This window comes from Haliotis rufescens, unplaced genomic scaffold (genome assembly GCF_023055435.1).
Source record: "Haliotis rufescens isolate VD_foot unplaced genomic scaffold, xgHalRufe1.0.p SCAF_51, whole genome shotgun sequence".
NCBI lineage: Eukaryota > Metazoa > Mollusca > Gastropoda > Lepetellida > Haliotidae > Haliotis > Haliotis rufescens.
In genome coordinates this window covers 375736-447824 of record NW_025964235.1, presented here as the reverse complement: position 1 = coordinate 447824, position 72089 = coordinate 375736, and the positions used below count along the sequence as shown (strand labels likewise).

The 72089-nt window shown below is 42.5% G+C and overlaps 1 protein-coding gene across 1 annotated transcript; it reads right to left on the bottom strand.

Moving 5' to 3' along the window:
• Positions 1 to 19037: 19037 nt before the first annotated feature.
• Positions 19038 to 46699, bottom strand: LOC125374073 (uncharacterized protein PB18E9.04c-like). The gene is made up of 2 exons (XM_048384826.1): positions 46638 to 46699; positions 19038 to 20676 (listed from the first exon to the last, which is right to left on the bottom strand). Exons 1-2 carry the CDS (start codon positions 46697 to 46699, stop codon positions 19038 to 19040), a joined length of 1701 nt encoding a protein of 566 aa, XP_048240783.1.
• Positions 46700 to 72089: the final 25390 nt, after the last annotated feature.

The following is a 72089-nucleotide window of genomic DNA, read 5'->3' as shown; positions in this document are numbered from 1 at the left end:
CGGCGTATGTTGATGTAGTGGAAGTTTGCGTTGTTGCTGAGACTGACTGACACGCTGTACTGACAGACTGACTCGTTCCCTTGTCGCGAACCCATCACTGCAGCTAAACAAAGACAATGTTTATCATTGCTTCTACATCAACAGCTCCGACTTTCACAGTACTCCGATAACCTCTTTAACACAGCACAATCTTAACTGCTATAAGTAATTATCTATATGTATTTATAACACGGAATATCTACAGGTGCAGAGTGCAGGGCCTCAGTTGTCTAATACGCCAAGATAACACACATTACATACCATGTTCCAGTATATTATTATGTGCAATATGGATTGTAGCGATGCAAATCGAACCTGATTATTGGTCGAAGTTCAGGCGCCAGGATGTATTTATGCAAATGTCGTTGTATATTGACGTCGACGCTTTATATCTTCCTAAGTTCATGTTCATGCAAAGAAAATCTGCATCTCCTCTCTTCACCTTAATAATATTTGTATTCCATTGTGTATATCAATGTTTATAACTTTTCATTATAACTAGTCATGTTCATGTTTTGTACTCTGTCCCCTGTGGGTGTTGATGTAATCCTCTTCTCCTCCTCCTCCTCCTCTCCTCCTCCTCTCCTTCTTCTTCTCCTCTCCTTCTTCTTCTTCTCCTCCTCCTCTCCTTCTTATCCTCCTCCTTCTTCTTCTTCTTCGCCTAATCACTCCTCCTTCTCCTCCTCATATTCCTTCTCCTTCTTCTCCCCTTCTTCTTCCCTTCTTCTCCTTCTCCTCCTCCTCCTTCTTCTAATTCTTCTTCTTCTTCTAGGTCTGCAGTAAAAACGCTGACTTTTCCCCGACAAACATCCCCCTTCCCATAGTATATTTCAGTGAGATTGGGAAACTAGGGATTTCCTGAAATCCCCGAACATTTCAATTATTTCATGAAAACCCCGTTTTGGTCAGGGATTATATGTGGTCCCTAAAATATTCAAGAATATCGTGAATTCACTGAATCTAATGATCTAGGTTTTCCTCCACCCTAGTACCCCATTCGGTAACATATAGTCTATAGCAGTATATTAAACCCTAAAACACAAAGACACTCACACACACCTTTTCCTACCACCTGTTAAAAAACCAAACACATTCCCCAAGAGTAACTGTGATCGTAAACGTGTATTGATGATCATATAAATGTATTCCTAACCGACAAGTGACACCTCAAATGTTCGTTTCCCGACAAAATGCTGTACACCGGGAACAAAATAACCGGATATTAAAAAATCCGTCAGGTTTCATTGAGAATTTATATTTGACTGGTTTTAATCTTTACTTGTAAAAACTCATCTGTAGCAAGCTTCTGGCTCCATCGCCATCACAAAGTTCACAAATCTTCGAAAAAGAAAGAAAACGTTTTGAATTAATTACATTCGATAATATGATTGGCACAGTGACTTTTGCCTTGATGCAATATATATAACGCCCACTACATAGACGCAGACACAGACACACACGCACGCAAACACACAAGAACGCACGCACGCAAGAACGCACGCACACATTGAGACGTATTGTCACCGTGACCAGCCCAGCCCCCCTTCAACACACACACGTCGTCTTCTCTCACCCTCCAATCCGCCCCCCCCCCTCCCCACCATCACCCCAGAGCCGCTAACTACCCGCATATATAATAATTTCCTTCCTAATTAGGTTTATACTTCATAAGTGACCATAATTACATCCCCCCATGCCCGCACATATGTTGATGTTTACCAATTTAATTCATTATGAAGATCGACCTTACCATCCCCTCTCAAGCCCCCACCCACCCAGCCCGCACTCAGGGCTATCGTCCCACGTGTAAGAGCTCTTAAACAACGTCGTTGTAATTTTGAGGGCAATTTTCCACTGGTTATTTCCGCTGTATAATGTCTGCATTTAACGTTCCTTGTTGGAACCAGAGAGTGCATTTACTGCGAGCATCGAGACATCGGTTGTATATCTACATCTCCTTCAGTATCAAGTGCGCGTTAATTCGGTGATTAACAACATAATTGATGGTATTAGTTTCGTTTAGCGTCTTTCATAAGACGCATGTCTGTACTCAAAATGTCAAGTGACTTTGGCACTCTACTGAGCTGCACTTAGAGAACACACATAATGTACATATTCTTACATGAGTTGGTAATTAAGACAATATATTAAGGCGTTTGAACATACTTACACAGCATGTGGAATAAGTAGACAGACGTGGTGAAATATGTGCTGTTAAAACACATTGCAGACATGCATTCATAAGTGCGTCTCAACACGATGCAGCGAGCAACAATAATGTAGTCATTGTGTTGCAGTATATACCACAAGTTGACCACACCGAGACAAATGATGAAAGCTGGTTCAGGGACGCATGTAACTAGATGAAAGTCAGCACACCTAGACAAGTGATGAACGTTGGTTAAGGGACTCTTGTAACTAGATGAAAGTCAGCACACCTAGACAACTGATGAACGTTGGTTAAGGGACGCTTGTAACTAGATGAAAGTCAGCACACCGAGACAAATGATGAACTCTGGTTTAGGGACGCTTGTAACTAGATGAAAGTCAGCACACCTAGACAAGTGATGAACGTTGGTTTAGGGACGCTTGTAAGTAGATGAAAGTCAGCACACCGAGACAAGTGATGAACGTTGGTTTAGGGACGCTTGTAACTAGATGAAAGTCAGCATACCTAGAGAAGTGATGAACGTTGGTTTAGGGACGCTTGTAACTAGATGAAAGTCAGCATACCTAGACAAGTGATGAACGCTGGTTAAGGGACGTACCGAGACAAGTGATGAACTTTGGTTTAGGGACGCTTGTAACTAGATGAAAGTCAGCACACCGAGACAAGTGATGAACGTTGGTTTAGGGACGCTTGTAAGTAGATGAAAGTCAGCACACCGAGACAAGTGATGAACGTTGGTTTAGGGACGCTTGTAACTAGATGAAAGTCAGCACACCGAGACAAGTGATGAAAGCTGGTTTAGGGACGCTTGTAACTAGATGAAAGTCAGCACACCTAGACAAGTGATGAACATTGGTTTAGGGACGCTTGTAACTAGATGAAAGTCAGCACACCTAGACAAGTGATGAACGTTGGTTTAGGGACGCTTGTAACTAGATGAAAGTCAGCACACCGAGACAAGTGATGAAAGCTGGTTTAGGGACGCTGGTAACTAGATGAAAGTCAGCACACCGAGATAAGTGATGAAAGCTGGTTTAGGGACACTTGTAACTAGATGAAAGTCGGCACACCGAGACAAGTAATGAACGCTGGTTAAGGGACGCTTGTAACTAGATGAAAGTCGGCACACCGAGACAAGTGATGAACGCTGGTTTAGGGACACTTGTAACTAGATGAAAGTCAGCACACCTAGACAAGTGATGAACGCTGGTTTAGGGACGCTTGTAACTAGATGAAAGTCAGCACACCTAGACAAGTGATGAACGTTGGTTTAGGGACGCTTGTAACTAGATGAAAGTCAGCACACCGAGACAAGTGATGAAAGCTGGTTTAGGGACGCTGGTAACTAGATGAAAGTCAGCACACCGAGATAAGTGATGAAAGCTGGTTTAGGGACACTTGTAACTAGATGAAAGTCGGCACACCGAGACAAGTAATGAACGCTGGTTAAGGGACGCTTGTAACTAGATGAAAGTCGGCACACCTAGACAAGTGATGAACGTTGGTTTAGGGACACTTGTAACTAGATGAAAGTCAGCACACCTAGACAAGTGATGAACGCTGGTTAAGGGACGCTGGTAACTAGATGAAAGTCAGCACACCTAGACAAGTGATGAACGTTGGTTAAGGGACGCTTGTAACTAGATGAAAGTCAGCACACCTAGACAAGTGATGAACTCTGGTTGAGGGACGCTTGTAACTAGATGAAAGTCAGCATACCTAGACAAGTGATGAACGTTGGTTAAGGGACGCTTGTAACCAGATGAAAGTCAGCACACCTAGACAAGTTATGAAAGTTGGTTTAGGGACGCTTGTAACTAGATGAAAGTCAGCACACCTAGACAAGTGATGAACTCTGGTTTAGGGACGCTTGTAACTAGATGAAAGTCAGCATACCTAGACAAGTGATGAACGTTGGTTAAGGGACGCTTGTAACTAGATGAAAGTCAGCATACCTAGACAAGTGATGAACTCTGGTTTAGGGACGCTTGTAACTAGATGAAAGTCAGCACACCTAGACAAGTGATGAACGTTGGTTAAGGGACGCTTGTAACTAGATGAAAGTCAGCACACCTAGACAACTGATGAACGTTGGTTAAGGGACGCTTGTAACTAGATGAAAGTCAGCACACCGAGACAAATGATGAACTCTGGTTTAGGGACGCTTGTAACTAGATGAAAGTCAGCATACCTAGACAAGTGATGAACGTTGGTTAAGGGACGTACCGAGACAAGTGATGAACGTTGGTTTAGGGACGCTTGTAACTAGATGAAAGTCAGCACACCTAGACAAGTGATGAACGTTGGTTTAGGGACGCTTGTAACTAGATGAAAGTCAGCACACCTAGACAAGTGATGAACGTTGGTTTAGGGACGCTTGTAACTAGATGAAAGTCAGCATACCTAGACAAGTGATGAACGCTGGTTAAGGGACGTACCGAGACAAGTGATGAACGTTGGTTTAGGGACGCTTGTAACTAGATGAAAGTCAGCACACCGAGACAAGTGATGAACGTTGGTTTAGGGACGCTTGTAAGTAGATGAAAGTCAGCACACCGAGACAAGTGATGAACGTTGGTTTAGGGACGCTTGTAACTAGATGAAAGTCAGCACACCTAGACAAGTGATGAACAGTGGTTTAGGGACGCTTGTAACTAGATGAAAGTCAGCACACCGAGACAAGAGATGAACTCTGGTTTAGGGACGCTTGTAACTAGATGAAAGTCAGCATACCTAGACAAGTGATGAACGTTGGTTTAGGGACGCTTGTAACTAGATGAAAGTCAGCATACCTAGACAAGTGATGAACGCTGGTTAAGGGACGTACCGAGACAAGTGATGAACGTTGGTTTAGGGACGCTTGTAACTAGATGAAAGTCAGCACACCGAGACAAGTGATGAACGTTGGTTTAGGGACGCTTGTAAGTAGATGAAAGTCAGCACACCGAGACAAGTGATGAACGTTGGTTTAGGGACGCTTGTAACTAGATGAAAGTCAGCACACCGAGACAAGTGATGAACGTTAGTTTAGGGACGCTTGTAACTAGATGAAAGTCAGCACACCGAGACAAGTGATGAAAGCTGGTTTAGGGACGCTTGTAACTAGATGAAAGTCAGCACACCTAGACAAGTGATGAACGTTGGTTTAGGGACGCTTGTAACTAGATGAAAGTCAGCACACCTAGACAAGTGATGAACGTTGGTTTAGGGACGCTTGTAACTAGATGAAAGTCAGCACACCGAGACAAGTGATGAAAGCTGGTTTAGGGACGCTGGTAACTAGATGAAAGTCAGCACACCGAGATAAGTGATGAAAGCTGGTTTAGGGACACTTGTAACTAGATGAAAGTCGGCACACCGAGACAAGTAATGAACGCTGGTTAAGGGACGCTTGTAACTAGATAAAAGTCAGCACACCGAGACAAGTAATGAACGCTAGTTAAGAGACGCTTGTAACTAGATGAAAGTCAGCACGCCTTGAGAAGTGATGAACGCTGGTTTAGGGACGCTTGTAACTAGATGAAAGTGAGCACACCTAGACAAGTGATGAGACTTTAGTAACACTGTTATATTTATTATCTGATATTGATGATTTAAGTTTCAATATTTTGACTCATTTGAAGCGAGTAATAATACCGAAAACGTAAAATCGTTCTCTGACTGGAAATAGGGAATATGGTTATTGATACATTCGGATGATGTGAAAAGAAGTCAAATGGTACAGGTGGGCATTGATTTGAACGCGTTTGACAAATACGATACGACATTCAAATAAATCTTCGGGCAGCATAAGGTAGCTGAGTTACCTCCCTTCCACTGACAGATGACTCAAGCCTTGAGCCGACGTGGGACCACGTTTATGCTGTTATATAGCAAGTGTATACTAGTGGGCGTTGGGCAATGTTATTTAAACGAAAGACAATGTAAGGCCAACTAAGAACACTATCTAACTAACCAGTTCTTCGAAAAGGTCTCTGATTTAATGTAAACAGAAACGGAATTGAAACAATTGTCACAAAATGATAGATCGGCGTGTGGTATGTGGGCGTCCGGTCGGTAGACGGTGTCGCGGCGGAGTCCATTCGGCGACTCGGCTCGCGGACAGCCAGGACACTGACATACGTTGGCCGGGGGATTAATCATTTTAAGCGATGTGTGTTTTATCTCAATACAATGGTGACATTGCAAAGACAAATGTTTCTTTACTGTAAATGTATGTATATACAGTAAACTACGTTTATATCGAACGCACTCATGGCGAACTGACTGCATTGACCATTTGCTGAATATATACTGTATATTTGCTTATAACGAATTACGGTTATAACGAAGTACATTTAGTAGCCCCTTTGAGTTCGTTATAACAGTAGTTTACTGTATGTGCAATGTGTTTGTGTGAGTGTAGGATGGGCAGATGCATGGGATGTTTACAGAGTGTTGTAGAGTTTAGGGTGTGGAGGTGGGGTGTTTACAGAGCGCTGGAAAGTTTAGGGTAGGGAGGTGGGGTGTTTACAGAGCGCTGGAGAGTTTAGGGTAGGGAGGTGGTGTGTTTACAGAGCGCTGGAGAGTTTAGGGTAGGGAGGTGGGGTGTTTACAGAGCGCTAGAGAGTTTAGGGTAGGTAGGTGGGGTGTTTACAGAGCGCTGGAGAGTTTAGGGTAGGGAGGTGGGGTGTTTACAGAGTGTTGGAGAGTTTAGGGTAGGGAGGTGGGGTGTTTACAGAGCGCTGGAGAGTTTAGGGTAGGGAGGTGGGGTGTTTACAGAGCGTACAGAGCGCTAGAGAGTTAAGGGTAGGGAGGTGGGGTGTTTACAGAGCGCTGGAGAGTTTAGGGTAGGGAGGTTGGGTGTTTACAGAGTGTTGGAGAGTTTAGGGTAGGGAGGTGGGGTGTTTACAGAGCGCTGGAGAGTTTAGGGTAGGGAGGTGGGGTGTTTACAGAGCGCTGGAGAGTTTAGGGTAGGAAGGTGGGGTGTTTACAGAGCGCTGGAGAGTTTAGGGTAGGGAGGTTGGGTGTTTACAGAGCGCTGGAGAGTTTAGGGTAGGGAGGTTGGGTGTTTACAGAGTGTTGGAGAGTTTAGGGTAGGGAGGTGGGGTGTTTACAGAGCGCTAGAGAGTTTAGGGTAGGGAGGTGGGGTGTTTACAGAGCGCTGGAGAGTTTAGGGTAGGGAGGTGGGGTGTTTACAGAGCGCTGGAGAGTTTGGGTTAGGGAGGTGGGGTTTTTACAGAGCGCTGGAGAGTTTAGGGTAGGGAGGTTTGGTGTTTACAGAGGGTCGGAGAGGTTAAGGGTAGATAGGTGAGGTGTTTAAAGAGTCGGAGAGTTTAGGGTAGGGAAGTGGGGTGTTTACAGTGTGTCGGAGAGGTTTAGGGTGTGGAGGTCTATCTATCTATCTATCTATCTACAGTGTATCTGTGAGAGTAGATTTGGGAGATGGGGTGTCTATCTATCTACAGGGTGTCTGTGACAGTTGGGTGAAAGGCTGGGTGTCTATCTTCAAGGTTCTTGTGAGAGTAGGGTGGGGAGGTAGAGCGTCTGTCTATGTACAGGGTGTCTGTGAGATTAGGGTTGGGAGGTGGGATGTCTATCTGTCTACTGGGTGTGTGTGAGAGTAGGATTGTGAGGTTGGGTGTCTATCTTCAAGGTGCCTGTGAGAGTAGAGTGGGAAGTGGGATGTCTATCTTCATTGTGTCTGTGGACCGCCTCCGCCCGGAGAGCGGAAGGTCCGGCGTTCGATCCCCGGCCGCGTCATACCAAGAGACGTTAAAAGATGGTACTTGTTTTTACCCTGTCTGGCGCTCGGCATTAAGGGGCTAAAACAAGGACTGGTCGGCTCGGAGTCAGTATACTGTGTCTGAGTGGGGTATTCATGTTAAACTGCGGCATGTGTCATTGTGTCTTTGAGAGTAAGGTGGGGAGGTGGGGTGTCTATCTATCTACAGGGTGTCTGTGAGAGTAGGGTTGGGAGGTGGGGTGTTTATCTATCTACAGGGTGTTTGTGAGAGTAGGCTGGGGGAGGTGGAGTGTCTATCTATCTACAGTGTATCTGAGGGAGTAAGGTGGGGAGGTGGGGTGTCTATCTATCTACAGGGTGTCTGTGAGAGTAGGCTGGGGGAGGTGGGGTGTCTATCTATCTACAGTGTATCTGTGAGAGTAGGGTGGGGAGGTGGGGTGTCTGTCTATCTACAGGGTGTCTATGAGAGTAGGGTGGGGAGGTGGGGTGTCTATCTATCTACAGTGTATCTGTGAGAGTAGGGTGGGGAGGTGGGAGGTCTATCTATCTACAGGGTGTCTATGAGAGTAGAGTTGGAAGGTGGGGTGTCTATCTGTCTATAGTGTATCTGTGAGAGTAGGGTGGGGAGGTGGGGTGTCTATCTATCTACAGGGTGTCTATGAGAGTAGAGTTGGAAGGTGGGGTGTCTATCTGTCTATAGTGTATCTGTGAGAGTAGGTGGGGAGGTGGGATGTCCATCTATCTACAGTGTATCTGTGAGAGTAGGGTTGGGAGGTGGGGTGTCTATCTGTCTACAGTGTATCTGTGAGAGTAGGGTGGGGAGGTGGGGTGTCTGTCTATCTACAGGGTGTCTATGAGAGTAGGGTGGGGAGGTGGGGTGTCTATCTGTCTACAGTGTATCTGTGAGAGTAGGGTGGGGAGGTGGGGTGTCTATCTATCTACAGGGTGTCTATGAGAGTAGGGTGGGGAGGTGGGGTGTCTATCTATCTACAGTGTATCTGTGAGAGTAGGGTGGGGAGGTGGGAGGTCTATCTATCTACAGGGTGTCTATGAGAGTAGAGTTGGAAGGTGGGGTGTCTATCTGTCTATAGTGTATCTGTGAGAGTAGGGTGGGGAGGTGGGGTGTCTATCTATCTACAGGGTGTCTATGAGAGTAGAGTTGGAAGGTGGGGTGTCTATCTGTCTATAGTGTATCTGTGAGAGTAGGTGGGGAGGTGGGATGTCCATCTATCTACAGTGTATCTGTGAGAGTAGGGTTGGGAGGTGGGGTGTCTATCTGTCTACAGTGTATCTGTGAGAGTAGGGTGGGGAGGTGGGGTGTCTGTCTATCTACAGCGTATGTGTGAGAGTAGGGTGGGGAGGTGGAGTGTCTATCTATCTACAGCGTATGTGTGAGAGTAGGGTGGGGAGGTGGGATGTCTATCTAACTACAGGGTGTCTGTGAGAGTAGGGTGGGGAGGTGGAGTGTCTATCTATCTACAGGGTGTCTGAGGGAGTAGGGTGGGGAGGTGGGTTGTTTATCTATCTACAGGGTGTCTGTGAGAGTAGGGTGGGGAGGTGGAGTGTCTATCTATCTACAGGGTGTCTGTGAGAGTAGGGTGGGGAGGTGGGGTGTTTATCTGTCTACAGTGTATCTGTGAGAGTAGGGTGGGGAGGTGGAGTGTCTATCTATTTACAGGGTGTCTGTGAGAGTAGGGTGGGGAGGTGGGGTGTTTATCTGTCTACAGTGTATCTGTGAGAGTAGGGTGGGAAGGTGGAGTGTCTATCTATTTACAGGGTGTCTGTGAGAGTAGGGTGGGGAGGTGGGGTGTCTATCTATCTACAGTGTGTCTGAGGGAGTAGGGTGGGGAGGTGGAGTGTCTATCTATCTACAGTGTGTCTGTGAGAGTAGGCTGGGGGAGGTGGAGTGTCTATCTGTCTGCAGGGTGTCTGAGGGAGTAGGGTGGGGAGGTGGGGTGTTTATCTGTCTACAGTGTATCTGTGAGAGTAGGGTGGGGAGGTGGAGTGTCTATCTATCTACAGTGTGTTTGTGAGAGTAGGGTGGGGAGGTGGGGTGTTTATCTGTCTGCAGGGTGTCTGTGAGAGTAGGGTGGGGAGGTGGGGTGTTTATCTGTCTACAGTGTATCTGTGAGAGTAGGGTGGGGAGGTGGAGTGTCTATCTATCTACAGTGTGTTTGTGAGAGTAGGCTGGGGGAGGTGGAGTGTCTATCTATCTACAGTGTGTTTGTGAGAGTAGGCTGGGGGAGGTGGAGTGTCTATCTATCTACAGTGTATCTGAGGGAGTAAGGTGGGGAGGTGGGGTGTCTATCTATCTACAGGGTGTCTGTGAGAGTAGGCTGGGGGAGGTGGAGTGTCTATCTATCTACAGTGTATCTGAGGGAGTAGGGTGGGGAGGTGGAGTGTCTATCTATCTACAGTGTATCTGAGGGAGTAGGGTGGGGAGGTGGAGTGTCTATCTATCTACAGTGTGTCTGTCAGAGTAGGCTGGGGGAGGTGGGGTGTTTATCTGTCTACAGTGTATCTGTGAGAGTAGGGTGGGGAGGTGGAGTGTCTATCTATCTACAGGGTGTCTGTGAGAGTAGGGTGGGGAGGTGGGGTGTTTATCTGTCTACAGTGTATCTGTGAGAGTAAGGTGGGGAGGTGGGGTGTCTATCTATCTACAGGGTGTCTGTGAGAGTAGGCTGGGGGAGGTGGAGTGTTTATCTATCTACAGGGTGTTTGTGAGAGTAGGCTGGGGGAGGTGGAGTGTCTATCTATCTACAGTGTATCTGAGGGAGTAAGGTGGGGAGGTGGGGTGTCTATCTATCTACAGGGTGTCTGTGAGAGTAGGCTGGGGGAGGTGGAGTGTCTATCTATCTACAGTGTATCTGAGGGAGTAGGGTGGGGAGGTGGAGTGTCTATCTATCTACAGTGTATCTGAGGGAGTAGGGTGGGGAGGTGGAGTGTCTATCTATCTACAGTGTGTCTGTGAGAGTAGGCTGGGGGAGGTGGGGTGTTTATCTGTCTACAGTGTATCTGTGAGAGTAGGGTGGGGAGGTGGAGTGTCTATCTATCTAGAGGGTGTCTGTGAGAGTAGGGTAGGGAGGTGGGGTGTTTATCTGTCTACAGTGTATCTGTGAGAGTAAGGTGGGGAGGTGGGGTGTCTATCTATCTACAGGGTGTCTGTGAGAGTAGGCTGGGGGAGGTGGAGTGTTTATCTATCTACAGGGTGTCTGAGGGAGTAAGGTGGGGAGATGGGGTTTTTATCTGTCTACAGTGTGTCTGTGAGAGTAGGCTGGGGGAGGTGGAGTGTTTATCTATCTACAGGGTGTCTGAGGGAGTAAGGTGGGGAGGTGGGGTGTTTATCTGTCTACAGTGTATCTGTGAGAGTAGGGTGGGGAGGTGGGGTGTTTATCTATCTACAGTGTGTCTGTGAGAGTAGGCTGGGGGAGGTGGAGTGTTTATCTATCTACAGGGTGTCTGAGGGAGTAAGGTGGGGAGGTGGGGTGTTTATCTGTCTACAGTGTATCTGTGAGAGTAGGGTGGGGAGGTGGGGTGTTTATCTGTCTACAGTGTGTCTGTGAGAGTAGGCTGGGGGAGGTGGAGTGTTTATCTATCTACAGGGTGTCTGAGGGAGTAAGGTGGGGAGGTGGGGTGTTTATCTATCTAGTGTGTTTGTGAGAGTAGGCTGGGTGAGGTGGAGTGTCTATCTATCAACAGTGTGTCTGAGGAAGTAGGGTGGGGAGGTGGAGTGTCTATCTATCTACAGGGTGTCTGTGAGAGTAGGCTGGGGGGGGTGGGGGGGGTGGAGTGTTTATCTGTCTGCAGGGTGTCTGTGAGAGTAGGTTAGGAAGGTGGGTGTCTATCTATCTACAGGGTGTCTGAGGGAGTAAGGTGGGGAGGTGGGGTGTTTATCTGTCTACAGTGTATCTGAGGGAGTAGGGTGGGGAGGTGGAGTGTCTATCTATCTACAGTGTATCTGAGGGAGTAGGGTGGGGAGGTGGGGAGTAAGGTGGGGAGGTGGGGTGTCTATTTATCTATCTACAGGGTGTCTGTGAGAGTAGGGTGGGGAGGTGGAGTGTCTATTTATCTACAGTGTATCTGAGGGAGTAGGGTGGGGAGGTGGAGTGTCTATTTATCTACAGGGTGTCTGTGAGAGTTGGGTTGGGAGGTGGAGTGTCTATCTATCTACAGTGTGTCTGAGGGAGTAGGGTGGGGAGGTGGAGTGTCTATCTATCTACAGTGTGTCTGTGAGAGTAGGCTGGGGGAGGTGGAGTGTTTATCTGTCTGCAGGGTGTCTGTGAGAGTAGGTTAGGAAGGTGGGTGTCTATCTATCTACAGGGTGTCTGAGGGAGTAAGGTGGGGAGGTGGGGTGTTTATCTGTCTACAGTGTATCTGAGGGAGTAGGGTGGGGAGGTGGAGTGTCTATCTATCTACAGTGTATCTGAGGGAGTAGGGTGGGGAGGTGGGGTGTCTATCTATCTACAGTGTATCTGAGGGAGTAGGGTGGGGAGGTGGGGTGTCTATCTATCTACAGTGTATCTGAGGGAGTAGGGTGGGGAGGTGGGGAGTAAGGTGGGAAGGTGGGGTGTCTATCTATCTACAGTGTATCTGAGGGAGTAAGGTGGGAAGGTGGGGTGTCTATCTATCTACAGTGTATCTGAGGGAGTAGGGTGGGGAGGTGGAGTGTCTATCTATCTACAGTGTATCTGAGGGAGTAGGGTGGGGAGGTGGGGTGTTTATCTGTCTACAGTGTATCTGTGAGAGTAGGGTGGGGAGGTGGAGTGTCTATCTATCTACAGGGTGTCTGTGAGAGTAGGGTGGGGAGGTGGAGTGTCTATCTATCTACAGGGTGTCTGTGAGAGTAGGGTGGGGAGGTGGGGTGTCTATCTATCTACAGTGTATCTGAGGGAGTAGGGTGGGGAGGTGGGGAGTAAGGTGGGGAGGTGGGGTGTCTATCTATCTACAGGGTGTCTGTGAGAGTAGGGTGGGGAGGTGGAGTGTATATCTGTCTACAGGGTGTCTGTGAGAGTAGGGTGGGGAGATGGAGTGTCTGTCTATCTACAGGGTGTCTGTGAGAGTAGGGTGGGGAGGTGGGGTGTCTATCTATCTACAGTGTGTCTGAGGGAGTAAGGTGGGGAGGTGGGGTGTCTATATATCTATCTACAGGGTGTCTGTGAGAGAAGGGTGGGGAGGTGGGGTGTCTATCTATCTACAGTGTGTCTGAGGGAGTAAGGTGGGGAGGTGGGGTGTCTATATATCTATCTACAGGGTGTCTGTGAGAGAAGGGTGGGGAGGTGGGGTGTCTATCTATCTACAGTGTGTCTGAGGGAGTAGGGTGGGGAGGTGGGGAGTAAGGTGGGGAGGTGGGGTGTCTATCTACAGTGTATGTGTGACAGTAGGATTGGGAAATGGAGCGTCTATCTATCTACAGGGTGTCTTTGAGAGTAGGGTGGAGAGGTAGGGTGTCTGTCTTCAGGGTGTCTTTGAGAGTAGGGTGGGGATGTGAGGTGTCTATCTTCAGTGTGTCTGTAAGAGTAGGGCGGGGATGTGAGGTGTCTATCTTCAGTGTCTATCGGTCTGTTAGGTGTATGTTAGGTGTCTGTTAGTGTAGAGTGTATATTTGTGCTGCAATACTTTTCATCTAAAAGTTTATTTTTTGTTATCAGTGTTTCCTGGATGTCATATATGTATGCCAGGGCCTCTTGAACATTACTTTGTCAAGAGCTTTGGTTGTTAAGATGTGGATGTCTGTGAGGAGATTTAGGGTTACGATGTGTAAGATGATTACCTTGTTAAGAGCTATGGCGTTAAGGACGAGAATGATTTGTGGTTTGTTTAGAGCAAAACTGTTAGCCCTGCTGTAGACGAGCACTGTATTTGATCTGTGAGTCTGTGTCAGTTGGGGGTGGGGTGGGGGCACGGGTGGCCAGTCGTCTCAGGCGCCGCCATTCGCTGTGCAGAGTTGCGTCCCTTGGACATGCCAGAAACCTATGGTATGGTTCGAATCCCTGCATCACTTCGGGCTTTCCTCCCACATTAAGCTGACACGCCGCGACATAACTGGAATAATGTTAAAATCGGCGTTAAATCCAACTCACTCACTCTGTGTCAGTTTATGACGCTTGGTTATGCCCTGCCATACACGTAACAAAGACCGTTCTACAGTTGACCCTCGTCGAGGTTCCACTGTATATTAATGCCTATCACACGGGACAATCATCACCATTGACGTCCTACAAAACTCTGTGGATAGACTCGTCCCTTTAGCATCCGTTGATGTAGATTACGCATGTTCTGCACGTGCATGGGGTAGCTTGGGGATGTCCAGGTTGTCCCTGGAAAATAACGGACTGTATCAAGTTGAAGTCACGTACGTCGGTCTAGACGAACCGAGTGAGTCTAAGCTTTCAACACCTCAAAGAACGCTAACAATGGAACCTGTCCATGTGCGCAGCGCCGACCCCTCGTGAACAAGACGTGCAGTGCTTCCCGACATGGACTTATGCACCTGGAAAGAATATGCAATGCTGTCTGAATTAAAATGTTTCTTTTATGCCCATTAGACAGACATGTTGTATTATTTGTTGACTTTCGTTTCTAACTGTTAAATATTATAATATGAAATGAAAGTGATGTTGCCATTGCATCAACTCGCCATTGTGATAACACAAAGTTGGAATTTCCAGATAATTTATTTTACTTTTTAAAAATTCTTATTCACGTTTAAAAAAAAGATATGATTCATATTTGAAATGTTCAATAATTAAATTGTTCTCCTAAGATAAATTTCTCCGTTTCAAAGTAAAATAGTTGTTATTTCCTAATATGTATATATTGTTATTAATCCGTAAGTTTGACAGAATTGTTTGTCAAAGTAAAAACCTTTAATTTTTCCTAATACGAATCTATTGTTAATTGATGCATCGGTTGGCCGAAGTGTTGGGTATTTTTAAAAGCAACTACACTCTACGTGTATTTCGGGGGTAAAACACAGTCGATGTATCACTGGAACGGTTATGTGTCACGTGACATAACTCAACCCATGTATCTTTGTATTGCTTCCAACATGAGTAACGTTAGATATCGAAATCTCCGCTCACGTCCTGCTAATCTCACATAACTGTTTGTAGTTCCAGCACGGGCCTAGACTATTGTTTAGGTCCGTGCTTACAGTTTATTTATTCACTCTTAAATATCTACAACTTCAGTGAATTTTTCAATCCGCTTTTCTTCAATATAATTCGTTTCGTAAACATATTCTTCTGAAAGACATAAAAAAATATACACTTAATTTTTATTATAATTCTTATAACAAACTTGGTCTAGCGGACGTTTTCCTGCTTTGTGCAGACTGGGTAAGTGTGTCAACTAATATGCAAACAATATGCAGTTTAAATTACTTTGGCATCCATCATCCGTGTTTGTTCACGGAAAGTAATTTATTACTTTGTATTTCTAAACTAATGAAACTAGTTCCTCTTTTGTCAAAGCGTTGAGTTATACCTGTCGTCACGTCTCGCATTGCGCGAGATTAGACGTTGTTTTCTCGTCAGCTCCGAGATGTGTCCTTATAATTACTGCACCTATAGAGGGCGGTAAATCAACGTATTGTGTGAACATTTGCAGTTTATAGCGCCACCTTTATTATCTAAGCAATCGTGACATGTTCAATCCGTCAAGCCGGGAGCACTGGGCGGAGAATGGACGCACACACAGCGTTCCGCGGGTATCAAGATCCTCCGATAATTGCTTTTAACGCATATGAATACATTCAACTTGCTGAGAAATTGCAATGAAAATATTGGCAATGATGAAATGTATATTTGTGAATGGATAATAATGTCAGCGTTGGAAAATGAATGGCGATCTGTAAAACCGTAACAATGGAAGATGTCCTTCGATTCTCTAATATGGACTATTGAGAAGACATGAAGGTCGCAATATTAGGTGCAAGTTTAATATCTCGGCTCTTTCCGTGAAGTGTTTCATGCTACTGACGGGAGATGAATCCCGTTGATTTGTGAACTAAGAATAATAGCGCCATGCACGTGCGCCTTATTGAATTTCCTCTCGTACCCGCTTGTATTGCAAATGCGTTTGGTAATAAAAATGCCATTTGTTCTCTATCTTAATAAACATAGTAATAAAACTACCATTTGGTGAGTATGAAGAACTGTTCCGCTTTGTGTGAGCCCCTTATGTATACAAGACAATTGGCCGTCTCGAAAGTAAGAAGCTGGGATCAATATCAACCCGTCTTAGTGCGGGAGGCGAAGGAAAGTGCCCGTTCGCTGTGTTTGCTCGTCGTGTCGACGCACCTCAATCCCACAAACTCGTATTGATTGGATAATTTCTTTTTTGACAATTTCCACCTGAAACTATCTTTCTCACGACTCCCTCAGGTAAATTCTGATTAAGACTAGCGGCTTTGTTAATGGCTAACACACCTTTCATGTCGCTAGTAAAGCCGCCCCAACAGACTCGAGTAAATACACGCACAGCTAAGGAAATTAACAACGAGATTCAGGCATTATGTCTTCAGGTCAATGCATCAGCAGAATTTATTTCGCTTTTTGGTGAAGATTTCAACTTCCGTTATTTTATCAGAAAAGCTAATCTTCCCTTTCTGTCTATTAGAAAGCTGAGAACATGGCCGACACACTTGACTGGCGCTTTGTCGGCTAATGCAGCGATAAAAGACATGGTAATGAATATAGCGCGCGGACAATCACACGGACTTGCACGATTATCAATAAAAGTTTCTTTGAAATTTTACACCTTAGTGATCACTCTTTATCGACTGGTAGCGGCTTCCGTTAGAGGCAACTCCGAGGACTTTGTATCACCGCAACAAACAAGCAGCTATTTTGTGAAGCAACACTTTACGAGGCTGTGTCGCCCAAAGAGACGCGAAAACTGAAACCGCGCGTGCGATATTAAAAGTCCCACGAGAATACCGTTTTCTAGCCAAGATCAGCTCCAAATTGTCCGAGATGGCCTATATCCCGAAATTCAAGATGGTGGCTCACGTGTCCTGCAGCCAGCTTAGCGCTTGTCGCCGTTACCGCGTTATAACGACGTGCCATGACGTGCGATGACGTTCACACCAGCAGCTGTAAGCTATGTAACAAGTGTATTTACCGTTAAACCGAACTGATATTTCACTCGGAGGTACATTAAAAGCTCGAATACATGGTTGGCCCGCGAGAGAGGCCAGCTGTTCTCTGTGTAGACAATGTTACTATGGCCACAAACGAAATTAAATATGGCTTATTTTTTTGTAAATTACTGTCACAACCCTAACACTACAATGAAAACCGGTGGTTCCAATGGAAGGGCTAAGACATTTAAGGGGGAGCAAGTCTCAGGAATATATGAGTGAGTGAGTGAGTGGGTGTGCGCTGCTCTGAACAATATTCCACGTACATCACGGCATATAAGCATGATGTGGAAGGGAAGCTCTTATAGATATGCAGGTCATTGACGTTTACCACCTCTGGGGTTCGAAGCCGTGATCATAGGACCCTGGCTCGCCATTGGGAAGTAACTCTGCACAGGGAATCGCAGCGCCTTAGCTGACTGGGCCTCCGGCCCAACCAAAAAACTGGTTATTGCAATTTAATCAGTGATTGATTCTGACCATCATATTCCTATGTTACCGGAAAGTGGAGGCAATGCGTCTAAAAAATATTGGAATAGAAATAATGAAATGAAAAAATGCTATCCTTATCACTATCAGATCGTGACCCATTCGTGACCAACTCGTGTTATTCCGGGACAAGCCGAATAGCGACTCGTACCCCTCTCATGGCCATTTTTGAGACCTGGTTCCGTCTTAGCGCAAACGGGCATACCTAAAACAATTGTCAACTCGTTGCGTAATGGTTCACATATATTTCCCCATATATCATATATAATTTAGATGCAATTTAAAGCACACTGGGACATGCGGAATTTTACAGTATGATTGACCACATTTAACTGTGTCTTGGGTATATTTTTAGATGTAAGACGTATGTTAAATTAAAATTGTTTCTGAGGGATTCTTTGACGAAGAACTTGAAATCATACGCGCATTCTGATTGGTTTGTCGTATTTTCGCACATAACATTCATCGAAAGGGGGGACGAGTCTTTTTGCAGGTGACGGAAAGGGGCGAGTGGTGACGAATGATCGTGACCCGGAAGTGACGTCACGTGACACGAGGAATACCTCGTTGTCATAACGTCAGATGAAAGGGTCGTATTTCCCTACTACTTGATACATGAAAGCTTCTACCGGATGTTTCACTTCTTGTGCCATTTCTCGGCAAAACATGGTCCAGTTTTGTTTCGTGGATACGCGCAGAGACAGAGTCAGGGGCCACAAATGAACCCCGTTGTGTATAGCCCGACCGCCGTATTGGAAACACACAGCCTATCATCTCCATAATTCCCGTTTTCAGTGGTAGTGGAATATCGTTTAATAGCTATTGTGATGCCAACTACACGATTAAACCGAATTCTCAGTGAGTTAGTGAGTGAGTGAGTGATTGAGTGAGTGTGTGAATTTGTTTCACGCCGCTTTTAGCAATATCCAGCAATATCACGACGGGGGACACCAGAAATGGGCTTCACACATTGTACCCGTGTGGAGAATCGAACTCGGGCCTGCAGCATGAGGAGCGAACGCATCAGCCACCTGGCTACCCCACTTAATTATGAAAGGTAAATCATCTGTTTTAGAGGGATTTGAGTATCAACATTCATATCGATGTACGCATGGGTCTCGGGTACCTAGACAGTGCGAGAGTCCTGTTGCAGCGACATGTGCAGTGAATGATAATTCTCATCTTTTTACATATGTACTTACATAAATGAGTGAGTGAGTGAGTATGGTTTAGCAATATTCCAGCAATATCACGGCAGTCTTTGGCGTGACGAGCGAACGCTTTAACCACTAGGCTACCCGACCGCCCCCTACACAGAAATGCAACCATGCATCGCCGAGTCACGCGCAGACACTTAAAACTGTTGCGCGTTTGTTGAAGAGCAAATTATACAACTGTCTACATGAACGCACAGTAGCATGGAATAATAATTGTTAAATATTTTAGGCATTTTGTTCCGGAGAAAGTTTAGTTTAAATGACATGATATGTGGACATGGGAGTAGATGAGACGTGGTCGTGGGTGTAGATGTAGACGTGGTCATTGGTGTAGATGTAGACGTGGTCGTGGGTGTAGCTGTAGACGTGGTCATTGGTGTAGATGTAGACGTGGACATTGGTGTAGTCTACAGTAGATGTAGACGTGGACATGGGAGTAGATGTAGACTTTGTCGTGGGTGCAGATGTAGACGTGGTCATGGGTGTAGATGTAGACGTGGTCATGGGAGTAGATGTAGACGTGGTCATTGGTGTAGATGTAGACGTGAACGTGGGTGTAAATGAAGAGGTGGAGATGAGAGTAGATGTAGACGTGGTCATTGGTGTAGGTGTAGACGCGGACGTGGGTGTAGATGTAGACGTGATCGTGGGAGTAGATGTAGACGTGGACATGGGAGTAGATGAAGACGTGAACGTGGGAGTAGATGTAGACATGGTCATGGGTGTAGATGTAGACGTGGTCATTGGTGTAGATGTAGACGTGAACGCGGGTGTAGATGTAGACGTGGTTATGGGAGTAGATGTAGACGTGGTCGTGGGTGCAGATGTAGACGTGGTCATGGGTGTAGATGTAGACGTGGTCATGGGAGTAGATGTAGACGTGGTCATTGGTGTAGATGTAGACGTGAACGTGGGTGTAGATGTAGACGTGGACATTGGTGTAGGTGTAGACGCGGACGTGGGTGTAGATGTAGACGTGATCGTGGGAGTAGATGTAGACGTGGACATGGGAGTAGATGAAGACGTGAACGTGGGAGTAGATGTAGACATGGTCATGGGTGTAGATGTAGACGTGGTCATTGGTGTAGATGTAGACGTGAACGCGGGTGTAGATGTAGACGTGGACATTGGAGAAAATGTAGACGTGATCGTGGGAGTAGATGTAGACATGGTCATTGGTGTAGATGTAGACATGGTCATGGGTGTAGGTGTAGACGTGGTCATTGGTGTAGGTGTAGACGTGGACGTGGGTGTAGATGTAGATGTAGACGTGATCGTGGGTGTAGATGTAGACGTGGGCGTGGGTGTAGTTGTAGACGTGGTCGTGGGTGTAGATGTAGAATTGGTCGTGGAGGAGATGAAGACGTGTTCGTGGGTGTAGATGTAGACGTGGACGTGGGTGTAGATGTAGACGTGGACGTGGGTGTAGATGTAGACGTGGTCGTGGGTGTAGATGTAGACGTGGACGTGGGTGTAGATGTAGACGTGGACGTGGGTGAAGATGTAGACGTGGTCATGGGTGTAGATGTAGACGTGGTCGTGGGTGTAGATGTAGACGTGGACGTGGGTGTAGATGTAGACGTGGTAGTGGGTGTAGATGTAGACGTGGTCATTGGTGTAGATGTAGACGTTGGCATGTGTGAAGCTGTAGACGTAGACATAGACGTGTGTGTAGATGTAGAGGTTGTCGTGTGTGTAGATGTAGACGTGGACTTGTGTGTAGATGTAGACGTAGACGTAGACGTGTGTGTAGATGTAGACGTTGTCGTGTGTGTAGATGAAGACGTTGACGTGGGTGTAGATGTAGACGTAGACGTGTGTGTAGATGTAGACGTGGTCGTGGGTGTAGTTGTAGACGTGGACTTGTGTGTAGATGTGGTAGAGCGTTTCATTTCTGTCACATAAGGGTTACACTGCTTCTTAGACTTCACACGCTTACCACTCTGTATGTTTCATGTGTACGAGAACTTAGTCCAGACTTCTGCAACCCTGGAAACAGAAAACGTGTATCACCGGGCAGCTGAGAATTGACGGCATCATCTGTAACACCTTCGTTGGCAGATATATGGCGCCTTAATATCCGGAAAATATCTGGTAATTTTATCAGGTGGCAACCTTGTAGACTTAAAATCTGTTTGCAATCAATCGCTTTACATCAGTTCAGACAATGTATATTATAGCATACATTACAATCATGTGGCAGAATCAGTTCGGTCATATAAGAAATGGTTTGCTATATTAGTAGTCTTGGGGGCGATGGGGTAGCCTATTGGTTAAGGTGTTCGCTCGTCACGCCGAAGCCCCGGGTTCTATTCCCAACATGGGTACAATGTATGAAGCACATTTCTTGTGTCCTTCGCCGTGATAGTGCTGGAATATAGCTACGGGCGGCGTAAAACAGTACTCACTCACTTATTAGTCTGGCATTCTGGATTCTGGACTCCATCTTTCTCTCAACTTCATCACTAGGCTAAGTATTTGTGTTAACGGTACTCAGTACAGAAGTAGCACACATCAAGCAATCACGGCGATGTCCGTCACGTGACAGCTTGCAATTGGACAGTGAGACTGTGGCTGTGTGTCCGTGGACGTTGTTATTCACGAGGTACAAGTAGTTTACACTGATGTTCTCCTTGTACCATCATCTGTCACCACTACTGTAAACACTTCAAGGACCCCTGGCCTTTCACTCAATAAATCATCATCATATCCGTTTCTTCCGAGTTCGTTCATAAGCATGACTTTACTATCTAGATCATATGTACCAAAGAAGGCCGGAACTTTCAAGTGGTTTCTTCACGGTCCCGTTCGTGCACGTTCCAAACTTTTTAAATACAATGGAGCATGCTATTTCTGCGAAGATTTCACAGAGCGTCATGTGAAGCTCAACATAATAATAATAATAATAATAATAATAATAATAATAATAATAATTCATAATTTCACATAATTTCATAATAACATTTCACATTTACATTTTGATGCAAAATCACACATTGACGGTTTCGAGTGGGAAGTGACTGGTCCTGAGCAGCAAACAGAAAGCCTTCAGTTTCACTTTTCAGGCCAGACGACTTCATCCAAGCGAAGGACTCTGCAGGATTGCTGATCTTCTCAACACACTGCACATAAACTCGATCAGAAAGCCTCTCCTTGAAAGGCACTTCGCTTGGTTGACACTCATTTCTGTACCGTCCAGCAGTACAGAACCATCAACAAAATCAACACCGACATTGAGAATAATTCCCACATCCTTGGCTCGTTTTAGAAAACTGTGGAATGCCTTGTTTTCATCATGAGTCTTAACATTATTATTATTATTATTGTTGTTGTTGTTGTTGTTGTTGTTATGTGACATGAGCAACACTCCACAAAGTTGGAGTACTATGACACGTTTAACCCAGGTCAGCGAGTCTAACCGCTCCATAAAGCTTCCCCTTTCTTCAATCATGGGACCAGTGCTTACCCGCAATCCTCATACGGGGTGTTACAAGTATCACTTTTGATTTGATATTAATTTAATTGATGGGCGGGACATTATCATCAGTTCATAAGTAATAAGTGTTCCGTTTTATTTGATAATATCTATAATTGAAGACTTCCAATAAGTTGGTGAGTCCCGTCACGTGGTCCCAGCTGTGCCGTCCTTCCCTATATCTGTTACTGCCCCCTTTACAGCGTCAGCGTAACCGGAGACCCTCACTAATTACAGGTAGATTGTAAAGCATAATGAAACAATCATACATAGCACTTAATGACATTTCATTAATATCATCTTGTGAAGGGATACATTTTATATACGAAATGATGGCATATGTCTTTCTCCTTGTTGTTACTACTACTACTACTACTACTACTACTACTACTACTACTACTACTACTACTACAACTACTACTACTACCACAAACACCACCATGGAAGGGGTATAAGAATACACGAATTAGAATTTAGAGAAATTGGCTCAACATTTATTCTTACAATTTCATTATAACTGGGTTTGAAATAGCGAGTGTCTAAATAATGTATATAGTTTTTGGGGCATTCGTTCGTATTTTATATATGATTGATTTGGTTTTAAAACTGTACGCAAAATATCGTGGCACCCCGCACAAGGACGCTAGGTGCCGGATTAGTGTCTCAAGGGACTACTTCTCCGCGGAGTGATACCCCCCAAGTATTGCCCTACCACTGCTTCCTCTGTTGTAAGGTTTTACAAGAAGCTAATGTCCACACATTGTATTTGTGGGTTTATACAACTAATCAGACCCCCTGCTGTTATCTTAATTGCTTTCCATTTTTCAGAAAATATAAATATTATCCCATCTTCAAGGGGTTTGTAATGTGATAATATTAAATCGAATGTTACTAAAGGACGGTAATGAAAATGTGAAATACGAACCTTAATCTAACTTCGATCTAATGGAGGCCCAGTGTAACACGTGTAGACTCGCGGGGGGGAGCTGGGCAAGACGGTTCACACATTGTAAGACGGGGTATGTTTTGTATTAACCAGTCCAACGTTTAATTCCAGTAATGCCCCAGTCACTGGGTGTCTTGTTTCAAAAGTCGACGTATTGAGGAACGAGCAACAGTACAGCAGCTTCACAATGGTCTGTTTGCTGTCACAGACGCCGGTTCAGTGGTGGTATTACCCAGATGCTTAGCCACACACCTTTCTATACCACTCGCCGATTGTCTTTTATCAGACTTTTATTGGTCTTTTGGCTCAATCTCATTTTGTGTTCTTTCGCTCCTCATTTCGTTTTATTTCAATCGTCATTTTCGCAGTGATGTATTTGACAATATGTTATGGTTTGGACAGTATTAATATATTGAACGTATTTAATGTGTATTTGATATTATTGTCTATAAGGATTTGCCCTATTTTGATTACTTGACAGTATGTTTTGTATTGACAATAGATTATGTGTAGGGCCGTATTGCATGTACATGTCAATGTTATAGAATATGACAGGCTGTAATGTACTGGGCTGTATTGTATGTGCATGAGAATACTGTATGTACATGTATTTGAAAATATTTATGTACATGTATATGACAATATTGTATATACATGTATGTGATAATATTGTGTTCACATTTACTTGATATTATATGAACATGCATTTGATAATATTGTATGTATATGAAAATAAGGTATGAACATGTATTTGACAATATTGTATGCACATTTTTTTGTTATTTGACAATATTGGATGTACTTGTATTTGATAATGTTTATGAACATGTATTTGACAATTTTGTATGAACGTGTATTTCACAATATTGCATGTGCAAGAAAATACTGTATTTATGGGCAGATAATTATATATATATTATGTTAGTCCTGCACCATGACCATGGAATATATTTATTTTATGAAAAAATAATAATCTAGAAATGCATACAAAAGCAAGTCTAGCCAGCTCAAGCTAGCTCTATTCTGAAATCAGCATAGGGAATTTTTATTATTTTTAGAGTCAAGAAGGATATTGTGTAATATAAGATTTCAGAGACTAAATGTTAGTCTAATATTATGTGTGTGGCAGTATTTTATAGAGTTGACAGTGTTGTACGTATCTATACATCATCTGTGGTGTGCAATCCATCTTTTCCATTCTCCAGTTGTATTGAAGCCGTGGCCACAAGATAACAAAACAAATTATTTGGCGGTCTTTCTTGTTCTTTTTTAAAAGGTTCATGTCTGTATTAGACTTCCTTTCAACTATCTTGGAACTTACGCAAACAGTTCATGTATATTTTGTGACAATAAGAATCTAGATAATCAATGAATATTTTTTTTCATCAGCTACTCTGCACCTCCTTGTAAAAGTGTTTTAGCCTGTCTAAAAGTCTGGGATAAATTGAGAGAAAGCGAAATGATCAATGCTTACTGCTAGAGGTCTACCGTCAAACGTGCGGTTATAAAGACCCGCTGAAAAAGAATCCGTGGAGTAAAATCTATCTCCCTCTGTAAATATTTAGATATCTCATAGATTGAACATAACGGCAACATTTGTTGTCCAAGCCGACACAATTGATTAAGCTGTGTGTGTTTGTTTTAAGAACGCTTGAAACAGGTTCATGCTTTCTCTATTGCAACAATCAAAGTCACACAGCGCTTAGTTAAGAATATCGAAATTAGTCAGCAAGAAAAATCGTTGCTTTTAATTATGAACAAGCATACCATGTTGTTTCGGCGCCTGAAGCCTGCGACAGCCGCGCACCTGTTACCAGGTCATTTCCGGAATGACGTCATGTCAGACTTGAGACCTGATTGGCTAATGCTGTGACAAAACTGATGATTGGTTGCTAGCCAGAGGGCAGACTAACGGGATGTGGCACCTGAGGTTATAATCGATATTGCTCCTCCCCTTTGCTAACGCTTTGTAACGCTCCCTGCCGGCCCTCCCGTCTTGTCCGTGAGTCTCTTCTCACCTGCGTCACGTCCATCTGGTCACTGTAATGAAGTCGGTTTCAGGCGTTCCTCAACTACTAATGGATCGGAACGCGAGGCGGAGCGACGAGGTCAGCACACAATGGGCGGTCGATTTCAACATTCAAATAAACTGTAACATGTTGGGCAAATGACAACAGGTTCCGCTTGGCAGCAAATGAAAGAAAAGACTTCTTTGAATTGCTGATAATTCAAGGATATAAACGGGAATCGGCTGCACGGCGCGCGGGTGTCTGCAAGGAGATGACAATATTTTATTGCACATTGGTGAAATGCGTGCATGATTATAATCGTTTGCGATCAGTTAGTCCTGTCTATTCATACAGGGAGATATTTATTTGATTGACTGAAACATCTTGCAACACGTGTTCCTCAATACAAACAGCCAGTGTATACATTGTTACCATTTGCTTCAGCGATTATTGGACTGATATTAGGCAATGTGATTTGGTCATATTACCCGTTTGGATAGATATTAAAAGTGTCGTGTTTTTTATGCGCAGAGAAAGCTTTTGTTGCTGCCAATATAATGGGGAACGTCTCCCGGCACGACGTTTAATTAAATACTTGTCATATGTTGTATTCATATTTTTAAAGGCTAAACAAGAATATATGATTTATTGCTTATAGAATAACCAAAGTAATGAGTGTTATGGACGCCGCACAAGTTGCACTGCTTTAATGGGGAGGCACCTGATTATTGCACAGTGGGCATTAAAATTTGCGACATCTTGCAACTTCTGGAAATGACCCAGCCCATGAAGGGCATACTGTGATATGGATCAACAATAAAAAAGATAAGCTCTGAAATCAATAGAGAATATAATATGTTAATCAGACTTGTTGACTCGTCTCAGTATTACCTTACATACATTTTTTTAAGGGTTTAATAATAATATCCAGTTTGAACCCCCATTATGTGTTTATTGACATTCGCGGTGTTTATTGTAATACACGTTTTTAAACAAAATACTATTTTGGCAATTGATGAAATACTTTAAAAGAGTAACAATAAATACTGGAATGAGTTTGGTAATATTTATTTTTACAAACTGACTGAGTTTCCTTCAGGATGACAATGATAAATAAATGATTTTTTTAGAGATTAAAATAAAAAATTATTAATTATTTCATTCCTTTTTTTATAATTCATATGCGTTTTAAGAATTAGGAGTGCAGGATGATTGTACTTTGTTTCGAATTCAACTCTATCTTTAGCCGAATTGGTTGTCCCAGCTAGGTTGTCCCACTCATCGCAGAGCGAGGCCCGGATGCGCGGCGCTCTATATTGGTCCCGTATCTAACAAAGAAGCACATTTACATAAGTACTTTCTTCCTACCTGAATTTTCCGCAAAAAACTATGTTTGAAGCTAAGTTATGTTCCGCGTCCGCCGAGTTGATGCAGGGCAAGATTTGTGTGCATGCTTTATTGTTGGGACAAGGAAAACACAACTACTTGTCTCGCACACGAAACTGCTGTAGGAGACAAACGGATGCGCTGCACGCGGATGAAGCTGCGAAGCACTGGCCTCTAGAGACATAATTCTTGTCACGAGCAAAATAATATTAAAATATAAAAATAATAATTAAAGTGCCCTTCCCGAAGAGACGCTCGCGCACAGTGGTTGTGGAAAGCACTTGACGTATACAAGAATAAGAGTTAGGTTTACAGGATGATACAGGGAATGGGGTGATGGAGAAGGGACGACACTTGTGGGAGCCAGGCGGGGGTTCGAATCCTGGAATGGTCAATACTTGATTGTGTGAAAGAAACTACTACGGTACCTCTACGCACTGACCTCTTGAGATGAGTCAGTGAGGAGGTCAGGGAGTGAATGAGGAGGTTAGTGAACGAGCGAGGAGGTTAGTGAACGAGTATGGAGGTCAGTGGGTGAGTGAGGAGGTTAGTGAGAGAGTGAGGAGGTTAGTGAGAGAGTGAGGAGGTCATTATGTGAGTGGGGAGGTCAGTGAGTGAATGAGTTGAGTGAACGAGCGAGGAGGTTAGTGAACGAGTATGGAGGTCAGTAAGTGAGTAAGGAGGTTAGTGAGTGAGTGAGGAGGTGAGTAAGGAGGTGAGTAAGGAGGTTAGTGAGTGAGTGAGGAGGTCAGTGAGAGTGAGGTCAGTGAGAGAGTGAGGAGGTCAGTGAGTGAATGAGGTTAGTGAACGAGCGAGGTCAGTGAGTGAGTGAGGAGGTTAGTGAGTGAGTAAGGAGGTGAGTAAGGAGGTTAGTGAGTGAGGGGGTCAGTGAGTGAGTAAGGAGGTTAGTGAGTGAGGGGGTCAGTGAGTGAGTGAGGAGGTCAATAAGGAAGTTAGTGAGTGAGGAGGTCAGTAAGTGAGTAAGGAGGTTAGTGAGTGAGGGGATCAGTGAGTGAGTGAGGAGGTCAGTAAGGAGGTTAGTGAGTGAGGGGGTCAGTGAGTGAGTGAGGTTAGTGAACGAGCGAGGAGGTCAGTGTGTGAGTGAGGGGGTCAGTGAGTGAATGAGGTTAGTGAACGAGCGAGGAGGTCAGTGTGTGAGTGAGGAGGTCAGTAAGTGAGTAAGGAGGTCAGTAAGTGAGTAAGGAGGTTAGTGAGTGAGGGGGTCAGTGAGTGAGTTAGGAGGTCAGTAAGGAGGTTAGTGAGTGAGGGGGTCAGTGTGTGAGTGAGGAGGTTAGTAAGTGAGTAAGGAGGTTAGTGTGTGAGTGAGGAGGTCAGTGTGTGAGTAAGGAGGTTAGTGTGTGAGTAAGGAGGTCAGTGTGTGAGTGAGGAGGTCAGTGTGTGAGTAAGGAGGTTAGTGTGTGAGTGAGGAGGTCAGTGTGTGAGTAAGGAGGTAAGTGAGTAAGGAGGTCAGTAAGTGAGTAAGGAGGTTAGTGAATGAGGGGGTCAGTGAGTGAGTGAGGTTAGTGAACGAGCGAGGAGGTCAGTGTGTGAGTGAGGAGGTCAGTGTGTGAGTAAGGAGGTCAGTAAGTGAGTAAGGAGGTTAGTGAGTGAGTGAGGTTAGTGAGTGAGGGGGTCAGTGAGTGAGGGGGTCAGTGAGTGAGTGAGGAGGTCAGTGTGTGAGTGAGGAGGTCAGTGTGTGAGTAAGGAGGTCAGTAAGGAGGTCAGTGTGTGAGTGAGGAGGTCAGTGTGTGAGTAAGGAGGTAAGTGAGTAAGGAGGTCAGTAAGTGAGTAAGGAGGTTAGTGAGTGAGGGGGTCAGTGAGTGAGTTAGGAGGTCAGTAAGGAGGTTAGTGAGTGAGTGAGGAAGTCAGTGAGATGCGCCCAAAAGGCCCGGAGTAACGAGCGAACCGTTTACCCACTCAGCTACCCGTCTTGTACGGAGCTGTCGATACAGTGGTGGATAGAGTAAGTATCTGCAGCCAGAGAGAGTCAGTGAGTGTGATTTTACGTCGCTTTTAACACTAGTCTATTCTAAACACAGGCGGAGACACCAAGATTTTGTTTGTTGTTTTACGCCGCATTCAGCAATATTCTATCTATATGACGGCGCTCTGTAAATAATCGAGTCCGGACCAGACAAGCCAGTGATTGACATCATGAGCAGCGATCTACGCAATTGGAATACGATGACACGCATTAACCATTTCAGCCGGGCTGACCACCTGATCCCGTTAGTCGCCTTTTACGGCAAGCATGGGTTGCTGAAGACCTATTCTACCCCGGATCTTTACGGGTCGGAGACGTCAAGACTAGGCGAGACAAATCATGTGTGGAATATAACCTGGTCCACGGCGCAACGAACAGGCGCTTTCAAGGCCGCATGGTTATATACAGACAGTGATATAGCAGGAATATGTCTGAGTGCGGTGTAAAATAACATCCATTCACTCACTCACTCACTCTACCGAGATTCCCAGCTGTTATCAGCTACAATGAGGCCACTTGATGCGCTGTCGGCTATGTCTGTTGTGGATTCACAGAACGTGCATGTGTTAGAAATGGGTACAGTTGGATGGGAGTTGCTGTGCTGGTTGAATTCTTATAAAGACATTATCATGCAGATGGTGAGTGAGGGCCTGGGGAGTCATAGAGACGCCCATAGCAGCACGTACCACGACAATTGTCGCTGCCAGCAGATCTCACACCACGTACATATTACATGTTGGAGGTGAGGGGAAATGTGGTTCCACGTCGCGATCAAGATTATTGCACTTATGTAGCGTCGTGTGTGTGTGTAGGTGGGGTGGGTGGGGTGAGGTGGGGTGATATGTGGTGTGTCTGTGTGGTGTGTGTGATGTGTATCTCTGCGTGGTGTGTGTGGAGTGTCATTGTGTGTGTCTGCCTCTTCAGTGTCTGTGGTGTGTGTGTCTGCGTGGTATGTGTGTAGGTCTGTGGTGTGCGTGTGCGTGTGGTATGTTTGTAGTGGAAAGAATGTCTCTAGCACTATAAAATCGACATTAGTCCAAACTAGTACAAGCAACCACACACACACACACACACGCGCGTGCAAGTCACCTCATATCCCGACGGCGTGTTAATGATCGGGTCTGGACCACACAGACCAGCCTGATCGATGATCGATTTGAGTCGGTTCCTAATATGACTAGCCTGGGATGCTAGGGATCTCTTGTAAGTTCGTTTATTTCATCGAATAAATGAACCAGTCTCCCATCACCAAGATGGCCAATCATTAGCATGAACTCAAGTGAATTACCACGTTTCGTGTAGATGTCACAAGTTGTGTCCATGTTTCAGATGCGTGGGGCCGCGTCGCCTCAGCCCTGTGATATTCCCCTCGCCGGAAATACAGGGTTCAGCGACGCTACAATTAGACTTTAATTAAGGAAGATATAAAACATCGCATTCATTTCCTTGCAAAGGTCTTTTCCTGCCTAAAGACAATATGATCAAGCGAAAGGACGAAGTCTACAACACGTCTGAATAGGCATGTGGTGGTGTTTCTCGTTGCGAGAGCGAGGCTCTTCCGGTGTCCGTGTTGTTGTGTGATGACGGGCACGTGATGACAGGAACTCGTGTCTTGTAGTGTGTCATAGTCGAAATTTTCCACAAAAATCTTACATCAATATATGACCTAGCACCTTAATGGCGTGAAGAACTGAAATATTTCCAAGGCACTCTTCACTCACTCATTGGCATATTTCATTGAGTGGTGTGACTAACAGCCTGATGTATCGACTCAAATATCATTACATGTTGTTGTTGATGTTGTGTTGTTCTTGTGTTGTTTCTATAAAGACTTCTTTGAGCAATTATAGCTCAGTTTTATAATCTCCTATATGGTAGTCATATTCGACTGTGTAACATCTGTGATTATTAATCCTTCTGTTGCTACTTATATTGCTACCAACCATGCTGCTTTTACTGATATTGCTACTTATCCCGTGGTTGCTGATGGTGCTATTTATCATGCTGCTGTTACTGATGTTGCTGTTTATCCTCCTGCTAATGTTGTTTATCCTACTGCTATTACTATTTATCCTGCTGCTATAACTGTTTATCCTTCTGCTATTACTGATATTGCTGTTTATCCTGCTGCTATTGTTGTTTATCCAACTGCTATTAGTGATAATACTATTTATCCTGCTGCTGTTACTGATATTGCTATGTATCCTGCTCATATTACTGATATTACTATTTGTCCTGCTGCTGTTACTGATATTGCTGTTTATCCTGCAGCTACTGCTGTTTATCATGCTGCTGCTACAGCTATTGTTGATATTAATATTTTTCTGCTCCTGTTACTGATATTGCTATTTATCCTGCAGCTATTGCTGACATTGTTATTTATCTTGCTGCTGTTACCGATATTGCTAGTTATCCTGTTGTTATTACTGATATTGCTGTCATCCTGCTGTTGCTGATATTGCTATTTATCCCGCTGTTGCTGATATTGCTATTTATCCTGCTACTGTTACTGATATTGCTATTTATCCTGGTGTTATTACTGATATTGCTGTTTATCCTGCTGTTGCTGATATTGCTATTTATCCCGCTGTTGCTGATATTGCTTTTTATCCTGCTCCTGTTACTCATATTGCTATTTATCCTGCTGCTATTACTGATATTACTATTTATCCTACAGCTTTTGCTCATATTGCTATTTATCCCGCTGTTGCTGATATTGCTATTTATCCTGCTGCTGTTACTGATATTGCTATTTATCCCGCTGTTGCTGATATTGCTATTTATCCTGCGGCTATTACTGATATTGCTATTTATCCTGCTGCTGTTGCTAATATTGCTATTTATCCTGCTGCTGTTACTGATATTGCTATTAATCCTGCTGCTGTTACTGATATTGCTGTTTATCCTATTGCTGTTACTGATATTGCTACTTTTCATGCTGTTGTTACTTATATTGCTACTAATCCTTGCTGTTCTTACTTATATTGCTATTTTCATGTTAAAAGCAAGTTTTTTTTCTAAACGTGTGGACTTCATGACCATTGTGAAACCGAACGGTTTACTCTTATACCTGTGTTTTTATTGTTCGAATATGTTGCGTTTTCGTATGAAAACTAATATGTATAGCAAGCTCTAAACACTGGTTTGCTTGATTCAGTCAATCATCGCAGGATGTCGTGATATATCCGAAAACCACAACTCACCACCCTATCATTTGTATCTCCTCATCAGGCACTGCCAGGCATCAAAATTGCCGCTCTCTATAAACTCAGGGGCAAACAAACGCCAGACCCCTACCCCTGTGTGCCAAATCAGCCCTTGTTACATTTCTTGGTTTGTTTGCACCAGACCCGTGTTCACGTGAACGTGTGGAGGTAAACTTCTCTAACCTGTGTAGCAGCCATAAAATGGATGTCATCTGTGGGGGATGACACTGCGTCCTAACACCCCCCCCCCCCCCCCCCCCCCCCCACACACACACACACACACTCCCAGAAGGAATGTCCATCGTAGGGTACCGAGACTTATTTTGCTCAAATGTAATATGAACGTGTTCAGCAACACGTTGGGCGTCAATAGCGGCCATAAAATGTCTGAAGCCCGTGATAGGATTCGAACCATGGACCTTCTGTTCCGAGGTCGGACGCCTTGTCCACCCCGTCAGCAGGCAGACAAGGTAAGGGTGCCATCTGTGGGGTGACTCCACGCCCTGCCGCACTTCGGGCTTACCACCCACGCGCAGTGGCATAACTCAAATGGTCAAAGCGACTTAAAACACAACTCACTCTGTGCAATTGTCATATAGCTTAGCATGCATATAGATCACAGCTGTGTAGTTCGGACGCCTGGCAACAGAAAATAAATGTGTTCACCTATTTCTTAAAATCTTCACCCGTTTCTTGGAAACAAATTAGGAATAATTTTACAAATCTTGCCGCTGTCTCACAAAGTTCAGTTTTGAGTGAACGACAAATTCATTTTTGTTATGCCTTTAACCATGCTTGAATAAATCTATATAATCTTTTTCATACTATTTCATTATACAATTATTTTTATCAATTAACTATTTTTTTTATAAGACGCCATTAAAACACAAACAATTAATAAAATAATCTATTTGTATAAGGTTTTGACACAGCAGTCACAGCAAATCACCTTAAAAGATGTCAGTCGCTTAAAGGAAGTATAAATTAAGCAGATGTATATTTGTGTTCATTTCAAAGTCTATAAATTACTCAAAATATTTGTAAGACTAGGCTAAATCCCGTTTTGCTATTGTCTATGCCCTTGACTCATGTCGGAAGTCACGTTTATTATTAGACCCAAGTTTATTTCCTAATAGGCCGTGCCTCCTGCCGGTGTAACCTTAAAACTAAACACTGATGATAGTGATTGCTGGTCGCAGCATCCTTGTCAAGCCCGAGATGAAAGGAAAGATGGGGCCGGGCCGACATCTGCCGACAGTACAGTGGGCTCAATGATGGTTCTTTGCGCCGCGCGGCGATTGTCACGAACAATGCCTTGTAAATGAAATGAAATGCCATCGTAAGACGGTTTTAAGTGCTAGTTAGAGACAACTACTAGGATAATTGATATTAATTTCCCTATTGGCTGACTCCAGGCATTTTATCTTATTACGTGCATGGAGAGAGTGACGGGGCCTTAAAGACCTTGCTCCGCCATGTTGTCTAAGAAATCTCGGGCCCGTCACGAGATCTGTGTTTTGTCGACAGACGTCAAGCTTTCAACCTGATCGATTAGCGCCATTATCTTCGTCCATTATCTTCACTATTATCTCAATCTTCTCTCATCTCTTTGCTGTGATTCACGATGCAGGGCTATCAAGTGTGTTATGCGTGGTTACCGTCACTGTAAACACACAAACTCCTCGCCCGACCCCCCCAGGGAGCACAAAACCCCTCCCCTGTGGCCGTCTTACCTGACGCAGGTAAAACGCGAATGGGGCACAACCCACTCTCGGCGCGTCTTGCCATTAATATCAGCAAAAGCTTTCAGTAAATGAATGGAAATGGAAAAGGCGATCTCCCGGGACTAGCTTCTGACACAATCGTGCAATTACTGATCAAATACATAGTCCAGGTAATAACCGTAAACCGATTCAACTCCCGCGTTCATATATTTTTAAGGTAGGCGAGACAATGGAAATACCTGTCTTCTGTGGGAGATTCCCAGCCATTAGACCCGGTCCTAGATTAATACGCAGGTACTTTTACGTTCAATAAGATTATTACAAACACGGGACCCGGGATTTCTAACAAGCACTCTCATCCGACAGAAATGTTTACGAAATTACGGATTAGAGGATCACTAAGAATGTCTCTTATTTAAAGCACAGGTCATAATTTCAAAATGAGTTGTCTCCCCTACAGCGGTATATTAAAATCGGCCTCCCAAGACAATACATTCAATTATTTAATCAACCTTGAATGTCTCCAAGTCATCTGTAAGATCTATTATCGGCTGTACACGCCAATCACTCAACGCAGTGAGCTACTTACGAAAATTACCAGTAACGATTTTTCTTTTGAATATAACAATACAAATTAATAGTCGAAAAACCAACTTGAAAGTGCTTATGAAGCTTTTATCTGTACAGATTTATTTGGCAAGTTTCCAGTGTGCAACCAAGCATTTATTACAGAAGCAAAGAATATATCGATGGCAGTTCTAATCGTCAACGATAATGTTTTAACGCCGGGAGATGACGTGATCGATTGTTAGGAACAATAGAGAAAAGAGGGGCGGGAGAAAAGCGTCTCCTTGTATATTTATACAACGTGCGTGCGCACCTCCGCACGGACCTCATGTGTAAACAGTGCGTACGTGATTGTCGACAACATTCGTCTCTTACCACGGACAGGTATCTTGCTCTTTGTCGTTTTGTTTCTCGATCCAAGCAGCGTTAATTACCCCTAGCCCTGTCTAATCTAACTATTAAGTCGCGACTCAGTAATCCCTGCCGAGCAGATAGGTAGGCCAGGAAACCAATACAATCACATTGGAGCATTAGTCCAGTGTTTCTAACGAAGTCAGCGTATAGCTATTAGCCAAGCTTTTCTCTTCTTTTCATTATTTGATGATGGTAGCACTATTTAAACGCTTCCTATTCTCCTGATTTGAGGAGATTAAGCTTGAGACACCTTATTAGATGAAACACGACAATTCCTAATGTGTTCAACAGTTAAGACTGTCTACAGGTCGTTTTGGCCGCTAATGGGTGGATTTCTTCTTTTACAAGGAATCAGACGGTCCTCTGTAGCCTATCTATCATCTTCAACTGGTCAACGTTTGACAGTGACAGTGGGGAGTCGGGAAGAGATGGCGTTTAGCGTCCTTGCACTTAGATAAAACACTTACCGTGCGGCTTCCCGTTGTGGGTAAACGTTCTTCATTTGGAAACGTTTTAAATCCACCCAGCAGGCGCTCCACAGAGAAACATTTAACTGATCTAAACTCGCACGCATCTTTCTGAAATGGGCTTTCTAATGGTAAAAGAATATCCCAAGTTAGGGATTTGCCAAAATTATTGAAATGATAAAACGGAAAAGAAATTTGTGGTGACAAAGCTTTCGAAAGTGAATGTACAATTCTGTAAGTTCTGACAGCTGCTGGTGCAGATGCTTTAGGCTTGTCATGAATGAAGCTGGTGGTCTTTTTAGCATTAAAACACAAATTTGTTCAAAGTTCCTATTTTGTTTAAAGTGTAAATGAGTTTTCATAATATTTTAAATAGACGCTAAGTATTACCAATTATGTTAAATTTACAAAATAAATTAACATTGACTATGTTTATCAATCACTTACTTACACATCCTAGATGGACGTAAGTGACATATATTAATAAAACATTTCTACAGCATATAGTTTTGATCGCTATTTCATTAGAGCAGTTATAGTCGCGATATAAAATTCAGGCTAATTTTGTTACATCAATAAACACGACTTAATAAACCCTGCAACATGTGCCCGATACTCCACGGGAAGTGTTAGGACACGCACAAAAATAATATTACGATAGTTTTTTTATTTTTAACATTTAGACAAATCCATGACGGCCTCTCATAACATGAACCCCCCAAAATACTCGTTTTTCATTCATCAATGTCTATCGGACAATAATTCGGCAGGATAAAATACCTGTATCTGAATCTGATACTAGGAGAATGTCTTTTATCAAGTTGTTGTCCCCACAAGGTGCCTATACAAACAAAGAGTCAACGCCGAACAAGTTAACAACAAACACTACCGCGGGTAGAGTATCACCCATTGTATGTGAACGGGTTTATGGTTTCAGAGAAGCTGTCGCGAGATCGCAGTCAGGCGAGAGCAATGATAGAGGGGGGTTTTATTGTCCAGCTCGTGTCCTAACGCGGGGGGTGAGGTTCGGGGATTTATGACGGGGTCTTGGGGTCATCTGTCGTAGATCATTGTATGAAATGGTATTACTTTTATTGTCAACGCCGATAGGATTTCCATCACCTGCCCAATGTAAGACGCGTGGCCTTTGATGACAATGCTCCGCGGACGATACGGTGGCATTAGCCTGTCTCCCTGTACCGGCTCTTGGACTCGAGGACACTGTGCCGGAGTCTTGTCCTGATGCGTACGCATGACAATGGTAAACATGTGTCGCACCTGCAAGTGTACCCCGACGTTTATGACGAGGGCACCTGTTGCCTCCCCCCACCCCGACCCCCGACTCGTGACCTTCATGTCCGTGTCAGCTCCAACCCAAATGAAGGGTGAACTTGGACAGTCAAGATAGACGCTCATGATCGTTGCCTTGATTTATGGACCATAAACAGCAACACAAAACATCCTAAGCGACATTGTATTGCTTTAATTGTCCATTATCAATTCAATATCATTTCTACTGTCGTGTGTAATGTAAATGAAGCACTTGCCTACAAGGTTTGCTCGTACTGCCAATATGAGTTGTGTTTTTATTTGCACTTGGTCTGGACGGACGTGAAAGGAGCACCAACAATATTGGTTGCCGCTGACACCCTACCTACATGCCCGCGTGCTGTTGTGGCACTTGTCTAGGTGTTCAATCGAATCCTGAAGTACATCTTCACATTTGAATACAATGTGTCGACAGTGCTATCATCTGTATCGCGTGCACGTCGGTGTATAGATACATTTCAAGGTAGTTGCCCTCATTCACAGACTATTTCCTTTGTTGGTAAAACACATGACCAGACCATTACGAGGTGCGGGCGACCAGCACGGTTTAAAGCTGGTGTTGGCACAATGGTGAAGGTTATCACCACACGAGTCTTAAAAATTGTCACGTCTGCTCATCAATATTTGCGTATGGCATTTACTTGAATGAAGGATATTCATTCATGAATATTTAGTTACAATTCCTTGACCAGGAAAACTGATTTTTTCATTTTTAACTTGGAACAACACACTTTAGGTGTCCAGGAGCAGAAAAAGAAGATTCGTCAAAAGTGTTCATGGGGTATAAAACTATTTAATTTGTAGACGCCGAGCGTCAGTTCATTAACCGCTTGGTTGATAGCTTTTTGTAACAATAAGGGTCATGTTTATAGGATAATCTCTGTCTTACGAGACACGTTTAATCGGGAAGTTGAACTGCTGCTCCGGAAAGGGATTTCCACTGTGGCGTATTTAGATCAGGGGTTAAACTTCAGTACGACTGGATGACTTTGCTAAGTTTGTTTGTTGTTTAATGTCGCACTCAGCAATATTCCACCTATATGACGGCGGTCTGTAAATATTCAAGTATGTACCAGACAATCCTGTGATTGACATCATGAGCATCGATCTACGCAATTAGGATACGATGACATGCATCAACCAAGTCAGCGAGCCTGACCACCCGATTCCTTCAGTCGCCTCTTACGACAAGCATGGGTTGCTGAAGACCAATTCTAACCCGGATCTGCACAGTTGACTGTCTTTCGGATTAAGATATGCTTAATAAAGTGGCATATCTCAGGACAGAACCATTCCCCGTGTCCATTCCATGTCACAATGTCAACGGTCAGCGTGCCTCTTACCGCTGTTTAAAGGGGCTATACATTAAATCACTGGTCGTACTGCCATCCTACATTATTAAACGGACACAAAAGGTTCCCGACTTGTTAACGGATACTAAACAGTGTATTAACATTTAACCACATGTTACATGCATTGTTGTAAGAAGAGAATTGGTAGAGGGGACGAGATCTTCTATCCTCTTAACTGTACAAATCGCCCGACGAGGAGAAAACGAGTAGCTTGATGACCATGGAGGTGTGATGAAGGTAGCATCGGGGCTATTAAGTACCTTTATGATCACGTCTTAGGGGCTTGAAATGGTCACTTGACTGCGTCCATTGTTTGACGATAAGGGAGACAATTCATGCAAGACATCATAGTGGGATACCACAAAAGAGCAAAGAGTGTGTAACACAAGACTATAATGACGGGGTAGGATAAGTGCTGCCACCTGCCGGCAGGCGCCCAGATACGACACGCAGATAAAGGACATCGCCAAAGAATTAAAAGAATATTATTTTCTTTCATGATTGAAAGAAGAAAATAAACGAGCAAAACGCACGCTAAACTTGACCATATCTTTTCCCGGTTGTTGGAGTCAAGGCCGGGTTGGCTTGGGAAAGATTGGGGCATTACCCACATAACGACTGGATTTGGGCACGCGCGCGGCACGAGAGGGGAGGGTCCCCACCCGAGGGTAGAGTTTCACACCAATAAATGGCCTGTCAAATTGAAAGCAATTGACCCCCGCACTGATGGAGACTGAGTGAGGCACTTGCTTTACACATGCACCAGAAATGTGAGGCACTTAACAAAATGCTCGCTTTCTTCCCATTTACAACGGTAGACGCGTCGCCAGTACCCACAGGGCAGTTGTACTTGTATGTCTCCATTTTCTGATGCATGGGCGGATACAGGGGGGGGCAATCCCTTTTTATTTCGAAAAAAATCGTTATTTCTGTACAAATTACCACCAAAGACAATAAATAGATCTTAATTGTGCACCCTCCCTTTTCAAAAAAGCTGTATCCGCCCATGTGATGGCGCTCTCAAAGTCCATCCAATATACGTACAGTGGCGTAGTACCACGTAAGACAAAAAGCAAGTGCTTACACTTTGAAATCGTTAGAAAAAAATAAATAATTTTTTAAAAAAAGTGCTTTAGTGCGTTCTTCTTTCAGTCGTTTGATATAGTTACATGATCTTTGGTTAATTTACAGGCTGACCCGCCTACCCGTGTCAACATTGTCGTTGATGAGTGGTTCGATGTTTCCTTTGCCCTGTCCAAGAACATCTGGTGTGATCTCTGATTGTCAGTGATCCATTCATTCAATTTTCACTGCTATTTTGCCCTTTACGCCAAGTGGAATCTGTTTCGGTTGACAATCTTAAGCGTTTTTTCTCTTGCATTGACAATTTACTTTTTATGAGGATATATCTGGCTTTGGTCACAAACGATGTTTAATACTTTTAAGGTGTTATGAAGAGAACGTGGTTAGAATATTTTGTCAGTGTCAGATATGTTGCACTAGTCTGCTTGTGTTTGTGTTTGATGAACGTTATGAGTGTTTAAGAAAAATAAGTACTGCAAAATGATTGCTTACATCGTAATTTCCGCTAGCTACGGCCCTGGCATAACGACTCGTTTTAACCCACTCCTCTTGTGAATCTCTGCTTAATATGCAGACCAGGGGCCTCGGTTAAGTCGTTAATAGACCCTTCTCTCTTTTGAATAATAGGTTTTAAACATAACTGGTTTAATTATCGCAGTGTGCTGGTTTTCCATCACATTTGCAGAAATTCTGTGTTTAAGTCTGTCCGTGAGTCCGTCATTAAATAACACTAATGTTGAATGTATTTGAAATGTTTACGAAGCGTCCGTCATAGCCCGCGTGTTGAATCAAAGGTCACAAATTCTAAAAATATTTTGGAAACAAAAGTATCAATAAAAAAGTTTAAGATATTTTAGTGTATTTTAGATTATTTTAAGAGATTTTAGCATTTTTAGTTATATAATTTAAGTGGTAGTACATGCAGTTTAACATTTATGTAACAATTTGTTTTAAGTCTATTCTCTATTATTTTGAAACATTTTGAGAACCATACGGATATTCCTACAGCACAAAATACTCATTGTCACATTGTACAGAAGTCTGGTGGATTGTCTGCAGGCCGACGTCATATGGATGGAATATTGTGGGGCGTTAAACAAACAAACAAACAAACAATATGGGCGGATACAGAGGAGCGCACCCCCCCCCTTTTTATTTCGAAAAAAATCTTTATTTCTGTATAAATTACCACCAAAGACAATAAATAGATCTTAATTGTGCACCCCCCTTTTCAAAAAAGCTGTATCCGCCCATGAAAAAGGAAAAATAAAACAAAACCTTTATCTGTATCTCGTTTAAAATTACGTACATTTTGTTTACAAGACTCAGTATCTCGTTTAAACCACTGACAATCTCGACAATAAGTCGTTTTAAACGAGGGAAAAAACAAAAATTCAATGTTGCTTTAATCAAGATTGTAATTTAATTATACAAATAACTGATTTTACATTTATATTTTTTTAAGAGGTCTGTACACAACATTGTATATTTTCAATACAAATTAAAACATTTTAATTCATGTTTCATCTGGTATTTAATTTATTAATTAGAAACTTGTAGGCAGTCATCTGTCAAGCAAACACCATCGTCCTTGTCCCGATTAGTACTTGATATATCAGTTAAGCATCTAACCCGATATAGGCAGCTTGTCGTCCCCTGGGGCCTGGGAGCGGATGATGGCCAGTCCCAGGGAGGCAAGTGACTTACACGTATGCCCCGGGGTGGTAGTCCATTGTTGAAGATGGGGGGAGCCAGGGGCTAGGCTTACCGTTACATATCCGACCTCACTGACATTTCGTGCAGTCAACAGTCGGGTATTTACTGCGACCGAAGACAAGAAATACAATATCCTCTACAGGCTGTGATTTCACTTTGATATCAAATGGTATTATATTGTCTTTGCTTCACACTGTATGGACGTTAGTACAATGGCGTTCAGTTAAGCTATTTGATTGATTTAAAACGCTTTTAGTTGGTTCACTTCAAAGAAAGAAACCACAATTATTTAATGTCGATCGATTTTTTTACATCGAAGAAATTCTCTTTCGATGTCAGTTAAGGGGAAGAAATGTCTTGCATTCGCAAGTAACTGCTATTATTGTGTTCGAATAATGTGTTAACAATTAATTCCTTTAATTAATTGACTATTCTTTACAAACATGGAATTTAATCATAGGCGTGTAAATTTGTTATCTATTGTAGTTATTTATATATGTACATCGAGCTTGTTCTCGATAGTGTATCATGTGACCCCTCTTAGCTTGCAATACCAAGGATAAAATGAACAATAGGACCCACGATCTTTAAATCTTTAAAACAAAAACTGATACTAATGTTAAATATGAATAATTCAATAAATTAATATTCTGTTATATGCAATGAATATGACTTGTAATGTGTCCAACGCCTTTTATAAATAGCAAGTGAAACATATTAAGGATATATGTATACATTTGCATGCTTCATACATGTCCGTTACTGAAATAAGTATGTAGGCCAACATTTACACACCGATGTTAAAATCTCCTCTCACGTTTGTGTCATAAATAATGATAAAATTCCTGTCACGTTTAGGCGAACCATCCCGGCATATATGATGAGAATTAATAAACAAAGTCAGTTTACGGGATCGCGCCGACTGTCAACTGAACTAAACATGGCCATCTCATACACCGAGTTCTCACACTTTGTAACACTTCCTCTGACTAAAGGGTGGTGGGGTGACGGGATGTCATCACAATCCGTCCTAGCTAGGGGTCAGGGGCCCCGTCCCTCTCACCGAGTGCTTGGGTATCTCTGGGACCCAATCTTTGTCTCATAATGCCCGGCCCTCTCGCGATGAAGGATATATAGATGTGTGGAGGGGGATGGGGGCGGGGGTGTTGAAGCTAAACAAACCATCTTCAGCTGTGAAAACAGAGCGATATTGTTTTGACTCGATGTCGGGTCATCTTGCAAAGTGTTACAAATCGCACGTGCGTAGGTTCGGTTCTGTGGGTTACGTGGGTCACCTCAGCACGGGAAGTCCAAGCCTCGAATAACCCACTGAGGTGTTGTATGATAATACCACGATGACACATGGGAACAATATGTCGGCAGGCATGCGCATAACGACATGTCGAGGCAATATTTGGTGCACCTGTTGAGAGACCAGCACACTGAGCGTACAAACTTTGTGAAAAACAAAACTAGATTGGTATCAACATGGCTTTGTTTGATAACAGCGGAGGACACGATAAAGGGAAATTGCATGTTTGCATTATCTGTAAAGAATACAAAGTCATTAAACCACACCGTGTCAAACTTAAAGAGAAACACCATGGGACTGATCTAAAGTAGAAAGATGGGGTAGAAATTCAATAAACAACCACTGTCGTCCTTTCCTGAGAGAGAGCTTTATTTCAAAACATTCTTTTTGTAAAAGAATTTATTTAGGTAAAAACATTTATTATCCGATTGTTCTGCAAGGATGTTAGAATAAACACTATTTGTGCCCACATCACCTCTTATAATATCCTATTCATTCAGAATGGGAAGGGTGAGTCCTTTTATCTCGGAGCAGTTATAACGGGAAGCCATTTTGATTTATTCTCTCGAACGTATTCCTTTTTTAACAAGCATCTAATTGTCACTCCAACGCGGATTTTCCACAATACCATTGAACAGGCTCGGACATCTTGTGGACCTTGTCCAGCCCGCGCACATGCACGTGACTAGAGTCACAATGCGTCGTGTCTTGTCCGCGCGCAACTGTAGTGAGAGCCGCATCTTCAAGTCACGTACTGTACGAAACGTCATGGGTGGAATATCAAATTGCTGTGAGACCAACTAAGAGAATTCGTTAACCTTTCCACGTTTCAAGGATAAGGAATGAGAATTATGAAGTTTCAATCGAACCACCTTAACGTGAGAGAGAGGGGGGGGGGGGGGGGGGGGGGGGGCAATGCGCACCTGTCTTCCCTGCCGTGTCTCCGTCCTTGGCTAGCGTTATGTCAATGATTATGATAGTGAGGAGCACAAACGGCTTTCAATGCTTTTACTGGTGTTTTTTTATTTTACGAACATTACTGTTACGTGGTTCTTGGTTTGGAAGGCTGCACCAATCCCCTGATTGTGTAACATGCATATTTCATGGCAATAGATTTACTACTTCACGCTGGTCAAGATTGATGAAATTCTGAACAATAGCAGAAACGCTTCAATTAGTATACCAGGCTTGCGAGGAATGAGAATTAATCTTTGATCACATTTGCACTAATGCTCTATTTATCATAAAGAAATACAGGAACAGCAAAAGCACTTTGAACGATTTGTTTACTAAGTGCGTTTGATTAATTGCAATGACAAGGGCTACAAAGAATATACACCTCCACCTTTAACGATATTTGAAAATGATACTATTCATTATTAAAATTAATATACACCCGTGACAGCGGCATCAGCAAGAACAACAAAGCCGACGCAGCGATACATTTACTTAATGCTTTTAGTACTTAGGACACTGATTTGTGAATGGCATTAATAAATCATGGTAGCTCAAGGGGTAGTGTGTATGCCTATACAAAGTATATTTCCGGGTTTAATTCCCTGAGAGCTTTCATTGAATAACTATACATGTCGTAACCATGTCGTGATATGGCTGCAATATTAGCGGCGTAAAACACTTCTCATTCACTCAATGTAGCAACGACGTCGAGACATGAAGGCTCTTGTAGTTATATTCTAGTAGTATATTCTCCCTGTTAATGATCCATGGATTGTGATCTTTTATGATCCATGGTTTGTGATCCATGACTTGTCTGCACTATACCGTGATCGTGGGTTTCGCAAAGAAAGGGTCTGCGATTTAAGGATGTCTTCAAACGACTGGCAGACTGTGAAGTAACCGTATTACTGTGCAGCACGGCGTAAAACACAACTCACTCGCTACAATTATGTATGGACTATATAGAACAAGATGACACCAATTCTCTCGGTATTAATTGTCAAATAAACTGATCCATCGTTAAACGTTCAATTCTTATCAAATAATGATAAACCGTTATTTTTCAAAACAACTTGTAGTATCCGTGATATTTGAGAGTGTGACATATCAACTACTCAATCAGTTAACATTCATTTGGCAACCAGTCATATCCACGAAATACATAGACAGACTTGCGCGGTCAAGATGTGGCCTCTCTAGGTGGCGCAATCCCGTGGGGGCGAGTGGTATGGGGGTCCCTACCACGCCAGAACCGCCGTTACCATGCACTGATGGACTTCTAATTTCACAGTCGCACTAATTCTTTGCAGGGAGTGTATCAAATAACAATGCAATTTCTTGAGCAATCTGAGACTAAATGAATAATAATAGTCCGATGACGGGAGAAGCTAGTCTCCAGGGTGGGTCCCGATAGGCCTCGCTGTGAGCCAGATGGAGAAGTGACCCCAGGGCGGAAGAACTGATGGACGGCATTGGGGGGTTGATAAACGAGTCTGGTACGTCAATGCAACTGCAAAGCATAAAAGAAACAATCACAGAAGTTTTGAAAATCATTTACTTTGCAATCATAGCTGACTTAATAACAGCCTGTGTTAATAGACGCTCCTGGTCGTCACTTCGCTTGGCTCAGGCAGATGGACACGCCCTGCACTAAATATGTGGTTTGCTTGACCAAATTACTCCGACGTGACATGAGACCTATTGAATTAGCTGACACGGGAATGATTGAGGACAATTAGAAGAAAACTAGTTGACGATAATTAATAAGATTTTATGACTTGATCCGCGCTGGTATGGTTTTACAATTGTAAAAGGTAATTTAAGGTCAGATTAGCAAGAGTGTACTATCGCTTGAGGTTAAACAGAACCCAAACAATCGCAAGGTTGAGTAGCGCCCTCTCTCGGGAATAGTCTGTGTTGAAGATATTAGACAGTTAAGGTGACAACATTAATAGGCTTGAGGGACATCGGCCCGACAGTGTACATGAATTAATATCCCATGTTCAAATTAATATTCCAAAAACTCTAAGAATAACATTTTAACGAATAATCGAAATTTATTGAAATTGAAACAAAAGAGTATGCTATAATAGAATCGATATATTATATTCATAACCATTTGTTAAAAAAGATCACAGAAAACAGGATAGGGGAGGGGGTGGGGGCGGTGATGGATAGTGGGGAAATAAGATTAGCCGGTACACAGAGTTTATCTTTGCTCTTCTAGCTGACGGATACACTGTGTGTACAGGTCTCCGAGTAAAATGCGCTTATTAAAAAGAAAAATACTACAACGGATGTCTTCGCAGAACGCAGCACTTGTGCTATTTCTTAGCAACAGCGTCTAAATAGACGCAGAGTAAACGAGAGCCATCCCTTGTCCTTTGAGAATGTTTGTTCATCAACAGTTGATAAGAAGTAAATGTTGGAACCAGACCCGGAACTTGGTGCCATGGCTCGTTAAGAACCTGTCTGTAAATCTCCTAAGTTTGTATGCATCTCCAGATTCGTCCAAGACCATATAAAGTTGGCGAGAATCGCGGAACTCAAGTGCAGGACAAATAATCTTAAATTGGCTAGAAACGCCGGATCGGGACAGATCCGTTAAAAGCTAGCGTGAACGCCGCTGAGTGGTCCAAGGTAGAAATGCGCCATCAAAAAGCTATGTATTTGCTTCCCGTATTTGTAATGATAACATACAGTTCTTGCCTGGCTGTTGTGGATTACTGGGACGTGTCCTCGCTGATTCCTATCAGAACTCTGACTGACAGGAAATGCAAGTCATTTTCCACCAAGAAGAATTCCAGCCCAGAATACAAATTCACCGGCCCAGTTGCTTTAAACGCGTTTGCATTGTCGATTTTTGTTTCATATTTCGCGATGAATTAAGATAAAGGCTTTGTGCTACTGTAATCCAATTACCGTTATCTGATAAGGGGACAGACAAAGCAGAAAGAAAATCCCTGTCCACCGAAGGATGCTAGGCAGGCAATGGGCAAGGTGGACGGACCCCAGACAGCCACACGGCCCACGCACCTGCTGAAATCTACCCCGTACCAAGGTCAAGGACGCCGAAACCTCAAACAGACATTTCCACGTAACACATTAACATTAACACATGAAGCACACTGACACTAAGTCGTTATTCTAGAGCAAAGTGAATACGAAAACCTTTCTGTCCAGAAAACCTTTCTGAACCATAAAACACATAAACTCAAAGGAGACTTTTTCATATAAAACGAACACATGATTATCAAAAGGACTTAAATACCTTAACTAAACAAATTAATAATTTAACGTGTAATTTCTGTACCTCCCGATGAGAGTGTCACAAAATACACCTAGGAATCTCGAAACATGTATAAATATATTGTCCTAACATACATCAACGCCAAAGACATGGCATGGCGGTGGGGCAGTCTGGCCTGAGACACCAGCTGGGGTAATGATACTATCATGTGTCGGTGCCACGGAGATGTATAGAAGCATTGTTAGTCTGCACAGGACAGACTCTTCCTGAATGTACCCGATTGTTTGGAACGGTTATCGTCGATATACCACAGCTTTATTACCAGGGTTCTTGTCCGTTGGCATCACGGTTTGGGAAGCACCAAGTTCACACGTCTTTGGAAAAAAGATATGAATCGCAGACCACGTACCTGAAGACAATCTGATTATATATCTTTATTAATCTTAATGCCGGTATTGTCCTTTTTGTTATAGCTTATAAGGTTGAAATGGCATACTCGTATATTCTCATAAAGAATGGCAACACGTTGTTAGTTAAGTAAATTCGGAATTGTTAAGCGATCTTAAACACGTGAGTTTATGTTTTAAGATAAAATCACTTTAAACGTCACTAATAAATTCCATTCAAAACCGCTCTAAATGTAATTGATTATTACTTTCGCATCGTAAAAATTATTACCTGAAGTGAAAAATTTGTGAGATGAAAGCCGAAATCTGGGACCAAGCCATCTGTGCCGCCATGTTGGCGTGTGAGTCTCGCCTTGACGTCACGTTCAGCACGTGCTTCACACGTCATGCTCCGCTAGTTTGCACGTTCTTCACGTAGATATGGCGGCGGCGTGATTACGCTCACGTGTCGGTCTGCTCCGCCTCCCGAGCACCTTTGTAGGAGTGGATCTGGGCCTGAACCCAGACCATGAACCGTGACGGGTATACGGGACAAGCGGAGCACCGAACACGGCTTGTAACGGAGACGACAGATTTCTTTAGCGATACATCGCCACTTTGTCCTTGAAAGAAATTAGAAAGGAAATTAAACATGTACTGATTATTTTTTTCGAGAAGTTGGTTTTTGACAATAAGAGCAACGCAACTCGTCCGTGGAAAACATAGGGCTTTTATTCTCGTCTAACCCGCTTAAGTTGGAGAAAAAATAATTTCATTGATTCTTGTACGTTGATTTGTTGGTAGCGTTTTGCGCACGTGCAGAAGTACCCGGCTGTGCACACACTATTGTCCGCACAACTATGAAATATTTACAGTCGTTTACGGAATAGGGGTCAAACGCTCTTTCACAGCATCTATCTCACTTTGGTCCCTGGTTGACCTCCTGGGGTTTGACTTTATCACTCTTCGCTTGTCCCATCTTAAAAGCATAAATGATAATGAAACGAAAAATATAAATATTTTTAACAAAGGTTTTAGCGTTGTCCGGTGGTCATCATGTTATACAATAACGATTAATCACGTATAGGGCAAATGATGGTCTGAGCGTTGGGTTCAGTGATACAGTACATAGATATAATGGACCAGATCGATCCCAGGAAAACAGATCAGTAGGTGACTGGATCTTAACAGGAGGGGCACTAGGTGCTGGAGATGGTACTACCCCTACCACACACAACTACCCTCGCACCTGTAATTTCAACACGTCACAACAGAGTGAGTGAGTTGGGTTTAACGCCGCTTTTAACAGTATTCCAGCTATATCACGGCGTGTCAGCTTAATGTGGGAGGAAAGCCCGAAGTGATGCAGGTCTTAGACGTTTACAACTTCGGTGAAACCCACGAGCACGGGTATGGTGCTGACAAACCTAGAAACATAATCGGGGCGAACCGGGATTCGAACCCACAATCGTAGGTTTCTGGCGTGCCCAAGGGACGCAACTCTGCACAGCGAATCGAGCCGCCTTAGACGACTGGGCCACCCGTGCCCCCTCGTCACAACAGAGAAAATCAGTCTTGAATTTCTGCCGAAACAGATTCCACTGGGCGTAAAAAGGGAACATAAGTGACGAAGACTATATGAATGGATCACTGCGAATCTTTGATTAAACCAGATACATAAAGAATTGTCATGCTTCATACAGAAATACTATATTATTTAAGGAATTACCGTGGATTCAAGCCGTATGGTCTTAGTATTGCTGACTGTGGTATTAGGCAACACCTACTTTTGTTACCCTTTTCTAGAATAATGTAGACATTTTTACTTGAAGCTACGATACGTCTTTTTAAAATGTAGGTATTATTACTAAACGCCACGGTCCTTTAAATAATGTAGACATTTTACTTGAAGGTAAAATACGATACTTCTTTAGTTAATGATAAGCATTTTAGGTAAAGCCAAAAGACATATAGACTTAATGACAGAAGGGACTCCTATGTGCCCTCAGTTAGCGCTAAGACATCACTTTCAGAAGTCTACAGGGCGGTCGGATGATGACATCAACGTGTTAGGGAAGTAGTATATTCTTTCAAATCTACCCAGATATAGGACGTTGAGGTAAAGGTTCAGAGGTTCTCTTGAGAACACAGACCCAAGGAAGTGAGTTACTATCACCTTTGGAAGACTACAACATGGACGCGTGTATGGGAAGTAGAACATTTTTTAAGTCTACACAGTTATGGGGCGGGGGGCTTTAAAGTCTGCGAGAAGATGAAGATAATGGTCTCCATGGTGATTGTCAGAGTGGATGTCTAGAAGGGACATTTGCTCAAACAAATCATTTTATGGAAGAGTTGTCCAACAAACCTCCTTGATTTGAAGCCGCTTATCAGTGCAAGTGTATGGGGAAGAAATGTCTGCAATTTCATTACAGAATCCAGAGAATGGAAAGTATTCCTCCACACGGCACAATACAAGTATTCCTAATGTGATTTGGCCACAACGCTAATGTCTTCGTCACGCTTTAAGTAGGTAGCACAACCCTCAGCTCATGCAGTGTGAAAAATATCCGCAATCTTTCCGGCAAGATTCATAACTTTTGACACGTTGTTAAGACTGTTTCATCTCTAGATGAGCGACCATCGCCTTTGTCACTCGGAGAAACCGCTTTCCCCAGGAGACCCCGTAAGAAGCGAAACATCATAGGGAAATTGCTATTACGCTAAATAAGCCCGTGTGTGCTCATAGAGTATCAAATTACCATGAGTGCCTGGGCGCTCCTTGGGGACGTGATAACGATTTCCACCAGACAGAACTTCCATATTTCGCTGATTATCCTCAAGACCCGCTAGGTTGGAAGGACGGACACCATGGGAGACCACTCCTTCCATTATTAAAGGTCCCATATCTCACAAGAGGGCTGGAGACATGTTCCTTACATTAAGAAACCTCCCAGGCGCAGACGCGGTGTTGCCAGCAGATCGGGCGGGTGGCATCTTGGGCGTTAATTTGACCACTTATGAAGATGTATGCGGGTCGTGCGTCCATCACACATTGGTCACTCTCGGGATGACCTTCTCCAGAAGGCGAGTGACAGGATAGGACCCCAAGACTGGCTTCACTTACAGAGTTTGTGCAAGATCGGACTCGCTGGCAGCGTGGAAGCCTTTGCTGACAGAGCTAAGCTCATATTGGGCCAACTTAACCTTGTGCACACTCCCTCCTGTACAATGGGTCTACTATACCCTGTACGACTGCTTTAGTTTCAGTACCTAGTGTAACATATTCCTTTGAAGTACCCAGATACATTACACTTCGGTGGATAACATTTCACTTCGGTGGATAACCGACTGTTATTGCGTCTCTTTCAATGCGCCAGCATTCTCTTTTGGGCAAGAATATATGCCAATCCACATGTTTATGAGAACCTCGACATACTAGGCAGATAAAATATGTTAGATATATTTTATTAAGTTGGCCTTGGTTTGTGAATGTACAGGAGTGAGTGAGTGAATATGGTTTTACGCCGCTTTTAGCAATATTCCAGCAATATCACGGCGGGGGACGCCAGAAATGGGCTTCACACATTGTACCCATGTCGGGAATCGAACCCGGGTCTTCGGCGTGGCGAGCGAACGCTTTAACCACTAGGCTACCCGACCGCCCGAATGTAAGGAAACACATTCGGTATCATGCATTAAATTACAGTTTTTCGTAAAACAACAATATTTCTCAAGCAAAAGGCCGAGATTGTTATTTGTCTTTGGTGTTTAAAGATTCTCCCTAATTATATTTCTAGCTTTGTTAGCACTATACCTGTGCTCGTGTGTTTCACCAAATGTCTGAGACCTGCATTACTTCGGGCTTTCCTCCCACAGTAAGCTGACATCCTGTGATCTAACTGGAATACTTTTGAAAGCAGCGTTACACCAAACTCACTCACTCACTCTAGTGTCGTAAAGATTCACTTATGAACTACAACCCATGATTAGACGGGAAATGTGTACCCCGGGTACACCCGTCCAACAGACAAATTTATCTCTATAGTTGACAGAATTCATGGGCCCTTAAAGAATGTCCGAGTGATTGGAAGTGCTAGGGCCACAGACCTGCCACTCCCTTTTACTACCCCCTGTGTCAGCACCTGGCTACATCACACACAGAGAAAGGAAGCACAATAGGTGCACCCGGGGTCTATCACAAAGCCATATATACCGGACTGCGTGCTCCATTTGGTTCCAGGGACAAATGGTTGTATTAAATGACTACAATATAATATCTGACAAACTTTGAAAGAACATTTAGAAAAGTTATATTTTAAATCTTGTGATTTTTATTTTAAAAATATGTTGCATAATAATACAAAGTAATGGTATTTAGACAAATTAGCTTAATCTCCATTAAAAAGAATAAAATCACTGATAGATCTGAAACATAACGACTGGTGTTGTGTTGAGTTTGAGATGGTCTCTGTTCGGAGGTAAATATCATGTGTCGCAGATAATGGGACATTTACGTCCAGGGAGAACACAGGGTTAAAACAGGCTTTCAGTATATTGGTGGCTCAGAACTACAAATTAGGTAATATGTTAATGTATAAAAAGCAATAAACTAAGTATGGTACTTTGCAACCCTAATTTATTGAACATCTTTTGAAAATGTCATTGATAGCTATCGGTGGGAGGCTCGACAACCCCCTTCAGAAAGCTTCTCAAGTGACCAACCAGATTAACCACAAGCAATTGCTCCAACTTCTTGCAGCGCTAAGGAGGAGGGTCGACGTCAACGCCTGGGATGTGTTGAGCGGCTTCATTAGACGACGACAATACGGAGGGGTGGGGGAAAACGTCTCCGGTGTAATTTAATGTAAGAATAATGCGAAAGGGGCGGCAAGAGTCGCCTTCAGGTAGTGGCCGCCATCTGTTCCGCGCTATCTGACGCTCCTCTCTTCAAATGAGTTGCGATCTGAGGGGAAAGATTGGTTTCCGCATTTAAAAATGCTTCAGTTTCCAAATTGTCATTTATCGTCTGCTTGAGAGACATCGCGCGCGAGGAGCGGGAAGATGGCCGGCTGACGGGACAATGCAGCCCGCACTGACGGCAAGCTAGAAACAACGCTACGTTAATGCAATTATCATGAAACATAAACGCAAGAATGGCTCCCCAATGTAGGTGTGTGAAAGTTGGCATCGCAGGCGGCTCGCAATAAAAGAAACACCGCGTTGTCATCCTTGGATTGAAAGGTTTCTCATCTCAATCTGCTCGGCTCATCGCCGGGCCGCCCGACATCCCGGCAACCTCCTACTGTGAGCTAACACTCCGATCTCATCAAAAACAATTTTCCTTCTATCATCCTATCGCTTCCCGCTGATGCGCAGTCGATGGAGCTCTTCACAAATCCAATTTTAATTCCCTGGTTTCAATTAAGAAAATTAATGCGAAGAGAGAAAACTATCGAAGGCATAAAACAAACGGTGTATAAGATATGGGCCGAGATCCCAGGGGGACACGGGGAAGGGAGAAGAAAGCTCCGAGTCTCGCTATCCCTCTCGATATCATCTCGTGTCTTCCACGTGGGCTATCGTGCAGCGCACATGACGAAAACCAGAGATCACGTGACCACTCCACAAATTGCCGCCAGCCCGGGGGTCATGTCTGTAGTGTATTGGCGGCGACCCGGGGTGAGGTTGGGTGAGGGGTGCACGGCTGAGTAGGTTCAAGAGATGCATCGCCACCGTGGACGGCGTTTCCGTCTGCCTCAAGACGACGTCGACTTAAGACAATGCAATAAAGAGTATTAAACAAATCGATTCTGATCCCCTTGTGGGAGATTCATCATTAAAGACCGGAGACTGTGATGTCCGTCAAGTTTTGAAGTTCAGATAGAGAGGGTTGTATATGATACGTGTAATCCTGCACTCTCTTCCCAATACCCCTCCGCAAGCATTACTTGATCCGAGCGTCTACTTCTCTCGTCCTCCAAGGAACACTTCCCGGGTTCGTCAGCTCTGGACCAATCATCTGGTTGTTGGGAAGTGGCTGGAATGGTGGCTCGGTGTCCAAGTTGACAAAAAAAAACAGGTGGAGGCGCCATGACGGCAGTATCTCCATCTTCGCGCCGTCGTCTACAAGACTTATCGAATTGAATGTTATGTAGGTGTGATCGAACCCCGGGTAAGGGATCGCTATCAGTAACCCACACTTTCTCAATTGGTCCTTGAAGAAGCATAGTCTGAAACAAGTGCTTTCAGAGCACTAATTGTCTGCTTAAATCAAACTAAAGATGTTAGAGAAGTTCCATCGCTGTAACGTTCACAAATGATGATCAGTGAGTGAGTGAGTTTTATTGCCGCTTTGAAGAAGTCAGCAAGATGTGGCGGAAAGAACGCAGTGATGCGGATCTTAAAAGTTTACCACTTAGGCGAAACTCGCAAACACGGTATGGTGCTGGTCTAGAAACATGATAAGAGCATAAACAGAATCATACGTTAAGATGACATGTCAGAATATAACCGAAATACTGTTGAAATTGGCGTTAAACCCATCTAGAACAGTTCATTTCCCGTGATGCAAGTGACGCATTGTACACACCCTCACTCACTCTAATAACACTGGCCTTTCAGCGTATATAGGTCACATACGCCTTTAACCGCAGTGACATATTTATGTTCTGATCCGCTGGAACGAGCCACACAACAAGCCACATTGACCCGAAGAACACATCTAACGTTAAACTAAACATTCAAGCTCATTTAATGAGAATAATGTCTTTTAGGTAAATTATCATTTGTCCCCAATAATTCACCGATTCTCCTGTCTTGTCGATCGGTTATGTGCGCGGACAGTGGGAAGACAGCCAACGATTGAGTGACGATCACGATAAATGGTAATAAGCAACGTGGTGCAATTTTAGCGGCGCGAAGTAAATCAAACCAAGAACTACATAGAGACACTTAGTTGACACGGGTACAATAGGTAAAGAATTGAGGACCATTCATTTACAGGTTATGATTAATACGATCTTTCTGTACATTTGAATTAGCAACGACCAACACTCATTTCAGCTTGTTTTTTCTCATTAACCAATTCAGTGGCGTGGAAGAGATAGCTTTTCAACTAGGAGTATCTACATCCTGAGCAATCAATGTCAAATTGCTCTTTATATGCAAGAATACAAGCCAGTCGATATTAACGTGTAACTAAATTCCTATGAAATGCCGTTATCTTCAGGTGTTCATAGAAATTGATATTGTCTGGGCTGGTCCTTAATATGCTGGGTTCCTATAATATCGTGTATAGAGATAGGGGAACGGCGACAACGGGGGACGCCAGCAGAATTATATGAACGAGCACAATGAATAGCGAACATCTCACAGCCCGGTCTTAATTAAATAGTACATAGCAATATGAGCTGATTCGCCTCGTACCGTGGAAAAAAGAGCTGTGTCGAACAATGGCGACTTGAAGTAGGAGCGAACAACAGGAAATAAAGCTCTTAGTCTATAAATCAGACCCTAAAAGCATAAAGAGAACACTACGGGACATATTGACTTAAACAGATCGGGTGGCACAAGCACCTTTGGCAGACACCCGTTTCCATGAGCAGACGTCTTCCTGTTTGGCGGAGGAAGTGGAGTTTGGGGTGGCTGGAGTGAGTCCAGCGCCCTGCATCCATCTCCCAACAATGTCCTCCACTGATCAGTGCAGATCGATACAACAATGTCCTCCACTGATTAGTAAAGATCGATACAACAATGTCCTCCACTGATCAGTGCAGATCGATACAACAATGTCCTCCACTGATCAGTGCAGATCAATACAACAATGTCCTCCACTGATCAGTGCAGATCGATACAACAATGTCCTTCACTGATCAGTGCAGATCGATACAACAATGTCCATCACTGATCAGTGCAGATCGATACAACAATGTCCTCCACTGGTCAGTGCAGATCGATACAACAATGTCCTTCACTGATCAGTACAGATCGATACAACAATGTCCTCCACTGGTCAGTGCAGATCAATACAACAATGTCCTCAAATGATCAGTGCAGATCGATACAACAATGTCCTCGACTGATCGGCGCAGATCGATACAACAATGTCCTGCACTGATCGACCCAGATCGATACAACAATGTCCTCCGCTGTTCAGTGCAGATCGATACAACAATGTCCTCCACTGATCAGTGCAGATCAATACAACAATGTCCTCCACTGATGAGTGCAGATCGATACAACAATGTCCTCCACTGATGAGTGCAGATCGATACAACAATGTCCTCCACTGATCAGTACAGATCGATACAACAATGTTCTTCACTGATCAGTGCAGATCGATTCAACAATGTCCTTCACTGATCAGTTCAGATCAATACAACAATGTCCTCCACTGATCAGTGCAGATCGATACAACAATGTCCTCCACTGATCAGTTCAGATCAATACAACAATGTCCTCCACTGATCAGTTCAGATCGATACAACAATGTCCTCCACTGATCAGTGCAGATCGATACAACAATGTCCTCCACTGATCAGTGCAGATCAATACAACAATGTCCTCCACTGATCAGTGCAGATCGATACAACAATGTCCTCCACTGATGAGTGCAGATCGATACAACAATGTCCTCCACTGATCAGTACAGATCGATACAACAATGTTCTTCACTGATCAGTGCAGATCGATACAACAATGTCCTTCACTGATCAGTTCAGATCGATACAACAATGTCCTCCACTGATCAGTGCAGATCGATACAACAATGTCCTCCACTGATTAGTACAGATCGATACAACAATGTCCTCCACTGATCAGTGCAGATCGATACAACAATGTCCTCCACTGATCGGCGCAGATCGATACAACAATGTCCTCCACTGATCAGTATAGATCGATACAACAATGTCCTCTACTGATCAGTGCAGGTCAATACAACAATTTCCTCTACTGATCAGTGCAGATCGATACAACAATGTCCTCCACTGATCAGTATAGATCGATACAACAATGTCCTCCACTGATCAGTGCAGATCAATACAACAATGTCCTTCACTGATCAGTGCAGATCGATACAACAATGTCCTCCACTGATCGGGGCAGATCGATACAACAATGACCTCCACTGATCAGTGCAGATCGATACAACAATGTCCTCCACTGATCAGTACAGATCAATACAACAATGTCCTCCACTGATCAGTGCAGATCGATACAACAATGTCCAGCTGAATCCACTGATCAGTAGAAACTCAAACATGTGTTCAACTTTTTGAAAACATAGGAAGTTGACTGTCTGTAAATGTAAAACAGTTCCCATATATGGCTCTACTGATAAACAGATATCACACACAGTCGAATCATTGATGGCGTTATTGTCTGACGTTCACAGTTAAAGGGAAATGCAGTAATCATACCATGACCTCATGTAGCCTTTTTTGTGTAGGAGTTGGAAGGCGATTACCATCTCAGAATATACCTTGACATCACTGATGCATGACACGGTGACGAATAGTGTTAAATATCCTCCAACCTTCCCAGCAATATCTTGGTCGGTGTGGAATCATTAATTAACATGGTTTTTCTACCATTAATCATAACAATGTATTATGTCTCCGGAAATTAATAAACCGTCTCTTTAATTAGTCGCACATACTGTCGCAACGAGAAGTGTCTGTGGCAGTCAGTGTACACAGGCGTAGAAGGACACAGACAACTGACGGAACGTGGTCTTGCATAACATGCCGAATGTCACAAATTATTTCCCCTGGTTCGAATAAGATGTTAATCTAGAAATATGCTGCCTTTGAACAAAGAGAATGTTAGCGATTGTCCCTGATCAAATTTCAAAGCCAAGCAGACGACATTGATAAGACGAGATGACAGGGGAAGACTTGCTATCAACCAGCGATATCAATAATTCAGGGTAATACCGATCCCATGGAAGACCAAAGATGATATTAAAAGTGAGAAAGCCATTAAGAGAGACTTGTCTTCTGCATTATCTGTTGTGGTGTCCGTCCTGCCCACGGCTTGTAAAACTGCAGGGGCTGGATAGGTTTTTTCAAGATGACTGCCCCTGCACGCGACGTCAAAGTGGTGAAATCGAGGGCGAGCTCCGTGACGTCATGACAGCTTCTCCGATGGCAGTTTGGCGATTTCCTTGGCCGTTCATCATCTCTGTGGTGAACGCTCCGGGCGGGCGTACTCGTTCACAAAAGAAGGTAATTTCTGAAAATGAGAATAATTATTGATGAACGAGAAAAGAAAACCAGAACGCTCCGTGTGAAACTGAGACCTATTACTTTTTGACATTTACGCAACAGAAAACATTTTACGCCAGTGGCTTGTCAAGACGGTAATCTCGGTGGCGTCAGACAACGGTTTAGCCTATAAAAACGATAACTCGGCTTTGACAAAGCGGCATCTGAGTCGCGAGTCTGCGGCTGAACCTGGTGACAACCATGACAGATTTCCTCAGAGAAAGTCGCTCAGTTTTCTCCACAAATGCCAAGCACCATTAACCAATATCTTCCACAAATCAACTTTGATCACGACTAACTCTTTAAGCAATTCCAAGTCAAAGACGAAAGGCCGACTAATGCATGAAGTCAAATTCTAAACACCTCCTTTATACGGATATTTGAGACAACCTTCAGAGTCTGACTTCTGCATTTGGCAGAGATTTCTTATGAATATGGAAAGGGTTTTGTCGATTATATTTCCAACATGTCGCGTGTTTGCAGCTCTCCTGATAGGATTCAGAAGTAGTTGGGAAAGTTTGAGAGAGGTCAAAGATGGCGACAAGTAGATATAAGATGAAGTATGAGTGCAGGAAGACCTATATCTGCCATGGCAAGTGATATAAGTAATCTGTGCGCAATGTAAGTAACACATGTACGTATTTGAACTTCGTTATCACAAACCGGAAGTCTTCTCATATTGCTCTTATTTGACTTAAATAACCCGGATGATGGTTTGACATCCGATCTTAAGTGTGTAGACACAAGACAGCCCAGACAATACACCACTTTCGTAAATACTTGATAACAGGAACGAGTCTCGACAAACTTGAAGATGATTACACTTACTTTATAGATCAGCCCATCGCCCCGTAGCCGGAGAGGTACTGTTTACTGGGAACAGCACTTTCTAAGGACGCGAGGCGAAGTCTAAGATCGCTGAACAACCAGCCTTCGGCAAATATTAGGGAGCAACCATTCTGTTTTCGGGAGGGAGGGCTTGTGGGGCTTGTGGGGGACTAAGATATATAATCAAGCCCCTGTTCTTCTGATTATCATGTACATAGGCCTCGTATTGTAGAAACAAATAACGTGTCCGATCATCCTGCACAGAAGACAAAACAAGATATGCTGCTGTCAAACCACGCCCCTCCCCCTCAACCCCCCTTGAAGATCAATTGAATGTTCCCTTGTTATGTCCATATACATACATACCACAACAAGCCCTAATCCATGTAAATAAATCCGTTGTACGATTCATGAGCTTGTCTTAAACCCCAACATGTCTTAAACACCATGTACCAAGCCCTTTATGCCCATAATACGCCCCATGTGCCTACAACAAGCCCTATATGATTATAACAAGCCTATATGGCTATAACAAGCCCTATAGGTCTATAACAAGCCCTATATGTCTATAACAAGCCCTACATGACTATAACAAGCCCTATATGCCCACAACAAGCCCTATATGTCTATAACAAGCCCTATATGTCTATAAAAAAGCACTATGTGCCAATAACAAGCCCCATATACCTATAACAAGCTCCATATGCCTATAACAAGCCCTATATGCCTATAACAAGCGCTATATATATATATATGCCTATAACAAGCCCTAAATGCCTATGACAAGCCCTATATGTCTATAACAAGCCCGATATGCCTATAACAAGCCCTAAATGCCTATAACAAGCCCGATATGCCTATAACAAGCCCGATATGCCTATAACAAGCCCTAGCAGCTTAACGCTGGAGGTATAACATGGATGCCTGTCAAAAGGTGAATGTAATATTCAGGCTCATTTGCATATCCATTAGAAGGATTTATCAATTTTCATCCCACCCTTCTTAATTATACACGTGCCACAGAAATTCTGCTAGTTCCAGACTAGTAAACATGGGAACACTATTTCTTACACAAATGGTAGTAGATATTACCGCCCCTAACGCCGACATGCAATTACACCAGTCTTTACGACATCACATGGCAATGGGCGGAAAGGAAACTTCAAGTATTGGAGGAAGACCGGATTTGTCTGTGACAATATAAGTATCTTGCTATACCGCTGTATGTAAAGTAGGCATTTTAACATACTTGAAACATCCACATTTCTAAGACGTAATAAGGCCAGAGACTTTTCTTATTTTGGTTTACAGGTTTTGGGCCAAAAAATTGAGGTCGGAAGGTCGAACAAATCAACATTATATAAAATCCAATTTTAAATACATGTATTGTTTTAGATTTCTTCAAAATGTTCAGTAAGAAGAAAACATGTGGATTGGGGATTCGTCATAATTCTTGTGTATTGAAGTTTTCAAGATTATGTTGAAATAAATTTTAATTATAGATTTTTTAAATAATTAATTCATACTGATAGCGACTGTAACTTAACTTTTTACTCATTTCTGGTCGGTGGAATTTAAAACCCACTGATATTAATTTATTCGCATATCAATTTTTGATTGTCCGCAGATTCGTAAACCAAATTTAAAAAAAGTCTGGCCTGAAAACTATCGACTTTATACCCATATGTGTCACTTTGTGAGAAATGACTACGGCTATTTGATTGACTGATTGTCCAATGTATATATATATGTATATGTACTCCAACTAAGAGAAAAAAAACTGTTTCAATGCCTGCTCGTAAAAAGGTAAACATCAAGTATAGATATTCTGTATAATTGTCATAATAATTTCACACTGACACCTGAATACAAGCAAATTTGCACTATTTTAGTATTTCTCCTAAATCATTTGTAGTTTATTTATTTGAATGGAATCAATCATTATTAACCCGCCACAGTCGACTCTCGTGAAATAGACTTCACTTAAAGAAAAATGAGGATAACTAGACCCTTCGGTTAGGCCACGACAGAATCGTATTCATTTATCATTGTTTGACTTCTATTAACGAGCATCTGTTATCTTGCACTCCCCACTACACTGATCGAGTCAGGAGAGCTCTACGTACAGACTAAGCCGAGTTCCTCTACCTGCAGACACAAGGGAGTTCCTCTACCTACAGACTCCGGGGAGTTCCTCTACCTGCGAAATCAGGGGAGCTCCTCTACCTACAGAATCAGGGGTTCTCCTCTACTTACAGACTCAGGGAAGTTCCTCTACCTACAGACTCAGGGGATCTCTACCTACAGAGTCAGGCGAACTCCTCTACCTACAGACTCAGGGGATCTCTACCTACAGACGCATTTGAGCTCCTGTACCTACAGACTCAGGCGAGTTCCTCTTCCTTCAGACTCAGGGGAGATCCTCTACCTACAGACTCAGGGGAGATCCACTACCTACAGACTCAGGAGAGCGCCTCTTCCTTCAGAGTCAATGGAGTTCTTCTACCTACAGAGTCGGGGGATATCCTCTACCTTCAGACTCAGGGGAGATCCTTCAACTACAGAGTCATAGGAGCTAAACCAACAGTCTCAGTTGAGCTCCTCTACCTACAGAGTCAGGCGAGTTCCTCTACCTTCAGAGTCAGTGGAGATCCTCTACCTACAAACTCAGGAGAGATCCTCTACCTTCAGACTCAGGGGAGATCCTCTACCTACAGAGTCATGCGAGTTCCTCTACCTTCAGAGTCAGGGGAGATCCTCTACCTACAGACTCAGGAGAGCTCCTCTTCCTTCAGAGTCAATGGAGTTCTTCTACCTACAGACTCGGGGGAGATCCTCTACCTTCAGACTCAGGAGAGCTCCTCTTTCTTCAGAGTCAATGGAGTTCTTCTACCTACAGACTCGGGGGAGATCCTCTACCTTCAGACTAACGGGAGATCCTCTACCTTCAGGCTCGGGGGAGATCCTGTACCTACAGACTTGGGGGAGTTCCTCCAACTACAGAGTCATAGGAGCTCTACCAACAGACTCAGTGGAGCTCCTCTACCTACAGACTTAGGGGAGATCCTCTACCTTCAGACTCAGGGGATCTCTACCTTCAGACTCAGGGGATCTCTACCTACAGACTCTGGGGATCTCTACCTTCAGACTCAGAGGACCTCTACCTACAGACTCATGGGACCTCTACCTACAGACTCAGGGGATCTCTACCTACAGACTCAGGGGATCTCTACCTACAGACTCATGGGACCTCTACCTACAGACTCAGGGGATCTCTACCTACAGACTCAGGGGATCTTTACCTACAGACCCAGGGCAGATCCTCTACCTACAGACTCAGGGGATCTCTACCTACAGACTTAGGGGATCTCTACCTTCAGACTCAAGGGATCTCTACCTACAGACCCATGGGATCTCTACCTACAGACTCAGGGGATCTCTACCTACAGACTCATGGGACCTCTACCTACAGACTCAGGGGATCTCTACCTACAGACTTAGGGGATCTCTACCTACAGACTCAAGGGATCTCTACCTACAGACTCAGGGGATCTCTACCTACAGAATCAGGGGATCTCTACCTACAGACTCGGGGGAGTTCCTCCAACTGCAGAGTCATAGGAGCTCTACCTTCAGACTCAGGGGATCTATACCTTCAGAACCAGGGGGTCTCTACCTACAGACTCAGGGGATCTCTACCTACAGACTTAGGGGATCTCTACCTACAGACTCAAGGGATCTCTACCTACAGAATCAGGGGATCTCTACCTACAGAATCAGGGGATCTCTACCTACAGACTCGGGGGAGTTCCTCCAACTACAGAGTCATAGGAGCTCTACCTTCAGACTCAGGGGACCTCTACCTTCAGAATCAGGGGGTCTCTACCTACAGACTCATGGGACCTCTACCTACAGACTCAGTGGATCTCTACCTACAGACCCAGGGCAGATCCTCTACCTACAGCCTCAGGGGATCTCTACCTTCAGACTCAGGGGGTCTCTACCTACAGACTCATGGGATCTCTACCTACAGACTCAGGGGAGCTCCTCTGCCTTCAGAGTCAGGGGATCTCTACCTACAGTCGGTGGAGCTCCTCTACCTACACAGTCAGGGGATCTCTACCTACAGTCGGTGGAGCTCCTCTACCTACAGTCAGGGGATCTCTACCTACAGTCGATGGAGCTCCTCTACCTTCAGAGTCAGGGGATCTCTACCTACAGTCGATGGAGCTCCTCTACCTTCAGAGTCAGGGGGTCTCTACCTACAGTCGGTGGAGCTCCTCTACCTTCAGAGTCAGGGGATCTCTACCTACAGTCGGTGGAGCTCCTCTACCTTCAGAGTCAGGGGGTCTCTACCTACAGTCGGTGGAGTTCCTCTACCTACAGAGTCAGGGGATCTTTACCTACAGTCGGTGGAGTTCCTCTACCTACAGAGTCAGGGGATTTCTACCTACAGTCGGTGGAGCTCCTCTACCTTCAGAGTCAGGGGGTCTTTACCTACAGTCGGTGGAGATCCTCTACCTACAGTCGGTGGAGCTCCTCTACCGATACTACACGTCAGCGGTACATTCACCATCATTGGTATCCATGCCATTAACAAACAAAAGAATGTGGTAAGAAACATCACAAAGTATAACAATTTAAAGCGTTATAAAGTTTATTCAAGTGTTCGGCTTTTTTCAGCATTTGCCTTCCACGTTAAGTGTTCAACTCAAACACGAAATGTGAAGGAAAAAGGGGAAATGTTTCTCGCGCATCGGCATGTCACTTAGAATTCCGCGTGTCCGTCATTTTTTATTAAAAAATATTTTTTTTAAATTTCCCGATTCATATGTTATGTTATCCAAAAAGTGACATGTTTGATAACTGACAATGTATTAAAGAGCCGAGTGCAGTGTGTGTCCAGCTGTTGTTGGTATTCTTGGTGAGAAAGAAATAATAACTGTTCCTCTCGCATAAAGTTTGTTTTCCTCACTAAAACAAATGTATGTCTGAGAAACATTTTTTTATGCAGCCTTAACTTTATTTAGAAGCCTCAAAATGTCCTTCCCTAATTGTTATACATATCGTTATTTTTGTTCGTAACGAGTGAACACAATAGTATATTCTTCTGTATTTGTTAAACATTTTTTCTGTAATTGTTAAATATAATGACATTTTCATCTGTACCTAGTAAACATAATGATATATCCTTCTGCATCTGTTAAACATATTGACATATATGTCTGTACATGTTCAACACAATGGCAAACATATGACACATTTGTGTACTTGTTAATCATATGTCCTGATCTACTGTACTTGTTAAACATATGACATATTCTACTGTATTTGTTAAACATATGACATATTCTACTGTATTTTTTAAACATATGACATATTCTACTGTACTTGTTAAACATATGACATATTCTACTGTACTTGTTAAACATATGACATATTCTACTGTATTTGTTAACATATGACATATTCTACTGTACTTGTTAAACATATGACATATTCTACTGTACTTGTTAAACATATGACATATTCTACTGTACTTGTTAACATATGACATATTCTACTGTATTTGTTAACATATGACATATTCTACTGTACTTGTTAAACATATGACATATTCTACTGTACTTGTTAAACATATGACATATTCTACTGTACTTGTTAACATATGACATATTCTACTGTATTTGTTAACATATGACATATTCTACTGTACCTCTTTAACATAGGACACATTCTACTGTACTTGTCAACCATATGAAATATTCTACTGTACTTGTTAAACATATGACATATTCTACTGTACTTGTTAAACATATGACATATTCTACTGTACCTCTTTAACATAGGACACATTCTACTGTACTTGTTAAACATATGACAAATTCTACTGTACCTCTTTAACATATGACACATTCTACTGTATTTGTTAAACATATGACATATTCGACTGTATTTGTTAAACATATGACATATTCTACTGTATTTGTTAAACATATGACATATTCTACTGTACTTGTTAAACATATGACATATTCTACTGTACCCCTTTAACATAGGACACATTCTACTGTACTTGTTAAACATATGACATATTCGACTGTATTTGTTAAACATGTGACATATTCGACTGTATTTGTTAAACATATGACATATTCTACTGTATTTGTTAAACATATGACATATTCTACTGTACTTGTTAAACATATGACATATTCTACTGTACCCCTTTAACATAGGACACATTCTACTGTACTTGTTAAACATATGACATATTCTACTGTACTTGTTAAACATATGACATATTCTACTGTACCCCTTTAACATAGGACACATTCTACTGTACTTGTTAAACATATGACATATTCTACTGTACTTGTTAAACATATGACATATTCGACTGTATTTGTTAAACATGTGACATATTCGACTGTATTTGTTAAACATATGACATATTCTACTGTATTTGTTAAACATATGACATATTAAAATATTAAAATATACAATTTACAAAAACAAGTTTGATTATTTTATGCTGTCGATCAAACATGTCTTAATATAACACAACTAATACATAGTAACGTTACATCATGTTATATATTTAAACGTATTGAGTAAACACAAATTATTATTAATTGATTTGCCATATTGCATAAATGTGCTTTACACATCCTTTATAAACACATTTTATCAAACGAAACAATACTCAATAAATATAATATGTAGAATGAATTGGGACTTCCAGACTGGGTCATTAATTAAACAATGGCATGTTTTACTTTAGAATCTGACCTGAAGGTACAGTGAAGTACATGACCTTCTAACATGTAGGGTAGGTTTCTCATCCCTATAAGTACTTAACTGTTTATGATCCGAGGGTAAGAAAATCTTCCTCTTCATCTTGAGATGATCGCCCGGCTATCAGTAGAGGACATCCAGTAAATCACCAACTACGGCATGCCATTGTATTTAACAAGTGTAGAAGAATATGTCAATATGTTTAACGAGTCTAGAAAAATATGTCAATATGTTTAAGAAGTACAGTAGAATATGTCATATGTTTAACAAGTACAGTAGAATATGTCATATGTTTAACAAATACAGTAGAATATGTCATATGTTTAACAAATACAGTCGAATATGTCACATGTTTAACAAATACAGTCGAATATGTCATATGTTTAACAAGTACAGTAGAATGTGTCATATGTTAAAGAGGTACAGTAGAATTTGTCATATGTTTAACAAGTACAGTAGAATGTGTCCTATGTTAAAGAGGTACAGTAGAATATGTCATATGTTTAACAAGTACAGTAGAATATGTCATATGTTTAACAAGTACAGTAGAATATTTCATATGGTTGACAAGTACAGTAGAATGTGTCCTATGTTAAAGAGGTACAGTAGAATATGTCATATGTTTAACAAGTACAGTAGAATGTGTCCTATGTTATAGAGGTACAGTAGAATATGTCATATGTTTAACAAGTACAGTAGAATGTGTCATATGTTTAACAAGTACAGTAGAATATTTCATATGGTTGACAAGTACAGTAGAATGTGTCCTATGTTAAAGAGGTACAGTAGAATATGTCATATGTTTAACAAGTACAGTAGAATGTGTCCTATGTTAAAGAGGTACAGTAGAATATGTCATATGTTTAACAAGTACAGTAGAATATGTCATTTGTTTAACAAGTACAGTATAAAATGTCATATGGTTAACAAGTACAGTAGAATTTGTCCTATGTTAAAGAGGTACAGTAGAATATGTCATATGTTTAACAAGTACAGTAGAATATGTCATATGTTTAACAAGTACAGTATAAAATGTCATATGGTTAACAAGTACAGTAGAATATGTCACATGTTTAACAAATACAGTCGAATATGTCATATGTTTAACAAGTACAGTAGAATGTGTCCTATGTTAAAGGGGTACAGTAGAATATGTCATATGTTTAACAAGTACAGTAGAATATGTCATATGTTTAACAAATACAGTAGAATATGTCAATATGTTTAACAAATACAGTCGAATATGTCACATGTTTAACAAATACAGTCGAATATGTCATATGTTTAACAAGTACAGTAGAATGTGTCATATGTTAAAGAGGTACAGTAGAATATGTCATATGTTTAACAAGTACAGTAGAATATGTCATATGTTTAACAAGTACAGTAGAATATTTCATATGGTTGACAAGTACAGTAGAATGTGTCCTATGTTAAAGAGGTACAGTAAAATTTGTCATATGTTTAACAAGTACAGTAGAATGTGTCCTATGTTAAAGAGGTACAGTAGAATATGTCATATGTTTAACAAGTACAGTAGAATGTGTCCTATGTTATAGAGGTACAGTAGAATATGTCATATGTTTAACAAGTACAGTAGAATGTGTCATATGTTTAACAAGTACAGTAGAATATTTCATATGGTTGACAAGTACAGTAGAATGTGTCCTATGTTAAAGAGGTACAGTAGAATATGTCATATGTTTAACAAGTACAGTAGAATGTGTCATATGTTTAACAAGTACAGTAGAATATTTCATATGGTTGACAAGTACAGTAGAATGTGTCCTATGTTAAAGAGGTACAGTAGAATATGTCATATGTTTAACAAGTACAGTAGAATGTGTCCTATGTTAAAGAGGTACAGTAGAATATGTCATATGTTTAACAAGTACAGTAGAATATGTCATTTGTTTAACAAGTACAGTATAAAATGTCATATGGTTAACAAGTACAGTAGAATTTGTCCTATGTTAAAGAGGTACAGTAGAATATGTCATATGTTTAACAAGTACAGTAGAATATGTCATATGTTTAACAAGTACAGTATAAAATGTCACATGGTTAACAAGTACAGTAGAATTTGTCCTATGTTAAAGAGGTACAGTAGAATTTGTCCTATGTTAAAGAGGTACAGTAAAATATATCATATGTTTAACAAGTACAGTAGAATATGTCATATGTTTAACAAGTACGGTAATACATTGGTGTGTTAAGGGGTTCTGTCCGAACATTACATATTAAGTTCCCATAGAATTAAAGTAAAATATACAGCATGTTAATTTGATATATTAAAATTATGCTTACGGATATGATTACTATATGCATTTTTATTAAATGCATTTTGTAGTTGGTAGTTACCGGTACTTTTTTTTGTATCCCTTCAGAATAGTAGTTTGGATAAGCGGTGTTTCTTGAACATATAGTTGTTGTTAATACATAAATAATTATAAGGTTTCTTGATTAAATTATAATATTGGATAAATAATTGATTTTTTAGAATATATTTCTCAGTATTATAGTTAATAAATAAGATATGGTATGTTTCTTGACGATCGGTTGCTAATTAACATGGGAAGATTCTTGATGACATATATGTTTAAAACACACAGGTAAATACTCTTTTCTTTATTATAGATGCAAATGTACTACGATCTTGATCTATTGGTAATGGTGATAAAAATATCTGATATGTTTCTTGAATAGAATTTGTTATTTGCCATTGCAGGTTTGGGTTCTTATTAATATGTATTTGCCATTCTTCTTGATTATTGATGGTTTAACTGGTTTATCAATAACAGTTTTATTAAAAGATGAAGCATGTTTCTTGATTACAGCTTGATGACCGCCCTTGATGATATGTTTAATGACAATTTTAATTTAATTAAAGAACTGTATCTCAAATGAAATGCCATCTTTACAAATGATGACATGTTGGTTGAATTACCGTTTTGAATAAACAAAAGTTAAACGGAAAATAAAATATTTTTAAAAAATGATTACGAAATGTGATCAAGAAAATGTACAAAATTATGACATGTGACATTTATTGAGGTCATGTCATAATCCTCACAGCTAAATAAACCGCACTGAATGACCTTGGCAAATGCATTTTTCAGATTTAAAGTTTTTGAATATGCGCATTAAGTACCTTTATTCAGTGCTGTGCAGAGAGTGTTAGCAGTGCAGCATTCAACCGTAATAGATGGCGTAGGGCAGTTGACACGAGCCCTTGCCCATCTGTATACATATTCAATTTCTCACTAAATGTCTGCAACCACTCTAGGGTCTATGAAGCAGGAGATATTGCCAGAAGGTCAAGTCTGCTAAACGCCACTTAAAGAGGCATTCACTGGTTCCCACATGACTGAGAGGGGTTTCAAAAGCGACGATATTTGACATTTGTTATAATGTTACTCCGGTTTGTCTTTTCACAATAAATAATTGTTGGCCGAACGCTTATTTCCTTCTTCCCGTCGTTAGAGCGACTAATGGCTGTAATCTGGGGTCTAATACTTCCTAATTGTATCTTTAATCACTGGCGAAGGCGGGCGTTGCGGTGGAAGCGTAAGCAGCTTGTCGGAGGAGGGGGGCTCGCAACGGGGAGGGAGGGACGGACGGGGAGTGATGATCATTTACTGGCTGTTGTGACTTTTGTCCCGGGAGAAGGGACTTATTACTAGCATTGAAGCCGTCATCAAGACAATGCTGAATCAAAAGAGATCTAATTTGTCGGTATTAAACGCCATTATGCGATTACATACACGACGCCCAAAGGCAAGCGGGCACGATGCTTGAAGGACATTATAACCCTAAAAGGAGGATTATTTTGACACAAATTTGCGGAAAGATGGTCTCTCGCTACAAAGGCTGTGATTAGATAGATTTATGTAGCTGATAACGAGAGGCGTAGCGGGGAAAGAATATCTCCGTAATTAAAAGCAAATCGAGTCGATCGCGCGCCGTCCCTGGAGTAACTGGGTAGTGTTGGACATCGGCGTCTGAGTCAGCTCACCCAGCTAAACGTCTGGACGTTACTGTTTCCCTCAACTTTCCGTGGACGACATATAATAATCTTCTACCATGCCGGGACACAGGCGCTCATCGCATACGTCGTCAGTCTCAGCAACGTTTGGACGCTGAATGCAGCCTCGTCCCACCGCAACAGCATCCGTACCATGGGACCCGATTGTATCGCCTTAATGTCAGCCTGACGACATCTGCATCATATATATCGCGGGCACGACATCCACTGCAATAGAGGACGACATATCTTGATCCCGTACATCACGAAGACTCCTGGCCGTCATCGTCTTCGGCTTGACGACGACATATCGTCACATTTTTTTTAAACAAACCGTATTTGACGATAACGTCCCATTTGGAACGGCGGTGCAGAAATCTCTTCGTCGGCTCGGTGTATAGGTACCGGGACGTTGGGACATCTTAGTATAGGGTATGCCCATCTGACCTTTCGCTGGCGATCCATCCCACTTAGACCGCCCTTGACCTTCAATATCATCTCCAATAACAGTGTCAGCTGTCAGTTTTTATGTCGAGAGATAGATAGCACTTGATTGTACACGATAGCAACTCAAGCTGATAGGGATATTTAACAAGTGAATGCATCTTCAGAACTGTTAATTAAATATTATTATTTTGCGGATTAGGATTTTTAGGATTAATTTGCGTGCAATCTCTTGACCATATCGCTGTGTCTTTATTGCATTTATTTTGTCTTTTGCGGATTTCAAGAAGTTCAACAGGTGTTCTATTTATGACAAATCTGCTAATAGAACAACACAAGAACCAACATACTGTGTAACTAGTTCATCGCGACCGAGCTATGTCAACCAGATGCTGAGATGCGATCGTGTTGGCTCGCGTTGAGTTGTGATACTTCAATTCACTGTCTTCGTTGCGTGGAGTTGTGAAGCTTCAATTCAAAGGAATCTGTGAAGAGAAGAGACTGTCGCGACACTAACACACACCAATGACTGTTTCAGAACACACCAATCACTGTTTCAGAACACACCAATCACTGTTTCAGAACACACCAATCACTGTTTTAGAACACACCAATCACTGGTCCAGAACACACCAATCACTGTTTCAGAACACACCAATCACTGTTTCAGAACACAACAATCACTGTTTTAGAACACGAATCACTGTTTTAGAACACACCAACCGCTGTTTTAGAACCCGCCAATCACTGTTTTAGAACACCAATCACTGTTTTAGAACACACCAATCACTGTTTTAGAACACACAAATCACTGTTTCAGAACACACAAATCACTGTTTTAGAACACCAATCACTGTTTTAGAACACACCTATCACTGTTTTAGAACACAACAATCAATGTTTCAGAACACACAAATCACTGTTTTAGAACACCAATCAATGTTTTAGAACACACCAATCACTGTTTTAGAACACAACAATCAATGTTTCAGAACACACAAATCACTGTTTTAGAACACCAATCACTGTTTTAGAACACACCTATCACTGTTTTAGAACACAACAATCAATGTTTCAGAACACACAAATCACTGTTTTAGAATACATCAATCACTGTTTTAGAACACACCAATCACTGTTTCAGAACACGAATAGCTGTTTTAGAACACACCTATCACTGTTTTAGAACACAACAATCAATGTTTCAGAACACACCAATCACTGTTTTAGAACACACCAGTCACTGTTTTAGAACACACCAATCACTGTTTCAGAACACACCAATCACTGTTTCAGAACACAACAATCACTGTTTTAGAACACGAATCACTGTTTTAGAACACACAAATCACTGTTTCAGAACACACCAATCACTGTTTCAGAACACAACAATCACTGTTTAAGAACACGAATCACTGTTTTAGAACACACAAATCACTGTTTCAGAACACACCAATCACTGTTTTAGAACACACCAATCACTCTTTCAGAACCCATCAATCACTGTTTTAGAACACACCAATCACTGTTTTAGAACCCATCAATCACTGTTTCAGAACCCATCAATCACTGTTTTAGAACACACCAATCACTGTTTTAGAACACACCAATCACTGTTTTAGAACACACCAATCACTGTTTTAGAACACACCAATCACTGTTTTAGAACACACAAATCGCTGTTTTAGAACACATCAATCACTGTTTTAGAACACACAAATCACAAGAAAATCCGTACGTAATGCTGTTTCTCCATCACATTCACGATCACGTGATCATAGCTGTCGGTAACTGACCAGCTATAAATGTCTAGTAACACACCAATAATGACTGTACTCGCCAACTAGGGTCCTGGCGATGATTATAATCAGAGCGATATCAAAGGAAAACTTCATTTGGATTTATCACTTGAGTCGGAACAGTATATGACAGGTTAAAATAGATATGGCCATTATTACGAAGACAATGTTCATTATTTATTTCAATGGAAAAACTTGACCTACCTACGATCAAGGGTTTCGATCTAAAACCTGTATTGTCATGGCGCCTGTTGACAATCAAGTCTTCATTATTTGTTGAAACTATAATATAGTTTAGAACAAGATAAGCGTCCACACATCGACTTGGCCGTGTGTTATTGGTACAGTCATTCATATACGTCAGAGAAGTGGTCTTCGTGTCCTATTTTGTTTGTTTATTGTTTTACGCAGCATTCAGCAATATTCCAGCTATATGACGGCGGTCTATAAATAATCGAGTCTGGACCAGACAATGCAGAGATTGACATCATGAGCGCAGTCAACCAATTCACAGCCTGGCCACGATACCACGTGTAGGGGACATATATTTCTCCCCACCCCAATTTCCCAGCAGTTTCTGGACAAGAGTTTTGCTGTGCAACTCTGTATACTGCTAAACAGCGCCATGTCAATGAGTGGGAAGTCACGTACGGGTTAGAGACACCGGCCGGACAAGGGAACATCCGTGACTATTTTGCGACTGCATGTCATCATTCGCGTGAGATTCTTTTCAGTTTTTGTTTTGCTGGACTCGGTAAGAAACTTGAACTGCTCGATGACATCGATCCCGTTCCATATAAGCCTATAGAACATTCCTACAATCGCAGACTGTTATCAGGGCGCAACTGTGTCGTACATCAAGACGTCTTCAGTAAAGCATGCCTTTTGTCGATATATACTCTCCAACTATTTGCCACGATAGCTTCATTACGGATATGACGTCACCACTCCATTGTACATGTGAGTGAGTTGTGTTTAACGCCGCTTTTAACAGTATTACAGTCATATCACGGCGTGTCAGCTTAATGTGGGAGGAAAAGCTCGAAGTGATGCAGGTCTCAGACGTTTACCACTTTGGTGAAACCCACGAGCACGGTATGGTGCTGACAAACCTAGAAACATAATCGGGGCGAACCGGGATTCGAACCCACAATTATAGGTTTCTGGCGTGCCCAAGGGACGCAACTCTGCACAGCGAATTGCGGCCTCTTAGACGACTGGGCCACCCGTGTCCCCTCCATTGTACCAGCCTTCCTAAGTTTGCACATAGTTTCGCTCGCTCATGATATCGGAATGAACCAATTACAATGACTTTCCTGAGTTCGGCGTAGATTTACATTTGGGTACGGAACAGAGGGATAGACGGGGTCAAGGTTACCTGCAAGACGGGTGACGTAGATTCTTTGATGGGCTATACTTCCCCAGACCGGGAGGATCGAGGCGCTGTATCATGTGTAATGAGAATCTACTACATACGCAGGATACCCTCATCATTTCTCGAACACCTGGTGTCATCACTGTTTGACAGTGATTCATAAACACGTGCTCATGTGATATCCACATGTCCATTATGTAATGAAATA

Excerpts from the sequence above, each read along its gene's own strand:
- LOC125374073 (XM_048384826.1), bottom strand. The coding sequence starts at position 46,699 with ATGGCGGCACAGATGGCTTGGTCCCAGATTTCGGCTTTCATCTCACAA. Across the intron at positions 20,677-46,637 it reads TCACAAATTTTTCACTTCAG|AAATGAAACGCTCTACCACA; the intron begins GTAATAATTTTT and ends CTTATGTGACAG.